This window comes from Mercenaria mercenaria, unplaced genomic scaffold (genome assembly GCF_021730395.1).
Source record: "Mercenaria mercenaria strain notata unplaced genomic scaffold, MADL_Memer_1 contig_2155, whole genome shotgun sequence".
In the NCBI taxonomy this organism is placed as follows: domain Eukaryota; kingdom Metazoa; phylum Mollusca; class Bivalvia; order Venerida; family Veneridae; genus Mercenaria; species Mercenaria mercenaria.
In genome coordinates, this window is record NW_026460195.1 from 1 (window position 1) to 63,592 (window position 63,592).

Sequence of the window (63,592 nt, forward strand, 5' to 3'; positions counted from 1 at the left end):
GATCGTGAGAGTAAGGTTTTATAGTTCAAATCGGTAGACGCCCGCCTAACTCGGTAGAGTTCACATGAATGATCCTGTATTCATTATTGTTGTTTGATATCATAACCTTGCCATTTAGACTATGCTACCAGTACAACAATCATTAGCCGACTCTCAGGCCCTTCAGGCCTTTGATTATAGTTATTGACCGTCTGTAATGACCTGGCATTCCTGAATATTCTGTATATTTCTGTAAATTAGTTTCTGTAAATTCTAATTAGCGACATAACTATTAAAGGACAACGTTAACCTGACAATAAGTTAATTTCAATTGAAAGCCATCCTCAAGCATTTTATAACGCTGAAAGAATTTTTAAGATCAGACCACTTTTGAAAATATATGGTAATTCGAAATTCAAGAAATTTGCTGATCATGGAGGCAGCCATTTTGTGTGTTAATGACGTCATTTACAAACTTCTGAATTCTTTATTTCGCAAATAACCTCTTGAATAGATTGATTTTATTTTTATTTATTTATTTATTTATTTGATTGTAAGATGTAAAACGAGGTAATTACTTTCATTATAGCTGTAAAAAGTAGACAAATCATTTTACAAAAATAAGTAAATACAATTCAAATTTGTGTCTAGAAATTTAATAAATCCGCCATTTTGTTTTTTGTGGTCATGGAAGCAAATTGGCCGCCATTTTGATCAAATATTCATATGCGTATAACTTTCTCATTTTTAAGTCTATTCTGAAAATTCCTTCACTTCTTTTAATGACTAAAGAAATCCCAGCAGATGGAATTAACACCACAACAACACTGCCTTTCCCTTTAAAGAACAAGATACTTTTCTTAATTAACATCATCATGTCGCACGTGAAAATATAGCTATGTAGACAAACATTTCAACTAACTAACAAAATCGAGACCCAGGTATAATCATATGATTTCTTTTATGTCATCTGTAAACTAAACAGGCGGAAAATATTGTCACACTTAACAGGATTCTTTGTACACTTATTGAAATAAATAAATTACTATCTGCTTCCGGAATAAAAGAGGATCTTCCGGTCTGTCCCTCTTTTTTGCCGCTATACGGAGTTTTTACTGGTGAAAATCACAGCAAAAATTGAAGAAATCGCAGACCACAGCAACAGAAAATCAAAATTTGTTCGTACCTACGAACAAAATTCCAAATAAAATTTACAAATTCTTGTTCATTTCTCACATTTTTAAATGCAATTTGGAATTTTGTTCGTACGTACGAACAAAGCCTGGCTGTTCGTACGTATGAACAATAATCCATATTCCGTATTATTTTTCAGTTCTGACATGCTGTTTAAACAGCTCAGATTTGTTCGTTCGTCCGAACAAAATTCCAAAATAGCTTTAAAATTTCTTTTTCATTTCTCACTATCATTTGTTCATACGTATGAACAGCCTGGATTTGTTCGTACGTACGAACAAATGAGAGAACCAAAAAAGAATTTATTCTTAAAAAAATGCAATTTGGAATTTTGTTCGTACGTACGAACAAATCCTGTCCATATTATTTTTCAATTCTGATATTCTGTTCAAACAGCCCAGATTTGTCCGGACGTACGAACAAAATTCCAAAATAGCTTTAAAATTTCTTTTTCATTTCTCACTATCATTTGTTCATACGTATGAACAGCCTGGATTTGTTCGTACGTACGAACAAATGAGAGAATCGAAAAAGAATTTATTCTTAAAAAAATGCAATTTGGAATTTTGTTCGTACGTACGAACAAATCCTGTCCATATTATTTTTCAATTCTGATATTCTGTTCAAACAGCCCAGATTTGTTCGGACGTACGAACAAAATTCCAAACTGCTTTAAAAATTCTTTTTCATTTCATTTCTCACTATCATTTGTTCGTACGTACGAACAAATGAGAGAACTGAAAAAGAACTTATTCTTAAAAAAATGCAATTTGGAATTTTGTTCGTACGTACGAACAAATCCTGTCCATATTTTTTTTCAATTCTGATATTCTGTTCAAACAGCCCAGATTTGTTCGGACGTACGAACAAAATTCCAAACTGCTTTAAAAATTATTTTTCATTTCTCACTATCATTTGTTCGTACGTACGAACAGTCTGGATTTGTTCGTACGTACGAACAAATGAGAGAACTGAAAAAGAATTTATTCTTTAAAAAATGCAATTTGGAATTTTGTTCGTACGTACGAACAAATCCTGTCCATATTTTTTTTCAATTCTGATATTCTGTTCAAACAGCCCCGATTTGTTCGGACGTACGAACAAAATTCCAAACTGCTTTAAAAATTCTTTTTCATTTCATTTCTCACTATCATTTGTTTGTACGTACGAACAAATGAGAGAACTGAAAAAGAATTTATTCTTAAAAAAATGCAATTTGGAATTTTGTTCGTACGTACGAACAATTCCTGTCCATATTATTTTTCAATTCTGATATTCTGTTCCAACAAGTCCTGTCCATATTTTTTTTCAACTCTGATATTCTGTTAAAACAGCCCAGATTTGTTCGGACGTACGAACAAAACTCCAAACTGCTTTAAAAATTCTTTTCATTCTCACTGTCCATTTGTTCGTACGTACGAACAAATGAGAGAACTGAAAAAGAATTTATTCTTAAAAAAATGCAATTTGGAATTTTGTTCGTACGTACGAACAAATCCTGTCCATATTATTTTTCAATTCCGATATTGTGTTCGAACAGCCCAGATTTGTTTGTACGTACGAACAAAATTCCGAACTGCTTTAAAAATTCTTTTTCATTCACAATCATTTGTTCGTAATGAGCAGCCTGCATTTGTTCGTACGTGCGAACAAATGAGAGAACTGAAAAAGAATCAACTTTTAAAAAGAAAAAAGCAACTTGGAATTTGTTCGTACATACGAACAAATCCAGGGTCTGTATGCAAAAGATACTTTCAGTTCTGACATTTTGTTTGAACAGTCCAGATTTGTTCGTACGTACAAACAAATTTCCAAATTGTATTTAAAAATTATTTTTCATTTCTCATAATCATTTGTTCGTACAAATGCCACTTAATACCATTTTGAAAACAATACAACAATCATTGAAAATTTCAACACATATTTTAATCTATTTATTTAAAAAAATACCAAAACAAATACTTATGAACATAATACATATAACACAAAAGTCTAACATAAGTAAAACAAGAGCTGTCATTGACAAGAGCTGTTGGTGACAAATGCACACCCTCCCCCCACAAGTATGCTATAGTCGTATGAACAAAAAAAAAGAAAACAAGAGGGCCATGATGGCCCTATATCGCTCACCTGTTATCATTGCACTTGAGGACAAGAAGGTCCTCAGAAAAAAATATCTAAGTCCAAAGGACAGGAACAACAAAATGAAGAAATTTAACCAAAAAGAAAAAAAAATTCTTACAAGGTACAGATATATCAAAATACACCTAAAAATTGGAGGTACCATCCATGTTGTACCACAGAAAAGTGGTCTCGGTTTTTCCCTAAGGCCAGTAATAAAAAAGTTACTAAAAATAAGCTATTTATAGTAACGTAAAAGGGAAGTAATTACGAAAAAAAATATTGTAAGTGAACAAAAGAAGGATCTGCCAAATAAATCTGTTGACATAAATGAAATCAGTATCTTCATTAGTTACGGAGATACACCCATTTTAATTTGAAATAAAGGGAGGTAATTTGACATAAAATAAGTCCATAGTTATCTACCCTGATTGGCTCAGTCCAACTAATAACAATAATGAAATTTCAAATAAGTCCTATAAGTACTCACTGATATAAATCATTTTGATTACAATCAGGGGAGGTAATCAGATATACAAGAGGGCCATGATGGCCCTATATCGCTCACCTGTTATCATTGCACTTGAGGACAAGAAGGTCCTCAGAAAAAATATCTAAGTCCAAAGGACAAGAACAACAAGGAGAAGAAATTCAACCAAAAAAAAAAAATTCTTACAAGGTACAGATATGTCAAAATACACCTAAAAATTGGAGGTACCATCCATGTTGTACCACAGAAAAGTGGTCTCGGTTTTTCCCTACGGCCAATAATAAAAAAGTTACTAAATATAAGCTATTTATAGTAACATAAAAGGGAAGTAATTAAAAAAATAAATATTGTAAGTGAACAAAAGAAGGATCTGCCAAATAAATCTGTTGACATAAATGAAATTTCAGATCAGTATCTTCATTAGTTATGGCGATATACCCATTTTAATTTGAAACAAGGCAGTCTGAAAGACAGCTAAATCCCCCGCCACTGCTATGGATAGTGAAAGGGTAAACCTTTGATTTTAGCTGTGACCTTGACCTTGAACTGACATGGCTGACTCATGAATTCTGCACAACGTCTTGATGAGGTGATCATTTGACTCAAGTTTCATGAAAATCCTTCAAGGGGTTTAGGAGATACAGAGCTGAAACCTTTGACCATGAGTTGTGACCTTGACCTTGAGTTGACATGGCTGACTCATGAGTTCTTGAAGAGGTGATCAGTTGACCCAAGTTTGATGAAAATCCTTCAAGGGGTTTAGGAGATCTACAGAGTGGACACCAAATGGAAGGCCCAAACCTTCGACCCTTAGTTGTGACCTTGACCTTGAGCTGGCATGGTTGACTCATAATTTCTGCACATCGTTCTGATGAGGTAATCATTTGACCCAAGTTTTATAAAATTCCTTCAAGGGGTTTAGAAGATATAGAGCGGACACGAAATGGAAGGCTCAAACATTTGACCTTCAGTTGTGACCTTGACCTTGTGCCGACATGGCCGACACATAAGTTCTGCACATCGCCTTGATGAGGTGATTATTTGACCCAAGTTTTATAAAAATCCTTCAAGGGGTTTAGGAGATATAGAGCGGACACAAAATGGAAGACTCAAACATTTGACCATAAGTTGTGACCTTGACCTTGAGCCAGCATGACTGACTCATGGGTTCTGCACATCGTCTTGATGAGGTTATCATTTGACCCAAGTTTTATAAAATTCCTTCAAGGGGTTTAAGAGATATAGAGCGGACACAAAATGGAAGGCTCAAACCTTTGACCTTGAGTTGTGACCTTGACTTTGAGCCGGCATGGCTGACTCATGGGTTCTGCACATCGTCTTGATGAGGTGATCATTTGACCCAAGTTTTATAAAATTCCTTCAAGGGGTTTAGGACATATAGAGCGGACACAAAATGGCAGGCTCAAACCTTTGACCTTGAGTTGTGACCTTGACCTTGAACCGACAAGGCTGACTCATGGGTTCTGCACATCGTCTTGATGAGGTAATCATTTGACCCAAGTTTCATGAAAATCCTTCAAGGGGTTTAGGAGATATGGACCGGACACGATTTTGTTACGGACGGAAGGACGGACACAGACCATTCCTATAATCTCTCTGCCACGGCGGGGGATTAATAAAAGGAGGTAATTTGACATAAAATCAGTTCATAGTTATCTACCCTGTTTGTCTCAGTCCAACTAATAACAATGATGAAATTTCAAATAAGTCCTATAAGTACTTACTGATATAAATCCATTTTGATTACAATCAGGGGAGGTAATCAGATATAAAATAACTCTGGAACCTACGATTGGATCTGATTTGTCATGGAATCCAAGATTTATTGTTGTTGAAGATATTTTGGAAGTTTGTATCAAATAAAACCATAAATGAAGTCTCTATATGGCTGCAAAAGCCAAAATAAGCCAATTTTGGACCTTTAAGGGGCCATAACTCTGGAACCCATAATGGAATCTGGCCAGCGAAGAAAGGAAGCAAGATCTTGTGGTGATACAAGTTGTGTGCAACTTTGGTTAAAATAAAATCATAAATGAAGCTGCTTTTGTGCAGACAAGGTCAAAATATCTAATTTTGGTCCTTTCAGGGGCCATAACTCTGGAACCTATTAGGGGATCTGGCCGATTCAAGAAAGGAACGGAGATCTTATGGTGACACAAGTTTTGTGCAAGTTTGATTAAATTCAAATCATAAATGAAGCTGCTATTGTGCAGACAAGGTCAAAATAGCTAATTCTGGCCCTTTCAGGGGCCATCACTCTGGAACCCATGATGGAATCTCGCCAGTTCAAGAAAGGAACCAAGATCTATTGGTGATACAAGTTGTGTGCAAGTTTGGTTAAAATAAAATCATAAATGAAGCTGCTATTGTGCAGACAAGGTCAAAATAGCTAATTCTGGCCTTTTCAGGGGCCATAACTCTGGAACCCATAATGGAATCTGGCCAGTTCAAGAAAGAAACCAAGATCTTATGGTGATACAAGTTGTGTGCCAGTTTGGTAAAAATCAAATCAAAAATAAAGCTGCTATTGTGCAGACAAGGTCAAAATAGCTGATTTTGGCCCTTTCAGGGGCCATAACTCTGGAACCCATAATGGGATCTGGCCAGTTCAAGAAAGAAACCGAGATCTCATGGTGATACAAGTTGTGTTTAAGTTTGGTTAAAATAAAAGCATAAATGAAACCACTATCGTGCAGACAAGAAATTGTTGACGCACGCACGGACTGACGACAGACGAAGGGTGATCACAAAAGCTCACCTTGTCACTATGTGACAGGTGAGCTAAAAAAGAAAGTGTAAAAAAACTTCAACTAAGGTGGGGACGCGGAAAGACGCCAATGCCAGGTCGAGTAGGATAGCCCACCTTATTCTTCGTTTAGTTGAGCTAAAAATTATATACAATATATGCCCATCATGTAAATGTTACAGTAAAACATATTCTGTTTTGTAGACAGTAATATCAAACAATGACATATACAATTCCAAAAATGAAAATGAATTCTTTAAACAATTTTGGTAGGGGGTCACCTAAGGATAATTCCTGTTAAGTTTGGTGTAAATATGCCCTGATTTTGAAGTAACTAGAGCTATCACTAAAGGTGATGAATGTACCCCCCGCATGCACTGACACAGTACATTGCAATTTGACGCACACAAGATTGCATAATTATGTGGACTGTATGTATATAGACTGTTTTTGTTACTAAACTGTATACATACAAAGTCCCATAACTATGCAGAATATTTATCTAAAAGAATGTAACATGCACCATGTACAACTAGGGTTGGTACTGATCACTTGTGTGAAGTTTCATTAAATTGTGTGTAAGGGTTTGGTAGATTAGGCACGCACAAGATTGCATATGCAGACTGTATGTACATAGTATGTTAACAAGAAACAAAGTCCCATAACTCTGCAATTTTTGTCGCTGAAAGAACCTAACATGCCCCATGCATAACTACTGTTGTTACTGATCACTTGTGTGAAGTTTCACTAAATTGTGTCAAGGGGATGAGGAGAGATGGTGCGCACAAGATTGTGTCTATGTATATAGTATAGTAACAAAAAAACAAAGTCCCATAACTCTGCAATTTTTCTTTTTCTGAAAGAACCTAACATGCCCCATACACAACTACTGTTGATACTGATCACTTGTGTGAAGTTTCACTAAATTGTGTCAAGGGGATGAGGAGAGATGGTGCGCACAAGATTGTGCCTATGTATATAGTATAGTAACAAAAAAACAAAGTCCCATAACTTTGCAAATTTTTTTTCTAAAAGAACCTCACATGCCCCATGCACAACTACTGTTGGTACTGATTACTTGTGTGAAGTTTCATTAAATTCTGTCAAGGGGATGAGGAGAGATGGTGCGCACAAGATTGTGTCTATGTATATAGTATAGTAACAAAAAAACGAAGTCCCATAACTGTGCAAATTTATTTTCTAAAAGAACCTAACATGCCCCATGCACAGCTACTGTTGATACCGATCACTTGTGTGAAGTTTCACTAAATTGTGTCAAGGGGATGAGGAGAGATGGTGCGCACAAGATTGTGTCTATGTATATAGTATAGTAACAAAAAAACAAAGTCCCATTACTCTGCAAATTTTTTTTCTAAAAGAACCTAACATGCCCCATGCACAACTACTGTTGGTACTGATCACTTGTGTGAAGTTTCATTAAATTGTGTCAAGGGGATGAGGAGAGATGGTGCGCACAAGAATTTGTGTCTATGTATATAGTATAGTAATAAAAAAACAAAGTCCCATAACTCTGCAATTTTTTTTTCTAAAAGAACCTAACATGCCCCATGCACAACTACTGTTGGTACTGATCACTTGTGTGAAGTTTCATTAAATTCTGTCAAGGGGATAAGGAGAGATGGTGCGCACAAGATTGCGTCTATGGACAGACGGACAGACAGACAGACGAACAGACAGACAGACAGACAGACAGACAGACAACCTGAAACCAGTATACCCCCCCTTACAACTTTGTTGTCGGGGGTTACAAATATTTTACAAATTGTTGACCGATGGATAACCCATGAAGGAAATAGAGCAGTTACAAAAGCTCACCATGAAGTGGTTACAAGAATTTATTAAGAGGTTGCAAAATTTCAGCAATTCAGCTACAATTTGGCAGTTTCTCTAAACAAGAGGGTCATGATGACCCTGGATTGCTCACTTGAGTATTATGAGCTACATGTTTCAAATGTTGATTTTTAGAAATTTTTTGGAAGATTTTCCGATGTATAATCAAGTAACCCCTGGGGCGGGGCCAATTTTACCCCAGGGGTCATGATTTGAACAAAGTTTGTAGAAGTCTACTAGGCAATGTTACATATCAAATATCTAAGATCTAGGCCTTCTGGTTTATTTTTAGAAAATTTTGAAGATTTTTCTATGTACAATCAAGTAACCCCAATGGGGCAGGCTCAATTGGACCTCGGGGATCATGATTTGAACAAATTTTGTAGAAGTCTACTAGGCAATGCTACTTGTCAAATATCTAAGATCTAGGCCTTCTGGTTTATTTTTAGAAAAATTTTGAAGATTTTCCTATATAAAATCAAGTGACCCCTGGGGCGGGGTCAATTATGACCCGGGGGGTCATGATTTGAACAAATTTTGTAGAGGTCCACTAGGCAATGCTACATGTCAAATATCTAGGCTCTAGGCCTTCTGGTTTATTTTTAGAAAATTTTGAAGATTTTTCTATGTACAATCAAGTAACCCCATGGGGCGGGGTCAGTTTGACCCTGGGGGTCATGATTTGAACAAATTTTGTAGAAGTCTACTAGGCAATGCTTCATGTCAAATATCTAAGATCTAGGCCTTCGGGTTTATTTTTAGAAAATTTTTGAAGATTTTCCTATATAAAATCAAGTGACCCCTGGGGCGGGGTCAATTTTGACCCCGGGGGTCACGATTTGAACACATTTTGTAGAGGTCTACTAGGCAATGCTACATGTCAAATATCTAAGCTCTAGGCCTTCTGGTTTATTTTTAAAAAAAATTTTGAATATTTTCCTATAGAAATCTATGTAAAATCAAATGACCCCTGGGGCGGGGTCAATTTTGATCCCGGGGTCATGATTTGAACAACTTTAGTAGAGGTCCACTAGGCAATGCTACCTAGCAAATATCTAAGCTCTAGGGCTTCTGGTTTTTGAGAAGAAGATTTTTAAGATTTTCCTATGTAAAATCAAGTGACCCCTGGGGCAGGGTCAATTTTGACCCCAGGGTCATGATTTGAACAAATTTGGTAGAGTCAACTAGGCAATGCTTCACACCCAAATATCTAAGCTCTAGGCTTCTTGTTTTTGAGAAGAAGATTTTTAAAGTTTTCCTTTCAGTTCTGCATGGAGTTCAATTCAGCATTCAAGTTTTTGCTTTTTGTTCTTCCCTTGGTTTACTTTGGCTTACAATACCGCTACTGAATCCAATAGAATAGTCAATATAGCTTTAAACATGTTTTAATGATCGTTCTTGTTGGTTTAAAGATGCGTAGTGTTTGTTCACTTTTTACAATCTCAGATCGACACCGCTTTAGAATACACTATCGTACCATCAATATTGTTTCCCAACTGTTTGACTTACGAATGCATTGGGTATATAATATAGTTTAACTTATAAAGTACCATTCAATGCGTGTGTACATTTCGTGTGGGAAAATTAATGCTGACCGTGCTTTGTTACGTAAAGACTTTAGATGATTCAGAGTTTGTTTACGCTAGTAAAAAGTCATTGCAGGAGTTTCTGTAATTTCTTGTATGTTTTTATACGCTTAAAAATGATCGCACATGGGTATATGCATTATTTCAAAGCGTAATTTACGCTAATATTTATCTTAGCTGGAGCCCTGCCAATATTTTTTTGCGGCTTTTTCCTTCCCTTGCTTTTATATTTGGCCTTGTGACCTAGTTTTTGAAACCAGATTACACAAAATCGAACTTGTCCAAGATTTTATTTGGGGTAACATTTCTACCAAGTTTCATTATGATTGAGCCAAAATTGTGAGCTCTAGAGTGTTAACAAGCTTTTCCTTTGATTTGACCTGGTGACCTAGTTTTTGACTCCAGATGACCCATTATCCAACACGTCTAAGATTTTATTGTGGGTAACATTCTGACCAAGTTTCATTAAGATTAGACCAAAATTGTGACTTCTAGAGTGTTAACAGTCAAATTGTTGACGACGACAGACACAGGGCGATCACAAAAGCTCAACTTTGAGCACTTCGTGCTAAGGTTAGCTAAAAATCTTTTAGTCTAGGTTTGAGTTATATGGCTCATATATGTCAGAAGGAGACCATTCCTATAACCCCAACCGTGTTTAATGCGAGGACCTTATAATAATGCTACAGACAAAAATCCATCAATCAATTCACGAAAAGAAGTCGATTATATGTTTTTATTTTATTTTAGCCCTAAATTAGCAGACCCTAAGAAGGGCGAGTTTTTACATTCTATCTCAAATATTTCTATAACATCTTTTAGTACTCCTAAAATGCTTTTCTTTTCAACTTTTCTCTTTGTTGAAAACAAAGAAATTTAAATCAACTTATCTGCCTTGTCAATGACAAAGCCTTCATGAGCACCAAATAAATACAAAAAAGTTTCACATTCCTCTATTTCCATTAAACATTTTCAAGTACATTATACTTCTCCTGGGGATATTCATTGTCGTCATTAGAATCGTCTCATATCTTAAATTGTTACTTGATTTGAAAGTGACTGACTTCTCCATATGTTTTGTTTTAATTGGAGGGTGATTCATGTCTTATGGCATAGTTTTGATCGGTAAACAAATTTAAAGCCCTTTTGAACGTCGATATATGGTGGAGTCCGTTTCCTTGTTGTAGAACTTGCCTTCATGGGATACTTGTCACAATGTGCTTGTTTGAATCAATCCCTTCGGAGAAAAATGCTATGCAAGATAATGTTCTCCTTTTAGGTGGTTAGGAGAGGTCCACTTTTCTTTTTTGCTTGAGGCTCACCATCTGCAATAGATAAACAGTGTCTGCATGTTCTTGAATTCATAGAAGTATAATGAAGCAACAACCGTTTTTAGGTTTCAGGTCCCTGTGATCTTGACCTTTGATCCAGTGACCTCAAAATCAAATAGGGTCATGTACACATTAAGACCAATAAACCTATTAAGTTTCAAGGTCCTAGGTTAAACCCTTCACCAGTTATTGAGCAGAAACCATTTTTAATGTTCAGGTCCCTGTGAGCTTGACTTTTGACCCAGTGACCACAAAATCAATAGGAGTCATCTACACATCAAGACCAATAAACCTGTGAAGTTCCAAGGTACTAGGCGGAACGCTTCTCTATTTAATGAGAGAAAATCATTTTTAAAGTTCATGTCCCTGTGGCCTTGACCTTTTACCCAGTGACTCCAAAATCAATAGGGGCTATCTACTCATCAAGACCAATGTACCTGTGAAACCCTTCTCCATTTATTGACTGAGCGGAAACCATTTTCAATGTTCAGATCCATGTGACCTTGACCTTTGACCTAAGGACCCCAAAACACCAAGTATAACCTTCTGACCATATTACGTGAAGATATGGTCATAAATGTGACCTCTAGAGTGTTAACAAGCATTTCATTTGATTTGAACGGGGGACCTAGTTTGTGACCCCACATGACCCAGATTCAAAGCTGACCTAATGATCATAACTTTAAATTTACATTCTGACCAAGTTTCATGAAGATACAGTCATTAATGTGGCCTCTAGAATGTTAACAAGATTTATCTTTGATTTGACCTGATGACCTAGTTTCTGACCACACCTGACCAAGACTGAAAATAGACAGGTCTAAAAATTATCAAGATTAACATTCTGACCAAGTTTTATTATGATACTAAAGATCATAAAGATTAACATTCTGACCAAGTTTCATGAAGATAATTCAAGATTTGGTCACAATGTGGCCTCTAGATTGTTAACAAGCTTTATCTCTGATTTGACCTGGTGACCTTGTTTTTTGACCCCACCTGACCCAGATGATCTTGACCTTAAGATCATTAAAGACCTGCTCCAGTCCAACCTTTTAACCTTAACTTGTCACTGAAAATCATGAAAGTCCTGACTATGAACAGTTCATGTCAAAATAGGGTCTATTTTATATAAAATTCTTTATAAAACACCTGTGGATTTGCATGCTAAAGTTTGGTGTGTGGCCGTTAACTGTTACCTATTGTAATCGTGGGTTAACAGAGCTTGAACAGCCGCGGAGCAGGGCTTAAAGATAAACATTCTGGTCAAGTTTCATTAAGATATGGTCATTAATGTGGTCTCTACAGTGTTATATAGCTTCTCCTTTGATCTGATCTGGTGACCTAGATTTTGAACCCACATGACCCAGATTCCAACTTGATTTAAAGATCATCAATAATAAAATTCAGACCAAGTTTCAAGAAGATACAGTCAAAAATGCGACCTCTAGAGTGCTAACAAGCTTTTCCGTTGATTTGACCTGGTGACCTAGTTTATGATCCCATGCGACCCAAATTCAAACTTGACCTAGAGGTCATCAAGACAAACATTCTGACTAATTCTCATGAGTTTCAAACTTTAAAAATTTTACTTTTGATTTTACCTGCTGACCTAGTTTTTTACTCCACCTGACCTAGATTTGAATTTGACCTAAAGATCATCAAGGTTAATATTCTGACCATGTTTCATGAAGATACAGTCATAAAAATGAGATCTACAGTGTTAACAAAGGTTTCCTTTGATTTTTTGACCTGGTGATCTTGTTTTTAAACCCATTAGACCCAGATTTGCACTTGGCCTAAAGATCATCAAGATGAACATTCTGACAAAGTTTCTTTAAGATATGGTCATAAATGTGGCCTCTAGAGTGTTAACTAGTAAGCCTTTCCTCTGAATTGACCTGGTGACCTAGTTTTTGACCCCTACTGACACAGATTTGAACATCAAGATTAACATTCCTACAAAGTTTCATTAAGATATGGTCATAAATGCGGTCTCCAGAGTGTTAACAAGTTTTTCCTTTGAGTCGTTTTACCCAATGACCTAATTTTTGACCCCACATGACCCAGATTTAAACTTGATCTATAGATCATCAAGATCAACATTCTAACCAAGTTTCATAGAGATATTGTCACAAATCTGGGCCTGTGGTTTTATCAATGAAAATATAATGTAAAATATAAATTTACTCACCTGTTTCCATTTTGAATCTGGTGATAGCTGCACCATGGAAATACCGACAGCTACTTTCATAGGGTTTAGTAGCTATGTGGTAGACTGTATGCAGCTGAATTCTATATCTGAACTTGACCTTGATGCAAGTGGCCCAAGTCTTGTATGTTACACACAATCTTACAATGGTCATTAACATGTATCCTAAATATGACCATAGATATATAATGAAACATATTGTCTTGTAAGTTGTGTGATACACGGAATCGCATTAAAAAGTCAAGTCAATCTTCTTCTTAGGGCATCCAATGCCAAGCCACTGCAGTCGAGAAAAGAGGTCTGTTCTACTCCCTCTGCTGCTTGCTTGGCAAATCTGTAAATAAATGAGAATTTAGAATGAATAGAAAAATGTTTGATGTGCTTTATTAATAATATATATATACCAAATGGTGCAATACTTAAAACCTCCTGAAGAATACAGTAGAATAGGTGTACAGCATTTAACCTGTGAGGTCCGGATCTAGAAATATTTGATTGTCACCAGCGAGGTGCATAGCATCAAGAGGAGATACCCGGTATGGGAGGGGGGCCTCTGTCTATATTTGGGGTAAGAGTGGGGTCTCCTCCCTGAAAGTTTTTGATATAATTATACTGTGTCATAATCATACATGAAATGGTGGCCTCTGGTGCAATTTTTTCTCTCTATTTAATTTCAAAGTACTGTAGGGTACGCTTCCCTCATTTCCTGGAATGCTTATGTTGTATTCATAATTTTAACACGTCCAAAACATTGCCATGATTGCGGAATGATACTAATTTCCAGGGTTGTTGACTACCAGCCCAGGGTGGGTAAACCCGCCTGGGAAAATCCAGGTTGGGCAAATTTACTCCTAAAAATGAATGAAGTTGGCAATACTGGGCAATAAAAAGTTTTTTCTATTTTTTTTTACCAAAAGTTGAGTTTCTATGTTATAAAATGTGAGCTAATTCTTACATTAAGTTTTACTTACTTTGAAACCATTGGTGAAGTGATAGGTAAACAACAACAGTTTCATTAACAAAATTATCATTTATTTAGTAATTTTACCCAACAAAATATTTTCCATGTGAAAGTAAACACCCTTCAACATTTATTGTTACAGATATATGAATTTATAAAGGACACAGTTCGGTATTACTTTGAAATTGACGGTATTACTTTGAAATTGACGTATTATAATCTACACACTGCCACCCATCACATATTGAACAATCTCTCTAGGTCACAACTATAGATCTAAATTTGCTTAACATATGGTAGTCTAGTTCTTCTTTATCACAAAACAATCTGTAAACACAAGTTTTGTAGTCTTTTTAATCCCAAGTCAGTGTTTCTGAGTTTGTCTGAATAATACCAAATTTTGAAAACACCCTTTCTGCTGACACAGCCGATGCCAGCATATGTAGAAGGTTTTTGGCCACAGTACCAGAGTGGTCAAAGGCTGATCTAAAACCAACACACTGCAAAAAGTCTATGAGCTTTCAGTCTCAATTTTGGTACTAACTGCACACTGCCACAGTCTTCACATTTTGCAATCTTTTTTAATCATTCTCAGTTTCGTGATAATAGGATAGAAATGACAATGTGATCTTTGGAAAGTTGATTTTCAAGAGTAAAATTGGCAGATTTAAGTTGTTCACACTTTAATCCCCTAATCTTGTTCAATAAATGTTCAATTATCATCATAATAATGTCTATTCAATAGATTTTTATAGCATTATGCCGGCATGCAGGTGTCACTGCTATCACTATATGGGTTGTATGTCAACTAAAGTGTTGAAATATGTATATTGAAGTAATTGTCAACTGAAATATTATATTGCCCAGTAAAACCCGGGTTTTCCCAGTATTACCCACTGGACTGGGCAATATGCTTAAAACCCAGGTTTTTGCCAACCCTGCTAATTTCACTTGGGTAATGATTACATTTTACTCGGACTTTATCATAGACTCCCTGTGTAAAATCTCAAACTTTAAACTAAAATAAAGGTATAATTAAATCCATATAATATTTCAATGAAACTTCAGAGTTTTGTTGTTTGTAGCATCATCTGGGGCATATATGCAGTGAAAAATCTTAGATCTAATTTGATTTTTTAAATAGTGTGATATTTATTTCTAAAGTCACTATAATTATGTTCATTGTAAATATACTTTGTTATACCAAAGTGGAAACTGGCAGGTACTCGAAAATGCAGCTCTGAGTCTCTGATTGGTCAGTTAGAACCCCTAATGTACGGTGATGTCTTATAAAGATATGAATTGTTACTTGTCTTGCCGACTCAAAATAAAATTTATCTTTTCTATCTTATTGTCAAAGGGTGAGAAAAATGTGCAGTCAGTCCGGTGCTCAAACTAGAGACCCCTTGCTTACAGGACGTTTGCTCTACCAACTTGGCTAATCGGCTGCCTGACACAATATTCTTCCCTTATGTGAATACACCCCCCACAATTGAAAGTTTGTCCTCGAATTCCGGAGACCATGGTACATAATATTGCAAGGGTGGTAAGACTGACAAAGCAAACAGTCCCACATTTGGTGCAAAATGCCACAGGGTGAGAAAAATGTTCAGTCAGCCCGGGGCTCGAACCCAGGACCCCACGCTTACATGGGCGAGTGCTCTACCGACTGAGCTTACCGTCTGCCTAACACATATTCTAATTATGTGACCAAGTTCGTACAGTGACATAATCATTTAGCTATATTCCAATTTTTAAAATATCACAATCGGTATTTAAATCTATAGCATGTAAAGCATCGGCAGCAGTGAAAATTTCATCGGAATTGCTATGATAAACAAGAACCAAAAATTTCCCAATCAAACTGGGGTTTTCTGTCAAGATTTTATACTGGTACTGATGATAAACCCGGACTGATGATAAAGTTGACCATCTTGAAAATATTTGATTGCAATCAGTTATTTATAAAATTGAACACACCGTCTAATAGTTCCACTTACAACACCAACTGGTGTAAACAAAAACAAAATTGGTAAATATTCTGTATAAATAAATGACTTACATTTTGCTATTTAAAAATATTTATCGAAAATTACTGCATATGGGGAAGAGGGTGTTTTTGACGATGCTCACTTGTCGACACATGAAGGCCTGACATTGGGTCACTTTTCATTATTTGATCAGGAATGACTGTTGCAGCTTTTTAGGGAAAGTTTCAATATAATTCTACGATGAAAAGTTTGTAAATGAGAAAGTGGTCGAATGTACCATCAGTCAACGTTCGTACAGTCCCCGTTTTACAAACCCCTTTCACGGCCTCACTCTGTGTGAGTTTGCTTACTAAGTATAAATTTGAATAAAATAAAGTTTTCAGAAAATGTTAGGCTTTATTTTGATACCGACCATTGATTACAATTTGCAGAAATAAAAAAGTGACAGGTAAAAAACCTAATTTTCTTTCCGGGTTTATCATGATCAGTACCAGTATGCATGCTAAGTCAAACAGTGACCATTCAGAGGTTATACATAACCTCTAACCAAGCAAAAAATTAAAGAAGAAAAATATTTATCAACCCCTGAACAGCTGAAGACGATATATAAATTCTACAGGCTCAATATCATATGCGGATCCAGCATTTTCTGTCAGAGGGGGTCCAAATTCTATGCTTTCTGCCAGAGGGGATCCTAGTACACTTTTATACAAAATAACATCAAAATTAATGGTATTCACATTAAATTCCAAAATCCTTGGGGGGGGGGGGGTCTGGACCCCCGGACCCCACCCCTGGATCCGCGCATGAATATTGTATGTCTCCAGAGGTGGAGAAATATTAGAATGATGCCTCATTTAGTCATTATGAATCTAGCGCAATAAAGCAGGCCTTTAGCGAAATCCCAAACTGAACTGAAAACTGCCATGGTCAAGGAGTTGTGACAAATTATCCACAATCATAGATCGATAGAGTAACTTCGGGTATATTCGACACCTTAAGTATAAAAACAGTGAAGCAATTTTCGTTGCAGAATGATTGGTGCGAACATTTCTTGAAAACAAAAGTAGACCTTTTCTGCGTCTTCAGTATAAAACGCTGCCCAGTGTTTGCATCTACATCGTCAGTATGATGGATTTTATTCTGATTGTTGTCATCGTGTAAGTTCGACATCTTTCGGGCAAATTCGGCACCCTGATGAATTTTAATACTATACAAGTTGAACATTAATCATTTTTGTAGAACTACATTAAAAACAGCTAATTTCACAACAGACATAACACACGGTTTTATGCTGACGAGTAGGCTCTAATTTTTCAGATTTCATAACTCAAGCTATAAAAAATAAAACAAACAATAATCTTTATTTTTCAGTAGATTATACAAACGATGGCTAATTGTTTCGGGAAACAATATAAGATATAGCCTCATTAATGATGTTTATTTATTTATTTGCTGCTGCCCTCTTTTTTGACATGGTACCATTTTCTATCATCTGAACAGCGGAAGCAAGTTTTGACGGAGAGTAGCTGCAACATTTCACATGAATTTGTCTCGACATTTTAATCTGATAGAAGGGTTTTTGTTACTAAAACATGTGGAGTACTCGGCTTTGATTGTTTTAAATAACGATCGATGATATGTTCTTATTGTATGCTAATCAATATATTACACTTTGCATGAATTTTTATTGTCTATTGATAACTATTTGTCATATATTCATATTGGTCCCAGGTGTAATTATGTGCACGCTAATTAAATGTACAGGTGCTTTTTAATGACGTAATTAGCGATGTCAGCTCAGGTTACATACTGTAAGGATCTGTGTGGACAAAATTAGGAAAGCTCGGATTGGTAAAAAAATGCTTAAACCACTGTCTTGTATACCGTAAATATCCTTTAAAGGAGATATAATAAAATAATTTTTAATAGTATGACGAATTTGCCCGACAGTGTTATATCTTGTCTTGCAAATTCATCACCCCCTCTAGCCAAGGTCATGCTTGGAAACATGGGATACTATTTGTTTCTAAACATCAACATCAAATATAGTTCTGTTTATATTTCGATTAAATAAAGTCAAAATGCAATTGTAAGAATAGTTTTACATACCTTAGGTTTGCTGACTATACTTACAGAAAACTGTAACTGCGGTTTTCGTTCAAAATGAATTTTGACTGTCGAAGTTACCCGATGTGCGTATCGGAAAAGGAAAGAGCACCTGTGTGATCAAAATGTTCTCATTATGTCATACATAAGTATGACGTCATATAAATTACCTAAGAAGAATTATTCTAGAACATTATGGGTTTTTCCACACGGATATTAATTCAAGGTGTCGAATATACACGACTGTCGAATTTATCCGAAGTTACTCTAGAAGATTTTCAAAAAACCGATGTCACATTTTCTTTAGCCGAAGGTCTTGAAAGTCAATAACAATGATAATTAGCATTAGAATTTATTATTTATATATAAAAGAACGCATTTAGTTATGCTACTATTGTTACATATATATAAATAAACTTACCGCTAAATTACGGACAGTGACAGAAGGACCATCAATAATTTCCAACACACAAAGGAATAAACAAACGCGCGTGTATGAAGTCGACTGGTATCCGTTTTCACTCTTCGAATCATAAACGCAAGTCTCAGAAGTCGTGAACCAGTCATGTGTAATTGAATCGACGCGTCCATTTCATAATACGCTAAGATTAGGGGTGTCAGCTTGGTTAATGCATCATTTCTTATTTAAGTTCTAATCAGCGGTTGTAGGCGTTTATAATAACAAACATTTCGTAAGCTTTATACAAATGTTAAAAAGTTTTATTAATCCATTCATTTTAATAGTCGGTAGATACTACAATATTTAAGAATGTAGCGACTGATAACCCGCCACCCCGTGTACAAATAATGAAAGCATCCAATTCAAAACGCGAGGTTTTTGTGTAGTGTGTAACCAACTAGATCTACGGCTGCAGAATATACAGAGACTCTGCTGTTGATGGACAGGATTGTTTACCTAGAGGCAGCTTGGTAAGAAAAAGCATTTATCATAAAATATATTAAATCACAGTGTATCCCTGTTTCTCGTATTCTCAGGGTTTCTCATATTCTCGTTTTTTTGCCTTCAAGTTGTCAAATACATAGGCACCCGATTTTTTGGGCTACGCTCCTGCAACGCAGAGCGCGCGCGCCGACATATATCGTACCATGTCATGCACTGTAATTCAACCTACCTATATAAAAGGTGAAAAGTCCACAAATCTCCCGTTTAAGAAATGGCATATTTTCTCCTGTTACTTAGTTTTTTTAAGTAACAGGAGAAAATATGCCATTTCTTAAACGGGAGATTTGTGGACTTTTCACCTTTTATATAGGTAGGTTGAATTACAGTGCATGACATGGTACGATATATGTCGGCGCGCGCGCGCTCTGCGGTGCAGGAGCGTAGCCCAAAAAATCGGGTGCCTATGGTCAAATAATTGCCTGTGTTCTTAGACAGGAATGGTACAAAACTGACAAACTGAAAATTTCAAGTGATTTGAATGCATATTGACGAAACTATCAGCATTTTACTCAATTTTCAAAAAAATCCTTATTTTTTTCTGGTGGTGTTAGCAAATTTGCCATAAATTAGATTGATTATGCAATTACCAGTACCGGTATTACCGGTTAATCCAATTCTCTTTTAGTCTGATCATGACCTGATAAGCATAATGGGATGTTGGTTAAGAGTTTTATAGCTTTAAAACTTTTGCGTAAAACTTATTCAGCCTTGCATAAAAAAATTTACTGCTTAGTTGGAAAGATAAAAGTTCAATGATTCAGGAAATTATTGCATTTTTAAATTAGTCTCATTCAAAATGAGGAATTGGCACAGGAGAGCTTTGTAATGTTCTAAAATAACTGAAACAAGTTATGAAAGTATAAGCAATAACTCAAATGGGTTATAAACTGCGATAACTTGAATACATCCCTGACTGAACTAAGGCAGCAATAAATGAATGAACACATTAGAATGCGATACAGGCTGTATTTTTCAATTGATCTCCATGAAATATGGTCAGAATGATTGCCTAGATGAAACCTAGATCAAGTTTGAATATGGGTCATCTGGGGTCAAAAAGTAGGTCACTAGATCAAATCAAAGAAAAACCTCATGTATGCAAAGGAGGCAATATTTTTCAATTTTATTTTATCGTCATGAAATTTGGTCAGAATGATTGCCTTGATGAAATCTAGATAAAGTTCGAAAATGGGTCATCTGGGGTCAGAAAGTAGGTCACTAGGTCAAATCAAGGAAAAACTTTGTGTATGCATTAGAGGCTGTATTTTTCAATTGATCTCCTTGAAATATGGTCAGAATGATAGCCTTGATGAAATCTAGGTTGTGTTTGAATATGGGTCATCTGGGGTCAAAAAGTAGGTCACTGGATCAAATCAAAGAAAAACCTTGTGTATGCAAAGGAGGCAGTAGAGTCTCTATTTTTCAGTTCTATTTTATCTTCATGAACTTTGGTCAGAATGATTGCCTTGATGAAATCTAGATCGAGTTCGAAAATGGGTCATCTGTAGGTCACTAGGTCAAATCAAAGAAAAACTATGTGTATGCATAATTAGAGGCTGTATTTTTTAATTGATGTTAATGAAATTTGGTCAGAATGATTGCCTTGATCACATCTAGGTCAAGTTTGAATATGGGTTATCTTGGGTCAAAAAGTAGGTCACTAGGTCATATCAAAGAAAATACTTGTTTAAACTCAGGAGAGCACATTTTTGGTCCAATCCTAATGAAAATTGGCCAGAATATTTGTTTCTGTGAAATCACTAGGTCAAACATGTTTACACTGTTATGGTGTGTTTCTCAGGTGAGCGACCTAGGGTCATCTTGGCCCTCTTGTTTAAAGAACCTGTTTGCACGATTTAATTGAAAACCTGGTTTTCCTAGAATTGCCACGATTTTTGTTTTATTATTTCAGGTATGACATGTCACAAAGCATTCTGTTTGATTAACAGATAATAGATACTGCAGACACTAGCAAATTATACTTACCTAGCAGTTGCCGCATTCCAGCCATGGAGTCATAATCTTAGAATAAAGGTAAATTTGTCTCTGACACCTTCAAAATAACATTAAAAAATGCTGTCTTGTGAAAGTTTTATTTTAATATAGACATTTTGCACTTCTGACAAGCATTCAGCTGACAGTAACCGCATTAGTGTCCTGAAGTCACTCAGATACTTAGGCCACATTTAAAATTGTTTGCTGTCTCCCAACCCTACTTTTTAAAGTTGGGTAGGTAGGTAGGCAATTTTTTTTATATTTTTTTTGGTGTTGGGATTATACATTTACCAGTATATATATATGACCGTTTCTTACAGAATACTTCTTCTGAAAAAATAAGACAAATCTTTATATGTAGTATAAAATAAAAGGATGAAATCAAATATAGTACAATTTAAACTTTCTTACTTATTGTTTTGCTTACATGTACTTGAAAAATATGCGGCACTTGTCATATCGCAACTTAAAGAAAAAATTTTGACCAGCATTGTCCAATAAAAACTTTTGGGGCGCAGCATTTTAAGTGGGTAGATAGGGAGACAGCAAACAAACATATTTTTAACTTTGGCCTTAACTACAGAATTGAATGTTGACTGCTACTCTTAAGATTGCAGATTTATCTTTAAACAGTAAATAGGCTCAATTTAGCAAAGTACAGGAAAAAGTACTTGGCAGACAGGTAGTCTTCAACTTCAGTTATGCCAAGTAGGTAGAGGAGAGGCCTATAAATGTTCAAGGCACTGTGCATTGTTTGATTCACTTTTTGCAGTAATCTTCTCGAAAATAAATTGACCACAGAGACTTATAAATGGCAGATATTGTAGCTGAACACCTCCAGATTTTTAGCTCACCAGAGCACAGAGTGCTCAAGGTGAGCTTTTGTGATCGCCCTGTGTCTGTCGTCCGTCGTCCGTGACACTCTGGAGGTCACAGTTTTGGTCCAATCTTAATAAAACTTGGTCAGAATGTTACCCTAAAAAAAACTTGGACGAGTTCAATATTGGGTCATCTGGGGTCAAAAACTAGGTCACCAGGTCAAATGGAAGGAAAAATTTGTTAACACTCTACTAGTCTCTAGAGGCCACATTTATGACCCTATCTTTGTGAAACTTGGTCAGAATGTTTATCTTGATGACCTCTAGGTCAAGTTCGAATCTGGGTCATGTTTGATCAAAAACTAGGTCACCCAGTCAAATCAAATGAAAAGCTTGTTAACACTCTAGAGGCCACAATTATGACCCTATTGTTGTGAAACATGGTCAGAATGTTTATCTGGATGAGCTCTAGGCCAAGCCCAAATCTGGGTCATGTTGGATCAAAAACTAGGTCACCCGGTCAAGTCGAATGAAAAGCTTGTTAACACTCTGGAGGCCACATTTAAGACCCTATTTTCATGAAACTTGGTCAGAATGTTTATCTTGATGATTCCTAGGCCACGTGTGAATCTGGGTCATGTCAAATCAAAAACTAGGTCATAAGGCCAGATCAAAGGAAAATCTTGTTAACACTCTAGATACCACATTTTAAGTTTAAAACTCATGAGAATTAGTAAGAATGTTTGTCTTGATGACCTCTAGGTCAAGTTCGAATCTGGGTCATGTGGGTTTAAAAACTAGGTCACCCAGTTAAATTAAAGGAAAAGCTTGTTAACACTAGAGGCCACATTTTTGACCCTATCGTTATGAAACTTGGTCAGAATGTTTAACTTGATGATCTTTAGGCCAAGTTTGGATCTGGGTCATGAATGTCGGGTCTAAAACTAGGTCACTTGGCTAGATCAAAGGAAAATTTTGTTAACACTCTAGAGACCACATTTTAAGTTTGAAACTCATGAGAATTGGTCAGAATGTTTGTCTTGATGATTTCTAGGTCAAGTTTGAATCTGGGTCATGTGGGTCCAAAACTAGGTCACCCGGTCAAATCAAAGGAAAAGCTTGTTAACATTAAGAGGCCATATTTATGACTATATCTTCATGAAACTTGGTCAAAATATTTATCTTGATGATCTTTAGGCCAAGTTTGAATCTGGGTCATGTGGGGTCAAATACTAGGGCACTAGGTCAGACCAAACGAAAATCTTGTTAACACTCTAGGGGCCACAGTTTTTATTCAATCTTCATAAAACTTGGTCAGAATGTTTGGTATTATGAAGTCTTATATGATTTCGACTCTGGGTCATGTAGGATCAATAACTAGGTCACTTAGAAAAATCAAATTTAAAGCTTGTTTATACTCTAGAGGTCACTTTTTTGCTCCAATCTTCACGAAACTTTGTCAGAATGTTTGTTTACATATAATCATGGACAAGTTTTAATCTGGGTCATTTGGGGTCAAAAACTAGGTCACAAGGTCAAATGAAAGAAAATGCTTGTTTACACTTGGGCCACATTTTTGGTCCAATCTTAATGAAAATTGGTCAGAACATTTTGTCTCTATGAAATTTCGGACAGGTTAAAAATTAGGTCCGGTTGCGTAAAAACTGGTTGCTCCTAATCCCCGTGCCGTACATCCATATTCCGGAACACTCAGTTAATCATAACTACGAAATAGTGCCTCTAGTCTAGTGTGGTGAAATATAATAAATAAAAATATATGCACATAGTAAGCTTACTACAACAGAGAACTTTTATATCGAAGTGAGAATTTTATGTATTGATTTGATTATATAGATGCAAAAAGTAGCCTTTGAATACCTACTTTGTTTAACATGAGTTGCTTCGTTGATAGAAGTGTGCATGTGACAGAAGAGCCTAAGGTTAGCAGTGATTTAGATATCATATAACATGACAGTTCATGATAATTTGAAATTAATCAGAAACATTCTGAAAATAAACGAGAAATTTTAGAATAGAATCTTCGAATATGACCATTTTGTGTCAATTCGCCGTAAAACCCAACTCACTCACTCACCCACTCACTCTTTTTGAGGATCGCCGTGAAGATCGCTATGAAAACAAAAATCCCAAGTAAAAATCTTTGTGTTTTTAGCTTTTTATGTTTACTTTATGCTTTATTTCTTTCAGGTCTCGGTGTAAAGGTGAATCTGAGGAAAGTCTAAAATATTGCAACTGTTCCAGTTGTTAAAATTGTAAGCAAAGACGTATGCTGGCTTAAACACATCAACAAGACAACAAAACACTCATTTCATATGCTGGCTCCAGTGATGCACTGGCACCAGATCAGAAAGAAAATGCCTCCGTACGTGTTATACCCTACCCCTAGGTATTCTATAAGAACCATGGTCGTGAACGGGAAAATATACTAACCCATTTCAATCGCGTATTTCATACCTAGAACACGCAGTTCAGTAAATGTGTACTATTGATATTAAACAAGCGGTAATTTATCTTCCGTTGTGTACCGGTCACATTTCTTCAATACTTCTTATCTTAGAAAAACAACGTGTAGTTTACAGTTTTTTTAAAGTACACAAAAAACTTGCTTGAACTTCCCTGGTGAAGTTCCGTTCTAGATTACAGACACACTCTGATTGGCTGATGTGAAGATGTATGTCAGTCGTCATTTTACTACACGTGTACGCTAAAATGTTTATACGCAGCATAAATGTGCAAAATGAATTAAATAAACAGAATAGATGTATACCAATGTATGATTTCAAGTTCAAAATCATATACAAGATGAATTCCATTCATCATTTCGAGTCTTATCGTAAAACTGTGAATATATTGCATTCTGTTTTAGTTTGTTTACATTTCGTTTAACATGTGCACACTGCCGTGACCTCTAGAGCGGATGTTTATTAGGGGAGTTCACGCAAGTTTTTTCTGTAACGTTGACTAAAGCATAAAATATATGGAGCATCTCTGCAATATGGAATATTGAGACAATGTGACTGGTGCACGATGGAAGATAACTTATCGCTTGTTTAATATCAATAGTACACATTTACTGAACTGCGTGTTTTAGGTATGAAATACGCGATTGAAATGGGTTAGTATATTTTCTCGTTCATGACCATGGTTCTTATAGAATACCTAGGGGTAGGGTATAACACGTACGGAGGCATTTTCTTTCTGATCTGGTGCCAGTGCAGTGATGTTAATTCAGCTGCAGATACTTCTGTTGTCAAATATGTATCAACAGTACCTGTGTCAGATGTACTGGCAAACATGTTATATCTTCAATTTTGTCGAGCCCGCTCGCGGAAGCAAAGATAGATGTCCAAATGGCTGTTCTGTGTATGTGCGTGTGTGCGTGCGTCCGTCCGTCAGGATTTGTTTGTCCGGACCATAACTGACATGCGTGGAGCAATCTCGTTTATATTTGGCATGAATGTTAACCTCAGTGAGACGGAGTATCATGCGCAAACTGCAGGTTCCTATCTCAAAGGTCAAGGTCACACTTGGAGGTCAAAGGTTAAATTCAATAATGACTGTCCGGAGCATTAATTTCTTCTTCATGCATGGAGGGATTTTGATGTAACTTGGCACAAATGTTCACAACCATGTGACAGAGTGTCATGCACAAGAACCAAGACCCTAGGTCTAACTATAAGGTCAAAGTCAAACTTAGAGGTCAAAGGTCCGGAGCATTTCTTTTTCATGCATAGAGGAATTTTGATCTAACTTGGCACAATTGTTCACCATCATGAGATGGAGTGTCATGTGCAAGAACCTAGAATTACTTCCCTTTGTTGTTACTATAAATAGCTTATATTGAACTTTTTTATTACTGGTCGTAGGGAAAAATCAAGACCACTTTTCTGTAGTACAATATGCATGTTACATCCAATTTTGAGGTGTATTTAGACCTATCTCTACTGGTAAGGATTTTTGTGTGGACTTAGATTTTTTTTAAAGATTTACTTCCCTTTGTTGTTACTATGAATAACTTATTTTGTAACTTTTTGCAATCATTTTTTATTTGGCATAAATGTTTGCCTCAATGAGACAGGGTGTCCTGTGCAACTCCTAGTCCTTTTGACAGCTGGCGGGCTTGACATGTTGCCCGTGGGCATCTAGTGTTAAAACTTTCCATATAAACTGACTCTAGTACAACCAAGTACTGTATGATAAGAATGTGTTATGGCGGATCTCGCCTCATAAACATACATATACATATAGACAGACACACAAAGAACAGGAGTCTGCTGCAAACCTGCTTTATAAATGAAGGGACATTAGAGACTGGATTCCTTTCCCTTATTCAGACTGTCCTTTGATCTTTATAGATAAATCTGTTTTAGTTGGACATTCATTTCTTTTGTGGTTTTGCAACTTGACATTTTAGTTGTTTCTTAGAGTTAATGCTTTTACTTTTGAAAATATGAAAACAATATTATTTTAATGTGATTTTTGCATATAATGTATGTTTGTTTGATGAAATGTTTATCTTTGAAATTTATTTGTAAGTTAAAGAAATGTTCATATATATATATATATATATATTTGAACCCACTCGCTTAGCTCAGTAGTGAAAGGGCAGATCTACAGATGACGGGGTTGCGAGTTTGATCCCCAGGCAGGCCAAATGTTCTCCGTGACTATTTAATAAAAGACATTGTGTCTGTAATCATTCCTCCTCCAATCATGTTGGGAAGTTGGCAGTTACTTGCGAAGAACAGGTTTGTACTGGTACAGCTAGAATCCAAAAGCACTGGTTAATTTATTGCCCACCGTTACATAACTGAAATATTGTTGAAAAATGGAGTTAAACCCGAAAAAAATTAAAAACATTGGAATACTGCGAAATCAGCTCATTGTGTGGGCATGAATTTTCGTGGTTTTAACCAGAAGGATTATTTCATGGGGATTTAATGAATGAATTTCATGTTTTGACAACTGGAATTTTCTTTGTTCATAGGAATTAATTTTGTGCTTTTAATCAACCACAAATCCACTAAAATTAGTTCTGCACAAAAATTAATGATTTCACAGAATTTATCATAATTATGCTAACCCACAATTTTTAGCTGGACTATTCATAGAATAGTAGAGCTATTGGACTCGCCCATGCGTCGGCGTCCGCGTCCGCGTCCGCGTCCCGATTTGGTTAAGTTTTTGTATGTAAGCTGGTATCTCAGCAACCACTTGTGGGAATGGATTGAAACTTCACACACTTATTCACTGTGATAAACTGACTTACATTGCACAGGTTCCATAACTCTGTTTTGCTTTTTTTACAAAATTATGCCCCTTTTTTGACTTAAAAATTTTTGGTTAAGGTTTTGTATGTAAGCTGGTATCTCAGTAACCACTTGTGGGAATGGATTGAAACTTCACACACTTATTTACTGTGATAAACTGACTTACATTGCACAGGTTCCATAACTCTATTTTGCTTTTTTACAAAATTATGCCCCTTTTTCGACTTAGAATTTTTTGGTTAAGGTTTTGTATGTAAGCTGGTATCTCAGTACTCACTAATGGGAGTGGATTGAAACTTCACACACTTGTTCACTGTCATGATCTGACATGCACAAAGCAGGTCCCATAACTTTATTTTGCTTTTTTACAAAATTATGCCCCTTTTTTAGCATAGAAATTTTTGGTTAAGTTTTTGTATGTAAGCTGGTATCTCAGTATCCGCTAATGGGAAAGGATTGAAACTTCTCACACTAGTTCACTGTCATGATATGACATACAGTGCAAAGGGTCAATAACTCAACTTTGCATTTTACAAAATTATGCCCCTTTTTGAACTTAGGAGTTTTTGGGTTAAATTCTTATATGTAAGCTGGTATCTCAGTACCCACTAATGGGAATGGATTGAAACTTCATACACTTGTCCACTGTCATGAGCTGATAAGCACTATGCAGGTTCCATAACCCTATTTCACTTTTTTACTAAATTATGCCCCTTTTCGACTTTCTTATTCATTCAAGCGACAAGGCTGTTAAATAGTCGAGCGTTGCTGTCCTCCGACAGCTCTTGTTTACATCTAGTGTGTTGATGTTGTGTATTTAGTAATTTCTGTCACCCTCCACATCATTTTTTAATATAAAATTTATATTTTGTTCTTTAATTTATGAGCTAGTTTGTGTTTTTAGCTTCTTCATAAATATGGGAAGTATGGACATTGGTTGCTTTTTCAGGGTGAGCTATTAGTATAGGGTGGCTGGCCATGTGTCGTCCGTCATCCACATTTTAACTGAAACATCTCTGAAACTACGTGTCAAACTAATACCAAATTTGGTCTGTAGCATCCTGGTGAGGTCCTCTATCAAGTTTGTTCAAATGGGGGCATTTGGCCCCTTTTAGAGGTCGCTAGAGCTAAAAATAGAAAAACCTTTAAACAACTCATGAACTGCCAAATGGATCTTCATCAAAAGAAAAATATATTTAAATGACTTCTTAACATGAACCGCTGGATAGATCTTCATCAAACTTAGTCTTTAGCATCATTATATGGTCCTCTATCAAGTTTGTTCGAATGGGAGCACATGGCCCCTTTTAGGGGCTGCTAGAGCTAAAAATAGAAATATGTTTAAATGACGTCTTATCACAAACTGCTTGATTGATTTTTATCAAACTTGATCTGTAGCATCATCATTATATGGTCCTTGCCAATTTTTTTTCAAATGGGGGCATTTGGCCCCTTTTAGGGGCTGCGAGAGCTAAACATTAAACAACTTCTCATCAACTGTTCGATGGATTTTCATCAAACCTGATCTGTAGAATCACTGTAAGGTCCTTTCTCAAGTTTGTTCAAATGGGGGCACTTGGCCCCTTTTAGGGGCTGAAAATAGAAATACCTTGAAACGACTTTTCTCTTCAGATGGCTCGCTTTAAGGTCAAGGTCACACTTAGGGTTTAAAGGTCATATGACTTTGTTTCTTGTGTATATTGCCCTTCTTTAGCTCACCTGTCACATAGTGACAAGTCGAGCTTTTGTGATCACCCTTCGTCCGTCGTCAGTCCGTCAACAATTTCTTGTCTGCACGATAGTGGTTTCATTTATGATTTTATTTTAACCAAACTTGCACACAACTTGTATCACCATAAGATCTTGGTTCCTTTCTTGAACTGGCCAGATCCCGTTATGGGTTTCAGAGTTATGGCCCCTGAAAGGGCCAAAATTAGCTATTTTGACCTTGTCTGAACAATAGCAGCTTTATTTATGATTTGATTTTAACCAAACTGGCACACAACTTGTATCACTGTAAGATCTTGGTTCCTTTCATGAACTGGTGAGATTCCATTATGGGTTCCAGAGTTATGGCCCCTGAAAGGGCCAGAATTAGCTGTTTTGACCTTGTCTGCACAATAGCAGCTTCATTTATGATTTTATTTTAACCAAACTTGCACACAACTTGTATCACCATAAGATCTTGGTTCCTTTCATGAACTGGCGAGATTCCATTATGAGTGATGGCCCCTGAAAGGGCCAGAATTAGCTATTTTGACCTTGTCTGCACAATAGCAGCTTCATTTATGATTTGAATTTAATCAAACTTGCACAAAACTTGTGTCACCATAAGATCTCGGTTCCTTACTTGAACCGGCCAGATCCCATGATGGGTTCCAGAGTTATGGCCCCTGAAAGGGCCAAAATTAGCTATTTTGACCTTGTCTGCACAATAGCAGCTTCATTTATGATTTGATTTTAACCAAACTTGCAAACAACTTGTATCACTACAAGATCTTGCTTCCTTTCTTCAACTGGCCAGATTCCATCATGGGTTCCAGAGTTATGGCCCCTTAAAGGTTCAAAATTGGCTATTTTGGCTTTTGCAGCCATATAGAGACTTCATTTATGTTTTTTTTTTATACAAACTTCCAAAATATCTTTAACAACAATAAATCTTGGATTCCATGACAAATCAGATCCAATTGTAGGTTCCAGAGTTATTTCATATCTGATTACCTCCCCTGATTGTAATCAAAATGGATTTATATCAGTAAATACTTACAGGACTTATTTGAAATTTCATTATTGTTATTAGTTGGACTGAGACAATCAGGGTAGATAACTATGGACTGATTTTATGTCAAATTACCTCCCTTTATTCATAATTAAAATGGGTATATCTCCATAACTAATGAAGATACTGATCTGAAATTTCATTTATGTCAACAGATTTATTTGGCAGATCCTTCTTTTGTTCACTTACAATATTCTTTTTTAATTACTTCCCTTTTACGTTACTATAAATAGCTTATTTTTAGTAACATTTTTATTTTTGGCCGTAGTGAAAAACCGAGACCACTTTTCTGTGGTACAACATGGATGGTACCTCCAATTTCTAGGTGTATTTTGACATATCTATACCTTGTAAGAATTTTCTTTTCTTTTTGGTTACAGAATTAAGCCAATGTCAAAGCCGAACTTGCTTGACCTTTGACCTACTGACCACAAAATCAATAGAGGTCATCTGCTAGTCATGATCAACCTCCCTATGAAGTTTCATGATCCTCCGCCCAAGCATTCTCAAGTTATTGTTCGTAAAAGGTTTAAATGACCTTTGACCTTTGGAACTCAAAATCAATACGGTCACCTGCTTGACATGACCAACCTCTTGATTAAATTTCCTGATCCTAGTCCCAAGCATTCTCAAGTTATTGTCCAAAAACTGTTTAAATGTTCCGGGTGACTGTGACCTTGACCTGTGACCTAAAATCATTAGGGTCATCTGCTAGTCATAACCAACCTCCCATATCAATTTTCATGATCCTAGGCCTAAGTGTTCTCAAGTTACCATCTGGAAACCGTTTAACTATTCCAAGTCACTGTGACCTTGACCTTTGAGCTACTGACCTCAAAGTAGAGCTTGACCTGTATTTCATGATGTTACACCTGTGTACCAAAATTTATGATCCTAGGCCCAAGCATTCTCAAGTTATCATCCAGAAACCGTACAACTGTTCCAAGTCACTGTGACCTTGACCTTTGACCTACATACCTCAAAGTCAAATTTGACCTGCATTTCATGATGTTACACCTGTGTATCAAAATTTATGATCCTAAGCCCAAGGGTTCTCAAGTTATCATCCATTTAATTGTTCAGGGTCACTGTGACCTTGACCTTTGACCTACTGACTCCAAATTCTATCTTGACCTGTATTTTCTGATGTTACACCTGTGTACCAAAAATTATTTAAATCGGTTAAGCCTTTCATGAGTTATCATCCGGAAACCATGCAAAACCAACGGACCAACCAACCGACCGACCAACCACCAAGCTCACTCCTATATACACCCCCCCACCCAACCACTTAAATACTAGCCAATCCTGGTTGGAGGTTAAGCATTTGTGTGTTTATATGGTGCTTGTTTCATTACAGGTCTTAATGAGTATCTGCTGAAAATAATTTAATACTTACAGATATTCAATATCTTTACTGGCAACCACTGTCTATGCAAAACCAACTCTAAGAACATTCCTATCACTTATTGGTAGGTCAAAAAATGAAACAGCAATACAGCATATGATCTTTGTTCCTTCTAAAATCACACCATTTCATGGTAGATATGAAAGTGTATCAAAACTTTAACCTGAAATTGTAAGTAAAAAGGGGGGATAATTCATGATATATTGGTTGCAAAAGTTATTTCCCTTGTCTCATATGATATGGGTGACGATGTTGTACAACTATTTAAGTGAAAATAGCATCAAAATTAACCTTAAATTCTAACTAAAAGTGGGCATAATTCATGAAAAATTGGTGCCAGAGTTGTGCACCTTGTGTCACATAATGTGGGTGTAAGGTGGAACAACTAAGTTTGAAACAAATCCATTTTAGTAATAACCGAGATAGAGTTAAAGTGTTTAAACAAGAGGGTCATGATGACCCTGGTCCGCTCACCTGAGTAATATGAGCTACATGTTTCAAATATCAAACTGATGCTAAAATATAAAGAAAGTAGGTCAGTAGGTCACATCCATGGTCACTGGAAGTCAGTTTTAGGATTGGTGTGCAAAACTGTATTTGCCTCTTTTCACCCTAGGGGCATAATTTGAAGATTCTTGTTAGAGAACCACTAGGCAAAGCTACATACCAAGTATCAATGGCCTAGGCCTTGAACTTCAGACAAGAAGATTTTTTTTTAAATCCTATATATAAGTCATGTAAAACTTGAGCCCCCGGGGTGGGCCACTTTTCAACCCAGGGTTTTAATTTGAACAATCTGGTAGAGGACCATAGGCAATACTACATGTAATACCAAATATCAAAGGCCTAGTCTTGTGGTTTCAGACAAGAAGATTTTTAAAGTTTTTCCTATACAAGTCTATGTTTACTTGGGACCCCTGGGGCTGGTCCCCTTTTCACCCAAGGGGCATAATTTGAATAATCTTGCTAGAGGGCCACTAAATGCTGTCACAGACCAAATATCAAAGCCCTAGGCCCTGTGGTTTTTGACAAGAAGATTTTCAAAGTTTTTCCCTATAGAAGTCTATGTAAACCATGTGACCCCCAGAGCAGGACCATATTTCACCCTAGGGGGATAATTTGAACACTCTTGCTAGAGGACCACTAGATGATGCTACAACATCAAATACAAAGCCCTAGGACCTGTGGTTTTTGACAGAAGATTTTCAATGTTTTTCCCTACAGAAGTCTATGTAAACCATGTGACCCCCCAGGGCGGGGCCATATTTGACCCCAGGGGATAATTTGAAACAATCACTAGATGACGCTACATACCAAATATAAAAGCCCTATGAACTGTGGTTTCGGAAAAGAAGATTTTTTTAAGTTTTTCCTTCATGTTGCCATTGCAACCAGAGTTCTGCTTGGAATTCAATTCTTTGAACAATTTTGAAAGGGGGCGACTCAAGGTTCATTCCTATTAAGTTTAGTGTAATTCTACCCAGTGGTTTTTAAGAAGAAGATTTTTTTAGAAAATGTTGACGGACACACGACAGGCATTGACTGGTCACAAAAGCTCACCATGCGCCTTTGGCTCAGGTGAGCTAAACTAGATGCCCACGGGCAACATGTCGAGCCCGTCAGCTGTCAAAAGGATAGGGAGTTGCACACGACACTCTGTCTCATTGAGGCAAACATTTATGCCAAATAAAAAAAAAAGATTGCAAAAGGTTACAATATAGGTTATTTGTAGTAACAACCAAGGGAAGTAAATCTAAAAAAAAAATAAATAAAAAAATAAAATTAAAATTAAAAAATTTGAAGTCAATACACAAAAATTTGACCTCTAAGTGTGACCTTGACCTTAGACCTAAGGACCTGGTTCTTGCGCATGACTCTCCGTCTCATAGTGGTGAACATTTGTGCCAAGTTACATCAAAGTCCCTCCATGCATGAAGAAAAAATGCTCCAGACAAAGTTGTCATTCTTGTATCCTTTGACCTCTAAGTGCGACCTTGACCTTAAACCTAGGGACCAGATTCTCGCGCAAGACACTCCGTCTCATGATGGTGAACAATTGTGCCAAGTTACATCAAAATCCCTCCATCCAGAAGATATGCTTCGGACAAAGTCATTATTGAATTTGACCTTTGACACCTAAGTGTGACCTTGACCTGGCATGACACTCTGTCTCACTGAGGTTAACATTCATGCCAAATATAAACAAGATTGCTCCATGCATGTCCAAGTTATGGTCCGGACTAACAAATCCGGACGGATGGACAGACGCACATACACCGAACAGCCATTTTGACAACTAAGTCTTCGCTTCCGCAAGCGGGCTCGACGACAAAAACCTAGGTGGGAATGCCGAAAGACGCCAACACACGATTGAGTAGGATAGCTCTCCATATACTTTGTATAGTCGGGCTAAAAATTATGAACCCAAAAGTAACAAGAGCTGTCTGTTGACAGCATGCTTGATATTACCAGAGATTTTCAGACAAAAAAAACCAAAACAAGATGGTCATGATGAAGCCTTGTAAATACTCTTAAGAGGATAATAAATATGGATAATGAAGTAGTTTTTGTTTCCATTTGTAACTGTAAGAGGTTTGAATCCACTGACAATGAGCAAGATACATGACTGAACTGAAGAACAATATGTTTTTCCTTCTTTGCATTATACATTTGTAAATTATGTGAAAGGTCAAAACTCTTACCGATTTAAACTAGCCATCCCGAACCAGTCTAAAAACCATCAACAGATTCTGTCAAAACAATCCTGAAGAAAGTAAGAAATCAAATTAACCAATCCTGAAGAAAGTAAGAAATCAAATTAACTAAAAAATCATGAAAAAAGTATTACCTGTAAATAATTTAATGGAGAGCATAATTACATCTATCAGAAAAGTATTTGTTTAAAGACAAATGTTTCAATTTCTAAGTGTTCTTCACTTATTGAGTAGAAAATATTATTAATCTCAATTAAAAACAAGAGATTTCCGTAAGACAGCACGCTCAACTTTTCTCAGAGCTGGACTCTGAAATAGAGCTTTATCAGTAAAAACTTGTTAAGCAAATAATTTTGAGCTACAAAGGGACATAACTCTGTCAAAATTATAATCAGAGTTATGGGGATTATTTCTTAAACATCCCTTGCATATTTCAACTCTGGTCCATTATATTTTCCAAGAAGCTTTCCATTTCTGTCCAATGAGATCAGTCCAGAGATCAAGCCAGCAACATAAATCTTGGAACCATCGTTACTGACAGCTAGACTGAAGGTGTCGGAGAACAGTATCTGTCCAGACGGCATAGGAATCATCAAGATAAACATTCTGACTAAGTTTCATGAAGATGTGGCCATAAATGTGGCCTCCAGGGTGTTAAGAAGCTTTTCCTTTGATTTGACCTGGTGACCTGGTTTCTGACCACACATGACTTGAGTCTCGAACTGGGCTTTGGAATAATCAAGATGAACATTCAGACTAAGTTTCATGAGGATAGGTTCATAACTATGTGGCCTCTGGAGTTATGTACCCTTGCCTAAAACTGGACATGGAAATGGTACACAAGTGTTGGAAGTTTCAAAGCTTTATCTCAACAGGTTTTGTCAAATAAGGACTGGTGCAAAAAACTTAATCAAGGTGTGACGCCGATATTGTAGTGAGTAGGATAGATCTACTTATTTATCAAACAGTCAACCTAAAAGTCATAAATCATTTATGGTAAATACGCCTACAGTATAATAATTATGGATAATGTAGTAGTTTTTGTTTCCATTTGTAAATGTAAGAGGTTTGAATCTACTGACAATGAGCAAGATAGATGACTGAACTGAAGAACAATATGTTCTTTCCTTATTCGCATTATACATAATTTTGTAAATGTGAAAGGTTAAAACTCTTACCGATTTAAACTAGCCATCCCGAACATAAATAGATTCTGTCAAACCAATCCTGAAGAAAGTAAAAAATAAAATTAAATAAAAAGTCATGAAAAAAGTATTACCAGTAAATAACTGAATGGACAGCATAATTACAGCTATCAGAAAAGTACTTTTTAAAGACAAATGTTTCGAATACTAAGCATTCTTCACTTACTGAGCAGAAACTATCATTAACCTCAATTAAAAATAACAGATTTATTTCTCCTGGTGTACACTTAGATAGATAATAACTATTTTAAGTTTCAAGTCAATAGCATTGATAATATTAATAACAGAGATATTTCACTTTACCAAAAACATAAACCAGCAGCGACACTCCTTTTTTATGAAATTAAAACAAGCGAACTTCAAATAAAATAATGTCAAATACCAGTATACTTTACGAACTTATCGACTAACATGTCATAGTTCAAAGCTTCATTTCACTCTTTCATAATTTGGCATATCAGCTGGGGAATGTCCTGGTCAATATAAATTAATAGAACAGTAAAATAAATACCTACATGTCTGACCTCGAACGTGGACATGGGACACTACTCCACATAAACTGAAACAATAATACAGACTATAAAACTGGATGAAGTAAGCGAATTACCTAAACTTCCTACACTTAAAGGGGCTAATTAAAGACAAAAAAAACACAAATGTTAAAATATAAAAGACTACATATATTTCGAAACACGCTTGACTGTCAATCCTGAGGTCTGGGGTTCGAATCCCGGTCCTGGCACTGAAAATTTCTGAGATGCTCTGGAGTGTCTCCCACCTAACTTAGACTAGAGGCCTGTACTGGTTCTTCCCAGGAAAGACTTCGTGTGTATCGGTGCTATACACCGGGCATGTTAAAGAACCAGACTGTCTATTCGCAAAGAGCTAGGCTAAGTTAGCCTGATAAGTCTGTATCTAGGATTTCTCTCTGTCTGTTCTGGGGGCTTTATCTCACTCTGTCCTGGTCAGATCACTCTGTGTCTGTACCAGTAGAGGATGAATTTCGCACCCTGTGTGGCTGCGTCTGCTATATGTAAAGCGCCTTTGAACGCGTTTATCATGAAAAGGGTGCGTTATAAATCTGGTATAATAATGATAATAATGTTGGAAACAAACAATTTTTTAAGGCCTGATAGGGTATTCTCTCTCTGAGGAATGTAACCTAATTTGCTTATATTTCACACACTATCTTTACAATGAACCTAGCTATAACATCTAAGTTTCCTCATCTCATTGTAAGCATGCCTTTGATATCAAAAACAAATGTGAATCCACAATCTGCAGCAGTAACAGTCTGACATTGAACATACAGACCTCAGAAATTGTCTAACAGCTAAGGCTTTTGGTGTAATTTTGACATATTGGTGTATTTCTAGTGCTTGGCATAAAGTTGGCAAATATGAATTATTTATATTTACCCTTTCATGTCATTTAATATTATGTAACATACTGTACTAGAAATTCTGATGTTTTTAATTCATACAGGAAAAATCCCTTTGCATAATGTCATTTAATCTTTAGCCTGCTTAATTTCTATAATGGACTAGTCCGTCATTCAGTTTAGGCAATATCATTTATTATTCAAAGGGGTGTTCACTGAAATTCAAATAGTGAACAGTGCAGACCATGATCAAACTGCACGGATGTGCAGGCTGATCGTGGTCTGCACTGGTCGCAAAGGCAGAATCACTTGCCGCAATATTTACAACAGTTATATTGTAAGTCGGCAACAACTGTTGATCATATACAGTGGTCCAGGTAGATTTTCATGAAATATGTGCACAAGTTTGTCAAGAGACGGACAAGTTCTCAGTATTTGTAATCTACATTTCATGGATTCTGATTTTTTGAAGAAACAAAGTGGATTTACAAACGGTACCTAAAACACCACTCCAGTTAAAAAGACTTTCAGGGCTGTTATATTTCGATCTTCTCAGATCGTTCAGCACAACTTTTATGTCGTGTTACTGGTACTGTTTAATTTCTCAGCATGAACATTTCGGCCTCGGTGGTTCCAATACTCTCGCTTTAATAGCTTTGGGTATTGTTTAATCTCCCCTTGGATATGGTGCCTGCTTTTTAATTTTGTCTTTTGGCAGTTCCTGTGATATGCAGGCTCCATAACCTCAGATCCCCTTTCTAAATTCCAGTTTGTTTAGTTCTGCTCATTGTTTTCTCGTTTAGGGCAAACCCATTATTTTAACTGGGGACCATACGCCGCTTTTCATGGAATTACATGCTAGTGTAGCATTGAAAGTTCCATGTGCATCGCCGTATGAACACATCTGCGGATGTCTCTAAATTGTTTTTTGTATTTTTAGCATGTGTAAATGTTGAGTTCTGCTCAACCTGGGGCTAGAGGGCGTGGACGGTAGCATGCATTTTAACTACCGTCCATGAACAGGCTCAATCAAACCGAGCCTGCAACATTTTCGTTTTTGTTGTGTTGAGCAACCTGTGGAGTTTCCACTTTTTCTATTTCAGGCCTTTTTTTCATCAATTTGGGAATGCCACCGACACCGGTGGAATTGGGAAAATGTTCTCAAAAACTGTCTTAACTGGGACAATTTGCAAATTACCAAAATCTACATAAATGTGTTTTTGTGTGAAATATTGATGAACTGCATTTCAGTAATTGTTCAACAGTATTATAATTTACCTAAATATACATACAAATTAACAAAACTATCTTAAAACAGCAAAAACCCTAAAAGGTATAATCATTTGGGAATTTTAAATTCAACTTTGGGAAAAAAACATACTTTTTTGCATTGGGATTACCTCCTTTTACAGGAGGTAGATTTATAGCGGAAAAAAGCCCTGTATTTTATTGTGACTGTCCCTACCTACATAATTGTACACAGACAGCAGACAAAAAGCAGCCAGTATATATCCATCCACTATTACAGTTAAATTGTTTTTAATTATTCTCAGATGTAAATTTAAGAAATAATATATCTCATCCAGTGATTTGTCGTTGAATAAATCATTGCTTGGAGTTCAGATGCGAATGAATTATATCACGAGGGCGTAGCCCGAGTGATATAATAATACGCATCTGAACGACAAGCAATGATTTATTCAAGAGCAAATCACTAAATGAGATATATTATTTCGATTCTAACACGTTATAAAGGATTTTAAAGTACATCCTTGATGACATGCATTAAATATTTGCCCGTTTTCAATCGGTTTCTTTTCCAGCGCGCCGCTATGCCGCTTGACGCCATGACGTAATAATTGTGACGTCAGAACAGTGATTTGTTGTATGATAATTCACTGCTTTCTTCCTTCTTTGTTTAATAGGAAAATGAATCGGATCGTGTTAGAATAATCAAATTAATCACAGTATGCATCAAAGGGTTTGAAATCAACAAAATTCCCATTTCCTGAGTCAAACCTGCCCACATCAGTCATATGCCTTTTTTAAGTATATCTAACGTTTCTAATGATAAATCATATTCAATACTGTAAGGTATATCACATTCATTTGCTCCAATTCTTGCTATGGGAAATTGACAAAAAAATACTGGAAATGGGATTTCGCCCACTCATAATACTATAGATACATTATGTCAAACTTTTCTGTCACATATGTCATATATGTGACTGCAAAACCAGTCTGCCCCCACAGGGGTACTTATACCTGTATTATTTCAATGGAAATAATTGCCTGATTATACTGCAAATATAGTCATGAAGGGAACATGCTAAATTTCCACTTTTTTAAACTGGACTGTTATCATTTAGTATATCATTTGCACAATTATAATTTATTACATACTCATTTATAAACTCCGTTAAGTTACAGTGGAACCCGAAAAATTGCTACATACATTTTAGCATTAAAATTAATTTCCTGATCTTTTTATGATACAAATAATAATTACATGTTCATGTACACACCTGAGAATTTTATGCCAGTAAGAAAACAAAAGAAATAGAGGTTCAAATACGCTTTTCGGTCCATTTAAATCTAATCTAAACCAACAAAAGGGCAGGAAAATGGTGTCTATGAATCGAAATGGCGTCATGGCATTAAAAAAAAACACAACAAAATTATAAATATTATGATTTCAGCAACTGTAGCATAACACTGAATTTTTCTTACATATTATATATCTGAAAAACATAGTCTGAAAGGAAAATGGCACAGCTTTAAAATTTGACTTCATATGCAAAACATTTCATGTGATAAACACAGAGTTATTTATGTAATATTAATTCCTCATAAGACTAGATCTAATACTTGTACAATGTCCATAATAAAAGCAAACACTTATAAAGTAATGCATTTATCATATCAACACCTAATCCATATTCGATAGTTTTTTCACACTTTCAGTAAAAAAGAATTTGAGCTAGAGTTTTGTTGTTGGTATTTAATATTAAAATCTGTAAAGCTGCCGAGGCTCAATCCAAAGATCTTTAAAGATATAGACGCGGTCATCAGCAGACTTTATACAAAGGTTACAATGTCAGTAATATTAAATATATGCAAGTTGGTGAGCAGAACAAAGAATGGACATTCAAGGGTGCTTTCTTTTCGGTGTAATGGACAATGCAGTTTGTCGAAAAAGGGGGTGCAACAGCACCAGTCACATCCCTCTGGCTATGCCCTTGCATGATCTCCACCCAACATAGTACACACTTCAATCTCAATATCATCCAATTGCACACACTCCTAAAACTACTGAACCTCACCTCACCTACTGGTTAGATACATTCATTTTGGCCTTCATTTTACCTGAAATTATGCCAAGCACTTGTTCAAACAGATAAACAGACTCATAAATATATAGATCTAGATCTATGCATCTTAAATCCAAGAGCCCCGTTTTTCTTTCAACACACCGTGTACTTTACAAGTTCTGTCCAAACCTGGCAACATCCGAATAGTTTATCCACTGCCGCCGACCGTTTCCACTAAGGACACCTTTGAACCATGCCAGAAACAATGTTAATCTAAGTTAGGTAAGCCAGGGTTGCATGAATCGTTAATCAAAAAGTATCGTTTCCTTTATATTGGAATAAATTACCTAATAAATCATATTTTCCAGTTTTCCTGGCGTTTTCCAGCGTCTCCTTCGGCGTTGTAATTCATCTGTGTCGTCAGACGCTCGAGTTTTGAAGGGAGACAATCCATTCCGTGATGCATAGCAACGCCGACACGAGTTACACCGCCTTTCAATAGTTTCAGCGACGAATTTTCAATTCTTTCTAAAAATTGGTGTTTAGGGAGCCCTCCCCCACAGAAAATCATTTTCTTATTAAAATCTGTCACATTTATTCGTACATCTGACATTTAAATATTTTGTGGGGGAGGGCTCCCTTAACACGAATTTCGAAGACGAAAGTCCGATTTTTGATATAAAATTAATGAAAATGCTGATCCTCGGGGTGGTTAGGTCATGATTTTTGTTACTTCAAATGATTTTTTTCAGCTGTTTGTAGCATTTTTAATTAGACTTGATCTCAATGTAATAAAAACAAGTAAATTTATATACTGTCAATGACTTTTGAAATTTCAGAAAATTGGGGGCCAATTTCCTATGTAAATCCTACGTAGCCCTTTCTTCACTTTGTTGTTCCTGTCCTTTGGACTTAGATATTTTTTCTGAGGACCTTCTTGTCCTCAAGTGCAATGATAACAGGTGAGCGATATAGGGCCATCATGGCCCTCTTGTTTCTCCTTATCTCTTTATTTACTTGACGGATTCGATTCATACTAATTTGTATGGTTATTTCTCACCATCACCCACATCATCTGACATAAGATCCATAACTTTGGCACCAGTATTTTATGATTTATCCCCCCTTTCCCACTTAGATTTTCAGTTTAAAGTTTTGGTGCACTTTCACTCTATATCTGTTATTAATGAATGGATTTGATTCAAAATTGTTCAACATCATCACCCCCATCATATGACACTAGGTACATAACTCTAAGCACAAATTTTTCATGAATTATACCCCATTTTTACTTTGAATTTCAGGTTAGAGTTTTGATGCAATTTCACATCATCTCTGTTATTACAGAATGAATTTGATTCAAACTTGAATTATTGTTCAACATCATCACCCCCATCATATGACACAAGGTGCATAACTCTAGCACAAATTTTTAATGAATTATACCCCCTTTTACTTTGAATTTCAGGTTAGAGTTTTGATGCAGTTTCACGTCATCTCTGTTATTACAGAATGGATTTGATTCAAACTTTAAGTAATTGTTCAGCATCATCACCTATATCATATGACATAAGTTGCATGACTCTGGCACATTTTATATCATGAATTATTCCCCCTTTTTACTGGAAAGTTCAGGTTTATGTTTTGTTGCACTTTCAGACTATCTAAGTTGTCACTAAATTTAATTAATTTAATTAACTAAAGATGGGTTTTTACAGGTTTTAAACAATTCTGTTTGTATGTAGTGGTTTCATGTAATTTTCTAACCTTTTACTTATTTCATGTGTAAATTTCATAATATTGTCACAACAAAATATGTTCCCTATATATCAAGTATTTCTTAATATTTTTGACACAGTCTAAAGCTATTGTGCAATATATTCCTTCACACTTGGAATCATTAAACAATCCAGTGACAGCTCCAGTTTCCTCAGGTGTGCCCAGTTTCACTATCCTGCCCCCACCCTCCCCCCAAATTCTTGGCAAAAATGTTCCTCATAATGAGACGATATGTCATGCGTAAGATCCAGACACCTAGTTACAATTAGAGGTTAATGTTAACATGCTGTGTTTCTTATCTGGTCCATTACTCTGCCGTTGTTGAAGGTATTTTGAAAATTCTTGGCATCCCATAATGAAATGAGTTTTCATGCACAAGACACATATCCCTAGCTACAAGTTCAAGATCACACTTAAAAGTCAAAGGTGTTGCTTGTCTGTCAGTTTTCAAGGGATTTGAAAATAATTTGACTCAACACATACTTGGCCCAAATGTTCACCACATCGAGACGACATGCAGAGCACATGTTTCAGATGGCTCCCTTCAAGGTCAAGGTCACACTTAGGGGTCAGAGGTCATATGACTTTGTTTCGTGTCCGCTCTGTAACTCTTGAACTGCTTGAAGGATTTTAAAGAAATCATATGACTTTGTTTCGTGTCCGCTCTGTAACTCTTGAACTGCTTGAAGGATTTTAAAGAAACTTTGCACAAATGTTCACCACATTGAGACGATGTTACAGAGCACACGTCGGGTGGCTTTCTTTAAGGTCAAGGTCACACTTAGGGGTCAATGGTCATGTGACTTTGTTTTCTGTGTATATTACCCTGCATTGTGGTGCTCTTGTTTTTCTTTGGCAAATCCTTTTTATACGCCCGTTTGAAAAACGGGACGTATTATGGGAACGCCCCTGGTGGGCAGGCGGCGTCCACAGACTTTGTCCGGAGCATAGATCTTCTACATGCATGGAGGGATTTTGATGAAACTTGGCACAGTTGTTCACCATCATGAGACGGAGTGTCATGCACAAGAACCAGGTCCCTAGATCTAAGGTCAAGGTCACACTTAGAGGTCAAATTCAAGAATGACTTTGTCCGGAGCATATCTTCTTCATTCATGGAGGGATTTTGATGATAGTTGGCACAATTGTTCATCATCATGAGACGGAGTGTCATGCGCAAGAACCAGGTCCCTAGGTCTAAGGTCAAGGTCACACTTAGAGGTCAAAGGATACAAGAATGAAAACTGTCCGGAGCATTTCTTCTTCATGCATAGAGGGATTTTGATATAACTTGTCACAAATGTTCACCACCATGAGGCGGAGTGTCATGCGCAAGAACCAGGTCCCTAGGTCTAAGGTCAAGGTCACACTTAGAGGTCAAAGGATACAAGAAAGAAAACTTTGTCCGGAGCATATCTTCTTCATGCATTGAGGGATTTTGTTATAACTTGGCACAAATGTTCACCACCATGAGCCGGAGTGTCATGCGCAAGAACCAGGTCCCTAGGTCTAAGGTCAAGGTCACTCTTAGAGGTCAAAGGATACAATAATGAAAACCTTGTCCGGAGCATTTCTTCTTCATGCATAGAGGGATTTTGATATAACTTTGCACAAATGTTCACCACCACGAGGCGGAGTGTCATGCGCAAGAACCAGGTCCCTAGGTCAAAGGTCAAGTTCACACTTAGAGGCCAAAGGTCAGATACAAGAATGACTTTGTCCGAAGCATTTCTTCTTCATGCATTGAGGGATTTTGATGTAACTTGGCATAATTATACACCATCATGAGATGAAGTGTCATGCGCAGTTCCCTTCTTTAGAATTACTTCCCTTTGTTGTTACTATAAATAGCTTATATTTTAACTTTTTCATTACTAGTCGTAGGGAAAAATCGAGACCACTTTTCTGTAGTACAACATACATGCTACATCCAATTATGAAGTGTATTTTGACCAATCTCTACCTGGTAAAGATTTTTGTGTGGACTTACAATTTTTTTTTGGATTTTTTTTTTTTTTTTTTTTTTTTTTTTAAGATTATCTTCCCTTAGTTGTTACTATAAATAACTTATATTGTAACTTTTTTATAATTGACCGTAGGGAAAAAAACAAGACCACTTTTCTGTGGTACAACATAGATGTTACTTTCAAATTTTAGGTGTATTTTAAGGTATCTCTACCTGGTAAGGAGTTTTTTTTTGGACTTAGAAAAACAAATGACTTACAATGATTACTAAACAACCACAAAATTAAAATTCCATTTGCAAATACAGGTGCTAGAGTAAAGAAATGTGCTGTGACGGGCGTATATTGTGACATTCTGGCACTCTTGTTTATAATTGACCGTAGGGAAAAACCAAGACCACTTTTCTGTGGTACAACATAGATGCTACTTTCAATTTTAGGTGTATTTTAAGGTATCTCTACCTGGTAAGATGTTTTTATGTTGATTTAGAAAAACAAAAGAATTACAATAATCACTACCACAAAATTAAAATTCCATTTGCAAATACAGGTGCTAGTGTAAAGAAATTTGCTGTGACGGGCGTATATTGTGACATTCTGGCACTCTTGTTTATTTATGTTAGACTTTTGTGTTATATTCATTATGTTCATAAATATTTGTTTTGGTATTTTTTTTAAATAAATAGATTAAAATATGTGTTGAAATTTTCAGTTATATTTGTATTTTTTGCAAAATGATATTAAGTGGCATTTGTCCATAAATACGAACAGAACAGAACAGAATTTTATTTCACTTGAACTAAAAGTTCCTCGTGATAAATACATTTACATGCATATTTGCATGGCATGAAAATACAGATGACATGCATACAATTATAATGAATTTTGACATTAATCATATACATATATTTATAAATTATTTGTAAGATATTTCAGGATTTGGATGGACGGATTAACATTTAAATAGCATACAAGTATTATACAGTTAATTATATAATATTCAGTGTCACACCTATGCGCCGCAGGTCAATTAATTACGCTACATAAATACGAACAATATTCCAAATGTATACAGATTCTTATTCAGTTCTCACATTTGTTCATATTTGGATATTTTTCAAATGCGTACAAACAAATCCAGACAAACAGAAAAATTCCAAATTGTATTTTTTTTAAAAATTAAATTTCTTTCTTTTCTCTCATTTGTTCGTACGACAAATGATTATGAGAAATGAAAAAGAATTTATTACAATTTGGAAATTTGTTCGTACGTATGAACAAAGTTCCAAATTGATTTTTTTTTTTAAAGTTAATTCTTTTTCAGTTCTCTCATTTGTTCATACGTACGAACAAATGCAGGCTGCTCATTACGAACAAATGAATGTGAATGAAAAAGAATTTTTAAAGCAGTTTGGAATTTTGTTCGTACGTCCGAACAAATCTGGGCTGTTCGAACAGAATATCAGAATTGAAAAATAATATGGACAGGATTTGTTCGTACGTACGAACAAAATTCCAAATTGCATTTTTTTAAGAATAAATTCTTTTTCTGTTCTCTCATTTGTTCGTACGTACGAACAAATGATAGTGAGAAATGAAAAAGAATTTTTAAAGCAGTTTGGAATTTTGTTCGTACGTCCGAACAAATCTGGGCTGTTCAAACAGAATATCAGAATTAAAAAATAATATGGACAGGATTTGTTCGAACAGAATATCCAAATTGAAAAACAATATGGACAGGATTTGTTCGTACGTCCGAACAAAATTCCAAATTGCATTTTTTTTTTTTAGAATAAATTCTTTTTCAGTTCTCTCATTTGTTCGTACGTACGAACAAATCCAGGCTGTTCGTACATACAAACAAATGATAGTAAGAAATGAAAAAGAATTTTTAAAGCAGCTTGGAATTTTGTTCGTACGTCCGAACAAATCTGGGCTGTTTGAATAGAATATCAGAATTGAAAAAAAATATGGACAAGACTTGTTCGTACGTACAAACAAAATTCTAAGTTGCATTATTTTAAGAATAAATTCTTTTTCAGTTCTCTCATTTGTTCGTACGTACGAACAAATCCAGACTGTTCGTACATACAAACAAATGATATTGAGAAATGAAAAAGAATTTTTAAAGCAGTTTGGAATTTTGTTCGTACGTCCGCACAAATCTGGGCTGTTCGAACAGAATATCAGAATTGAAAAATAATATGGACAGGATTTGTTCGTATGTACGAACAAAATTCAAAATTGCATTTTTTAAAGAAAAAATTCTTGTCGAACAGAATATCAGAATTGAAAAATAATATGGACAGGATTTGTTCGTACGTACGAACAAAATTCCAAATTGCATTTTTTTAAGAAAAAATTCTTTCTCAGTTCTCTCATTTGTTCGTACATACGAACAAATGATAGTGAGAAATGAAAAAAAAAAATTAAAGCAGTTTGGAATTTTGTTCGTACGTCCGAACAAATCTGGGCGGTTTGAGCAGAATATCAGAATTGAAAAATAATATGGACAGGATTTGTTCGTACGTCCGAACAAAATTCCAAATTGCATTTTTTTAAGAATAAATTCTTTTTCAGTTCTCTCATTTGTTCGTACGTACGAACAAATCCAGGCTGTTCATGCGTACGAACAAATGATAGTCAGAAATGAAAAATAAATTTTAAAGCTATTTTGGAATTTTGTTCGGACGTACGAACAAATATGAGCTGTTTGAACAGCATGTCAGAACTGAAAAATAATACGGGATATGGATTATTGTTCATACGTACGAACAGCCAGGATTTGTTCGTACGTACGAACAAAATTCCAAATTGCATTTAAAAATGTGAGAAATGAACAAGAATTTGTAAATTTTATTTGGAATTTTGTTCGTACGTACGAACAAATTTTGATTTTCTGTTGCTGTGGTCTGCGATTTCTTCAATTTTTGCTGTGATTTTCACCAGTAAAAACTCCATATAGCGGCAAAAAAAGGGACAGACCGGAAGATCCTCTTTTATTCCGGAAGCAGATTACTATCAAATATTTCTCTTCTGCGTGTCAGTAAACCGTTTTTCTAAATGTTGTCTGAACCATTCAGGACTTGACAAGTCTTCGATCATTAAAAGATCATTAAACGGACTATTCAAGAAACTGCCTTCAGTACACAATAAAAAATGAAATCATAAAATAAATACTATAGAAATTTTAAATATGTCTCATAAAAAGTTAATATAAAAGTAAGTTCGATAAAAATACAAAATGTCTTTAATTTCAAGTGTTAAGAAGTGAATTCGTACCCATAGTAATATGCTTAGAAGTCGGAGAGCTTACCACTACGCCGCCGCGCCATTGATTAACTATATAGGTAAAGGTAATTAGTGTATGCATTTTAGGATACAAATTTAACGTAAAGTAACGAAAAGCGCCCCAAAATATTGGCAAAAATTTAGTAATCAAAGCGTAAATACAAATTTCACAGAGCCTTTACACCGCCATGATAGGAACTAACCCACTTGTTGTTTGAATCCAGTATGTTCTGATGGAAAATATGGTGAAAACTGTGCCAATGATTGTAGCGCATTCTGCATAAATGGCACTGTATGTAGGAAGACAGATGGTATATGTGTTGGCGGATGTAAGCCGGGATACAGAGGAAGAAAATGCGATCTAAGTGAGTATAATATGCTTCTTTTTTATATGATAAAGGATATTTGTGATGCATATGTATCAGTAACACCAGTAACTGGACGTTGTTCGTGGTTTTGGAGCTTGTACATGAAAAGTGAAAATATGGCTTTACACTTTATTAATGGTTATTTATAAAATGTAAAATCTGAGTCAACATTGCACAACTGATTTGTCTTTAAATCATGCCATTTATGCCACCCGATTAGTTCAATAGGGAGAGTGCAGATCTACGAATCGCTGGGTCTCCATCCCCATGCGAGGCGTATGGTCTATTTGATAACAGACACTAGTACTGTGTCTGAAATCATTTGTCTCCGACCTTTGATTCAGATAGAGAAGTTAACAGTAGTAGCTAGAAACATGATGTTTTTGGCATTTTGACCCCACTTGACATTTTGACCACTTTTAAAAAACCAACTAATGCCGGACAATTAAAATACTTTAAAAACCACAGATTTCAAACATACTTTTGTGTAAATCTCCGGTATAACTGAATGAAAATATTGTAATGTAACAGGTTTGAAAGGTTCGGAATATTGTATATTCTATAAAAAATTGTTTAATATGCTACGTAGAAAGATGATAAACTGTAATACTTGAAAATATTGAAAGTTGCTGAATTGTCAAACCTGTCACAAAACATGTAGCCCAAAGGTTAAACAGGTATACTTAGTTTATATCATTAAAAATGCTAGATTGAAAAGGTCACCTTTACTTAATAATATCTAGCTAAAAAGTTATGTTTAAATATTAAAGACTGTTGCTATGATAAATAAAACTGGTTAAAAGGTTATGTTTGTTGTATTGAATGGCCACGCTACGTTACAATATTACTTCCTTATTTTACTCATTCATAAACTAGCGTAAATATTTACCACAGATTTCAAACAGACTATTGGGTAAAAAACACTCAACCGATAAAAATCAATTGGTTTTCTATACAGTAAAAAAAGATATACCGATATCGCTTTTGTGTTGTAATAATAGCAGTACATGACATTTTCTGAAAATGATAATGAATTCAGTTTTATAAATAACTGACACATTTTTGGAAAACTGTAATACTGGTTTTCTGTTTAGTAATACTAGAACATTCGTTGTTGCTATAGTGTTAAGTCACGTAAAACTTTGTAGCAGTTTAGTATTTGGCGTAAATGAATAAGGATTTAAAGATTAAAAATGTAAGTGTTGTTTCATTTTCTTTTACTGACTTTGAAAAAAATGTGTTTTTGACAAATAAATATTTCTTTACTTTGTAGTGCTATTAAAATTTATTTTATTTATTCATTACAGGAGTTTTGAAGAGTTCTTTAAAGATATTGATTGTCTAACTGTGGCTTTGAGAGAGAAATACCCTAACGACCCTGATGTGCAGAAATGGAATGAAATATACTGCAAAAGATACTATGATCTTCTCATTCAACATATTTGGAATCCAGACGAATTTCAAATACTTCAAGAAGAGAACACTAGATTAAAACAAGAATTACAGACTTTAAAACAAAGTACTTCCAAAACAATGACGTCGTCCGTATCAAAACAAACGAAATATGATAAAATTAGAAAAAATATGCAACAATCATATTCAGAAGAAAGAAGGTTAACTTGCGACTGTGATTACTCTGGAGAACCAACGATTGATTTATGTATTAAAGCTTTGGGAACGTATGACAAATTGATCAGCTCGGATAAACGGAAAGGATTTATGGATATACTAAAAAATCATGGTTTCGTTTATTCATTATCACATTGCAATTTTTTAATACGTTTATATGATTTTGCAATGACTCATAATAAAATATTACATTGTGCTTTATCTATTGAGTATATTTGTCAAAATTTTTACAATCATTAAGAAAATCTTTCAAGAATTGACTTGATGAATACAAATAAGTCACTCAACCGTAGGATTATATTATAATCACATGCACGAATGAACATCATAATATTACGTTTTCTTGAAATCATTCAACCGTAGGATTATATTATAATCACATGCACGAATGAACATAATAATATTTCATATTGTCAAAATTATTCAACTGTAGGATTATATTATAATCACATGCACGAATGAACATCATAATATTACGTTTTCTTGAAATCATTCAACCGTAGGATTATATTATAATCACATGCACGAATGAACATAATAATATTTCATATTGTCAAAATTATTCAACTGTAGGATTATATTATAATCAAATGCATGAATGAACATCATTGAAAAGTAGTATAAAATATAACGCTTATGATACATTTTTGTTGTAGTAAAGAATATTACGTTCTTGGTACATTTTAATACATTTTAATACATTTTAACTCATTTTATTAAAAAAATTTATAATGTTTGTTCATTTACTCTTGATTGTTAACTTTTAGTATTTTATACATAAATCATACAACGGTATTTTATCTTGTAACATTTTTATGAAAAATAAACAATAATAACCACAGAGTGTACTTGTTTTGTCTTGATATTGTATGTTGATATACTTGACCCCAGGTATATAATTAATTACTTCCTTCGGTGGAGAAGTCCAAATGGATCGAAGTACAAAGTATTCAAGTAACAAACCCAATGTGTTCCAGGTCCAGCAAAGTCATCTAAATTGATTATTCCCCCACTCGTCCTTTGCTTTTGATTTTAATAAATTTAATAAATTATTTCTACTAAATACACCCCTAAAGTTTTTAATTTTTAATTGTTTTACCCATTGTTCAATTTCAAAGTTAGAAATTGGTTTGTTTATAAATTTTATTTTTTTTACTATAGGAATTCGTCTGTAAGGTCTTTTCTGAGAATCAATCTGTAGACCAAAACCTTTGGTTCCTGGGGAATTTATAATTCCACCCTGGCCATGTCCCTTACCACTTAACAAAGATGTAATCAAAGGTATTCCTAGACTAGCAGCCAACATACCTAAAAAACCGCCATTTTGTTTTTGTTTTTGTGTTAATTTAATCACTCCAGATCCTACTAGTTGCTTTCTTTGATTAGGTTTAAGATATGGTGATATCATATTTCTCTTATCATTAGCCACTGAAATCATACCATTCCCAAATAACTTACTGACACCAGTACTGACCAGTCCAGAAAGGGCTCCAATGCCTAGAGGGGCTAATATTTTTGGAGCTATTTTTGCTGCCATTGGAAGAATTGTTTTTCCTAACAAACCAGCCAAAGCTCCTAAAAATCCGCCATTTTGACCTTGACTGGACATTTGTTTTTTTTTGAAATTTTAATTTCTAATCCCTTCTTATTTGCAACAGCTTTTTTAATTTGATTAATTTGTGTTTTTGTTAATAGTAAAGGGAAGTTTCCATGTAATTGTTCATGTTTTAATCTAAAAGTATGTGGAATTTTATTATTATAAGCTTGTGCTAAATTTTTCTTTTGTCCATCTGTTAGGTTAACTTTATATTCAATATAATTTGATGTCATTATATATAATTTATATTTATTTTATTAAAACAATAACAAGTTCATTTCCAATAGTATTTATTTCAACTGTTTCCTCATATAATACAATTGCGTAAACACGAATAATAGCTGCTGGTGGAATATTTAATTTAGCTGTTAATGTAATATGCTTAGGATCTTCTGTTATTACTTCCTTTTTATATTCCAAGTTAAAATGAATAAATCCAAATAATCTAGAAAAATTTGATCTATTTAGCAGGCTTCCAGTAGTCTTATTATTTTGTTTATAATAATAATTAATTACATCATCATATATTCTGATATACTTGTGTAATCTGTTTCTGGATAAAAAACACCATTACCAACTTCAAGACGACAAGATTCCAATGTACAATTATAATTATTAGCATTTACCTTAAATGTATCCAACAGGTGTGGGTTATGTTGTTGTGAATTACTTTTGTCAGGTCGTTGTAAATAAACAAATACATGTTGTGGTTTTGTTTACACCAGCAGTTTTCTAAAGGTTATATTATTTTGTTGTGTATCAGTTGATTGCGTCACCATTTCCCTAAGGTATGACCATCTTGTTTTTGTAAATCTTTCAGAAATTAAATTAAGTCCAAATTCATTAAAAACCAAACGTGGAACCCATAGAATTAATTTTGTTACAATTACTCTACCAGCATCAGCAGCATTAGCTCTAAAAATTAATTCATCATCATCTGTCAGCTGTAGTGTTATTTGAATTTGACTTGGAGGTATAATATTAGTTTCTAAACCCTGAAAAAATGAATAATTATTTAATGGAATTTTAGCATTTACCTCATTACCACCTTGGATTAATAACTTCCTAGTAGCAAAACCTTTATTATATTCAGCTTGGTCATCCCTACTTTCAGCAACAGCAGTAGTATCTAAAGAGATAAATTCATTTGTCCAGTTGATTCTGCATAATCATTAGATAATTCAACTAAATTTTTTACATTTATTACTTTGTAAAAAATATTACAATCATATACAAATTTTCCATTTTGTTTAACCACTAACTGATCAATTAATGAAGTGCATTATTAATTAGAGCAATTTGGTCTCCATCAGCATAATTATTACCATTAGCAAGCTTATTTACTTTAAAACTTACTTCAAAATAACCATTAAACCAATCAAAATATGAACTTCTATCATTAATTGTAAAGTGATATCCGTTTTTTGTTGCTTAACATTATTTCCCAAGACAGATATTAAAGCTGTATCTAATTGAATAGGAGTTAATTCATATCTTTCACAATATTGTTTTGTTCTAAACATGTATATATTATATATTATTTTATTTTTCATTTTATTTTTAATTAAAGTTAAAACTCTAGTTTTTATTAAAGTTAAAACTTTAGTTTTTATAAATTAATCTGTTAATACGTTTATGTGTTCCCGATCCTGACAATATTCTATTTATTCTCATATGAATATCCTCCTCCTCCTTATTATTTTTATTATTATTTTTACTGTTATTCTTTTCTTGTAATTCCTTATCAATTAAATTACCAACTGCTGGAGCAGGTTTCTTTTTAAATTTTTCAACAATTTTATCAGCAGCTAAATTTCCAACTTCTGTTCCAACCTTTTTTGTTCCACTTTCTAGTGCTGCTTTTCCTGCTGTTTCCAAAGCTTTTTTTCCAGCTGTGCTAATTGAAGATGCAACTCCACTTGAAAGCAATTTTGTTAAAGTGTCAAAGATACCTGTTCCGTGTATGATTTCTTCTTCAGTCTGAGCATCAACATAAATAAATATTCCTTTATTTTTGTCATAAACCTTTTTGTACATTATATAAAACTAAATTTTAATAAAAGTTTTAAAACTTAAGTTTTAATTAATTTCTTTTAAAATTAGTGTAAAACTTGTTTCAACCTCATTAAAATTAATTATTCTACCAAATACATCTGTAATTTATATTCTAATTGAATTTATAATATATTTATTAATTTCAGAATATCCAACTCTTTGTGGTTCTTTTGTAAATAGATAAGCTCTTGTTAAATCTGCAGTACTTAAAGCATAAATAATATCGCTGAAATTACCATCAACAAGTAAATTATCAATAAGATCACAATGAATGTAAATTGTATCCACAGAGTTAGTTATATTTGGTGTTGTAGTTCCCCATTCAGTTTTGTTTAAAGCTTTTTTCTCAAATCCAAGCAATGTATGAAAATTTGACATTCTTAAATCCAACATAAAATTATCATGAATTGAAATCAAAATCTTAAAACTACTTAAATCAAATTCCAAACTTATTGGAGCAATGTCTGATTTATCAAATTCATAATCACCATTACTTATTAATGTTTCCCTGATATAATTATTAATATCTGTGTAACTGTAAGAACCATTTGTAAATATAATATCTTTCCAATCCTTACCATTATTATAACGAATTCTTTTATTATCATATTCATCACTAATATTATGCCAAGAGTAGGTCATAGTGTTAATACTATCCAAACCAACAACATAAGTTTTATTTTTATCTAAAATTAAAGAACGACTAAATCTGATTGTAAAATCACTCGGAGTATTTTTATTATCTTTAACTGTTTCAGAACTTAATACTATTTTTTGTTCCATTTATATATTCAAGAAAAATATTTTTTATATAACATTTCATGTTGTTCTGGTAAAAGTGAATTCATTTTTTAAAATTGATCTACTACCCTAATACCTTCATTTTTTAGTTCTTCATTATTATTTCCTGCATCAATCGAACCACAAATTAACTCCAACTCATTAACCAATTCTTCTGGATTACATGGACAAACGTCATAACCTTGTCCTCTAATTACTTTTTTAAATTTCATAGATCTTTTATTGATAGGTAATCCTGACTTTTCTGTTAATTCTTTGAATATTTTTCTTGAATGAATTGAATGTTTTTTATTATTGTTATATCTTTTATTAATCAAATCAATCAAATCATTATCTACTTCAGTATTAATTACTTCTTTTCCAGTTCTTTGATCCTTAGCAATTAATTTGTTTTGACCATAAAGTTTATTTAAGTTAATAATTAAATTACCATATTGTCCATTTGGTGAAACTTTATATGAATTATGATATCTTATTCCTTGTCCATATGTAGAAGACATACCAAGAATATGATTTAACCGTTGTTTGTACTTTAATAATTCGCCTTGTTCATATTTTAATTCTTTTGCTTCTTTTTGTTTATCTGAATCTTTTGATCTTGATTTGCTTGTTATTGGACCATTTAATTTTTTAATATCTTCAGTAACACCATTTATTATACCTTCAAGATCTTTTTTATCTATTTTATTAGGATCAAGTATATTTGCATTTAAAAGGTCAAACGTTTCAGACGGTTTGTAATATTGATATTTTTCTATAACATTAACATCCAGAAAAGCATCTAAATCTACTGTAGGTATTTTCTTTTCTTTTGGTCTTGCTCCCAATTCTTCTAATTCTTCTGATTCTTCAGTTATTCCCATCTTTTCTCTTCCATAATCTTCTAATCTTTTAAATTCATCTTGAGGAACCCATCCAACAGATTCATCTCCCCAATCTATCGATGAAGCCGGTTTTAAAGCTTGTTGTTTTTTAGATTCTTCTTGCATTCCTTTAGTTAATTCAGTAATACCTTGTGTCAGATCTTCTGATATACTTTTTGGAAGTAACGCTAATTGCTCCTTAATTCCAGGTAATGCTTTTAACTGACTTGATAATTGTTCTTTTTGACTTTCTATTTTTTCAGTAATTGGCTTATAAATTTCAGTATACATGTCCCGATTTGTAGCTTTTTTGATTTTTTCTCTCATTATTTCTTCTCTAAGAGCTCTCATCTTTTGCCCGACCAAGTTTTTTCTTATTCTTATTTCATTAAGTTTTGATTGCATTTATATAATAATGTAAGATAATGTAAGATAATGTAAAATAATGTAAGATAATGTAAGATAATGTATTATTATATATAAATGGAAATTCCAAATTATGATACAAAAAGTGATAAATCCAATAACTTTAAACAACGTTATCCTTTTATGCCAGATTCATGTTTTAGAATGTTAATATGTGGATCTTCTGGATCTGGAAAAACAAATACATTAATGCATATACTCCGAAAACCTCTTATATATTATGATAAATTATACTTATATGCTAAAAACCTAGAACAATCTAAATATCAAGATTTAATTAACCAATTAAGTCAAATTGCAAAAAAAATTAAAGTAGATCCAAATGAAATACTTGAATATTCGGCTGATCCCAACCAAATTGAACCATGCGATAGCCTTGAATCAGAAAAACAAAAAGTAGTAATATTTGATGATTTTGTATGTGAAGATAAAAAGGTTCAAAATGAAATAACAAAATACTTTATTCAAGGACGTCACAAAAACTGTTGTGTTATTTATTTAAGTCAGTCTTACTATAAAACACCAAAAGATATCCGAATTAACTGTTCACATTATATTTTATTTGAAAGTCCAGGTAAACGAGAAAATGATATGATTTGTAATGAACAAAATATTAACCCTTAATCTTTTACTAATGCAACAAATCAAAAATATGATTTCTTATATATTGACAAACCAAGGAAGTTTTTTAGAAAAAACTTTACTGGTAATATATAAAATTATATAATGGGAGTTTTTTAATAATATAGAACAAAAAGTGAACCTGGCAGTATAAGTAAAGTTAAATTTGATATTGATTTAAGTGATTATGCTACTAAAAAACAATTCAAAAAAACTTAAAAGGAAACGGAATCGTATCTCACAAAAATAAGGAACTTGATAACACAATGAACAGAGCATTAGATATGGAGGTAATAAACTATAAACCTAGGAGATCCAGATAAACCCAACGATGCAGTTTCAAGACGATTTATGTTTAAAAAAGTTCAAAGTGTAATAGATAACTATAATCTTGAAGACATCAAATCTATAAAACAGACATTAGAAGAAGAAGTAAAGAATATTGAAGAATTAAAAAAAGATTTTAAAAATAATTCATTATTAATAGTTCAATTACAAGGTAAAATTGAAGAAGAAATGAAAACTATGGTTGATTCTATTAAAGAACTTGAAGAGAAATCTGATTTGACAGACGAAAACATAAAAGAAGTATTTCGAGTTAATTTAAACATTTTATTCACTCAAATTCAAGAATTAAAAGATAGTATGATTAAACATGAAGAACTAAAAGACAAGATTATTGAAGCTGAGAAAAAGTTACAAAATATGTATCAGTTAGAAATCAGAACAGAAATAAATAAACTAAATACTGAAACTGAAAATAAGCATAAAGATTTATTAGAATTAATTTCAAATAAACTTGCAGAATATAAATCTGAACTGGAAAAGGCAGCTTCACAAAGAGGTGATGATCATGACACAGCATTAGATAACCTTAAAAAAGAAATTAATTCTAAAATAGATAACTTTAAAAAACAAATTCGAGTTTTGGATTAGTACTGTTGACAACCGTCATAATTTAAAGTATGCAGACTTAAGTAATAATACAAAAAAATTACAAAATGATATTAATGAATTTAATGCTAAAGTTGAAAAACATAAAAATGAACTGGACTTTGTAGTTGAAAAATCAGTTAAACAAGGAGAATCAATTACTGCTATTGCTAAAGCAATTAACACAATTATTGATCAGCTAGAAAATTTTAAGAAACAACTTCAGAACTTGATTAGTACTGTTGACACACGTCACAATATAAAGTACGCAGACTTAAGTAAACTTACAGGTTTATTACCAAAATATATCAACGAATTTAATGATAAAATTAAAAAAAAATAACAAATGATCTTGACTCTGTAGTTGAAATATCAGCTAAACAAGGAGAATCAATCACTGCTAATACCCATATAATTTCTACTAATACCCAAGAAATTACAAAAGTAAAAAATGCTTTTCTAAAACAAGAAACACAATTAGCTAGAACAAAAGGCGTTGTTGACAATTTATCTGCTTCTGAAGTTGCTACAACAAAACGACTTGATGATTTAGCTGAAATAATTCTTCAACTTAAAAAGAAAGACAAAAAAATAGAAAAAAGGTTAGAGGAAGTGGGACATGAAGTGGTTCTCTTCGAATACTATAATAAAAGTTTTTACGATTACATAAAAATGAAAAAGTATTTTAACCGTCATGGTGCCTGGATATATTCAACATATGAAAATCTGATCGGTCTGAACAATATAAATATATTTGAATTAAAACCTGGAATTATTGTAGATTATAAAGATTTTATACAAATAAACCAAAAACATAAAATAGCTGTACCAGATGTGCTTTTGAGGGGTGTGTTTATAGTTGAAAAAAACGGAATTTATATAATAAATATTAAGATTTTATTAACGGGTTCGAGTCCTATAGGTGAACCGTATAAACCGACTAAAAGCCCAATATCACATTTTATATATAGGTGGTGGAATAATGATGATGATCTAATTTTTAGTACAATTATCAATACTGTAAATATAGCAGCTGAGGACTATGACACTGATCAGTTAATATCTATGTATAAGAAAAAAATTAAAATTTATTTAACACAAGGGACAATGTTTGACATTCATCCTTATAACGATTCAACATCTACAAAAGTAACATTTACGCTTATGAAGGATAGTTACATCAGATTCTACATATCGGATGAACATATATTTAATGAACCTGAATCTGTAAACAAACTTTTAAGTTAAAAACTTTAATTAAAACTTTAATTAATTACTGTGTTTTTATTTAACTGGAATAATTAATATAATGGGAATATTTAATAATATAAATGAAAAAGTAAATAAAATAGAAAGACAAATAGACAATTAATAAGAAAACCTCCATTGTTTTTAACATGTTATACCCAAGATACTGATAGTGGATTATTTCAATGGAAAACTGTAAATGCTAGTCCTGGTTTAGTTCAAAATGGCAATAATGTAAGAATTAGTTTTAATTGCATTTTAATTATTCTTGTTGGTGTAATTAAATTAGATAAAGGAGAAGCTAAATTACAACTAAAAAATAAAGAAAATATAATTCTTCAAAGTTACAATGTAAAAAATAACAGAAAAAATGAATCTATTTCTATTAATTATGCTAATAAATTTAAAAAAGCACGGTGCTCGCTGAATGAAAATTCATTTTTTAATAAACCGGGAAACCCTTATCAGATATCATAGACGAACGCATTTTTTAATTTATTAGAAAATCAAAGAGTTTTAACATAATTTGGCGAAAAATACATTGTTATAACATCAAATATGCGACATAAATGTGAATATAGGGGATTGATGTTTTTTAAATCTAACCCACAGTAAGTTGCTTTAATTTAAAACAAAAATAAAGTTACTAATATGCTTAAAAAAGCAAAATGTCTTTTTTTTCTTTTCTTATCATTTCAGAATGTCGAAACGGAACATATGGTGAAGAATGTGCCTCCACCTGTAGTACACATTGTCTAAATGGTGCAGTTTGCCTGTATTCAAACGGTTCCTGTACAAATGGGTGTGAACCAGGATGGTTTGGAGATACCTGTATGAATGGTAAATGAGTCTTGCAAAAATCATGCTTATAACTTAATTTCAAATTTCAGTTTAGACAGCCGCATAAATGCAACCGCTAGATAATACTCAAAGCCTTTTGATTCGGTTTATTGCGGTGCGTAAGGTTTCTGTGATTATCGGGTCTTGCATTTCGATGATTATGCCTCAAATTATATATATATATATTCATTGTATGGACAACATAATAGATCAAAACGAAAAATGCAATAAAAGCATCAGCTTTATTCATGCTGCTATGATTTTATACATTGTACATTTTGTAACATTTTTAAACCGTAACAGGGTTTGGCGGGAATGACTGTTGATCTAATTGAAGCGACCAATGTACGCTGAATTACTGAAAGCTGTCGCGAGTTGGCGTAGCTACCAACGCGGAACATAAAAAAACATGTGATAAGAGTAAACTAAAATTTTCTTTTCGATTTGCCTGGTGAGGATTACCTCTATTTATATTGTCATGGAACTTTTGAATATGGATAAGGCCAGAACGAGGTTAGGGTCGCACTATAAACTGGTTGAAGCTCCTTACTGCATCTTTTGCCACGGGCCGTTTCAAGGCTGTACCTGTTGCGTTCCTTTATCTCCGAGTCTTTTGTTTGTCCTCGCGTGGTTGTTTTGTGTACGAATATGCGCGTGTGTGTGCGTATATGTCTGTGTATGTGTGTGCGTGCGTCCGTGCGTGCGTGTGCGTCTGTGCTGATCTTGTTCACGTCTGTATGCTGTGTATTGCGGTTTTGAAGCGTGACTTTCCCTGTTGGATATTCATCCTTGTTTTTTTTATAATTAATTGTTATTCAACAAAAAGTATATAGAGAAAAGGAAGGATTGCAAATCTATATTGCTATAATATGATTTGACGAAAGTTTCAAACATCACATACCTACACACATCTTCATTTTAAAGACATAGAAACAGACTGAGTCTCGTATTTTAGAGAAAGTAATTTAGTTACTATATTACTTTCTCTAAAATACAAGAGTAAATCAGTTATTCTCTAAACTTTCATAACAGTAAAAAATAAAACAAATACAGAAAGTAGAAATAAGGCTAATATTTGGCAGTAAGTATCGGGAGTAAAGTTAAACGAACTTAGCTGATACAGTTACCCTGTACCGTTCCTGTGTATGTTTTAAAACAGTGAAGATGAGTCCTCCTCATAGATCAATTACTGTGGCCAAACACACTGTATTGATTGAATGTCTTTTGAATAATCCTAAAAAAATATTTGTAGAGATATTCACTTTTAATAAAAGCATAAAACATTGCTTAACACGTCGAGCGTTCAATGATTTTATCTGCAATTTTACATATTATGTATACAGTTTACTTCCAAAATGTGTAATTCAATATACCGAGTACTAAATTATGTAATTTGAAATGTTTCTTGAAACTTGAATACTAGAATTTATACATAACTGAAATATATCTATGTCTTTACTATCTGATTATTCGAACCTGTTTATTCACTATCTAGCTGTAAAGTCGTCCGTGCATACTATTTCTGTATCATTCTAAAACTAACTTTAAATGCTTCTTTCTATTCCTCAAACCTGGCTAATACTAAGAAAGAGACCCTGCTCAATAGCTCCTGTCTGAAAAACACAATAGCACTCAGACCCTGTTCAATAGCACTTGTCTTAAATCACAAATTCACTCAGACCCTGCTCAATAGCACTTATCTGGAAATCACAACTTCACTGAGACCCTGCTCAATAGCACTTGTCTGTGAATAACAAATTCACTCAGACTCTGCTCAATAGCACATGTCTGAAATCACAACTACACTCAGACCCTGCTCAGCAGCATTTGTCTGAATATCACAACTTCACTCAGACACTGCTTAATAGCACGTGTCTGAAATATAAACGCAATAGACATAGTAAATCTTTAAAACAGCATACTCTTATTCGTTTTATGATAATTACACTTTCAAGAATACAAAACATGACTATTTTTATATCAATTTTCCTCTCGAAATATATGTTGAGTTTTTTTGCAGCTTTCAACGTTAATCTTTAAGAATCTATAGTATAATAAATAGTAAATATAATAATCTATGTATATTCATCTATATTTCATATGAATATATCTGTAAAACCAGTCATTGAAAACCAATTTATAATTATCTTTCATCTGAGTACGTCTGTAAGTTTATTCATTAAACGAAACAACAAATTCTAACTGAATATATCTGCAAGTTCAATTTTGAATAGGAATTCATCTTTCACCTGAATACTTTTGTAATCTCAGTCAGTAAATAGTGAATACTTTCATCTGAATACATCTTCGGTCATTAAACAATAATAAACTGATTATGTCTGCTAGCTTAAGAAGAAGAATCTTTCTTATGCAATAAATCAAACAAGATCCATCAGCATGTCTTCAATATACAAACAAAGTAATAAATATAACATGTATGGCAAGATAGCAGATATGTAAATACAAGTTTAACAATTGTTTCAGTAATTCATAGGCATCAGTAATAACACAACTTTGGGAGAGACAATTTTGATAACCCAAGCATGTGTATTAGCTACTTAAACATTAGAATTTATCTATTTAGATACCTTCTTTTTTCAAAAGCTTTAAAGATAAACGTTGCGAGATTACGAGTATCTTTACTATTTTTATTATTAAATAATTGCAAAAATTTAAAATAACTTAGGTGATGCCAGAAATACTTCCTGATATACTGTTTTCTTAAATCTACAAACTCCTGACATTCAATGACAAAATGATACTCGTCTTCTAATATGTGACAGTTAGTACAAATTCTATTTTCATAAGGTATATTATTTGGACGGCTCCATCTACCAGTCTCAACAGCCAATCTATGCGATGACAACCTCAGTCTTGTTAATGCTATTCTGAACTTCCTTATATGTATTACTGTTAAGTAATTACTGAAACTGAAATTAAATATATTCTTGTAAAATAGTGCTCGGCTGGATTCATTTATAGATGTGTTCAAATCCTGTATGTCAATGTCCCTTAGACGTTGTTTTAAAATATTAAGAAAAACCTTTGTGTCTCCTACACTCTGAGCAAGCCAAACATGATAGAATCCTAATTTTGATAACAAAAATTTCACCTTGGAGACCCAGTTTATTTTGCGAGGATTTAGATCTATACAATTTTTCAAAGAAATATATACTTGTTTAGTATATTTAACCTGGTCACAATTGCTAATTTTCAACCAATACTTTATAATATTATAAATTAATAAATGTCTTTCTGTTTCCGCATAAATAAAACTGTTCTGTGTGGTAATGTTTACCCCTAGTAACCTTTTACAGAAGCTTAGATGTGTTCGTTCTACTTGTAAACCTTTATTAAAACCCCAAACTTCACTTGAATAATTCAAAATTGGAATGATGAGTTTATCAAAAAGATCTAATGTATGTTTTGGCCCTATGTCTGTAAACTTGTAAAGATATTTATTCATTTTAAAAATTGCCTTAAATGCCTGTCCTGAAAGCATTTTGTCAGTCTCATTAAAAGAGCAACTTTAGGTAAATAAGATACCAAGATATTTAAATTTACTCACTATTTCTAACTGAATATTCTTATATCTGAAATTGATATTTTGGCTTAGCCTTCCCCCTTTTCTAAAAATCATAACTTTTGTCTTTTCTGTATTAACAGTTAGTTTCCATCTATCACACTATTCGGCTAAAACGTTTAAAAATTCTTGCAGATCATGTGCTGTTTTCGCAAATAAAATGATATCATCTGCATATAACGATAAACAAATTTTTATGCTGCCAATGTCTATCCCTTAAGTACAATAATACATATTATACATAGAAATTGATCTTTCGTCTGAATAAATCTGTAATTCAGGTAAAACTTTTAACTTCAAGTTCAGTCATTAACCAGAAATTCATTTTACATCTGAATAAATCTGTAAGTTCAGACATTTCTTTTAACTCTAAATATTTGTGAATTTAAGTTCGGTCATTAACAAGAAAATATGTTTTCACCTGAATAAATCTGTACGTTCAGACATTACTTTTACGCTCAAGTTCAGTCATAAAATAGAAATTTATTTTTGTCTGAATAAATCTGTAATTAAACTAAAAACGTTTGCAATTTCATTTATCTTTCATTTCAACAAACCTGTAAGTACAAACGTTACTTTAAACTGAAATCATCTATTGATTCAAGTTTGGTCATAAGCAAGTAATTCATTTTTCATCTGAATAAATTTGTACTTTCAGACATTACTTTAGACTCAAAAATATTAAGTTCAAGTTCAGTTATTAAAATGGAATTCATCGTTTCTCTAAATGTGTTTTTAATCTCAGTCATTTAACAAAACATAAACTGGTGCAACAATGTACCGATCTAAGTGAATTTGAAAGTTTCGTCCATTTATATCTATAAAATTGAAACGTTTAACATAATCAACGTTCTTCTAAACATATATTGTCGTTACCCATTGATCCTCTGTTGTAAGTGAATTCTGCGCCGCATCCTGAAGCGAAGTGCCCGGATTTACCACATATGTAGCAGATGACAATTCTTCTGTTGGTGAATCTTCCTGCCATTGAAACACTTCTGTCTCCACGTCGAAAGTTCCTAAGGACTGAAAATTACTGGAAGAAGTATTAGATTACTATCAGAATGATTTTTATTTTTCTCAATTTTTTGATTTTGCTCTGTCTTCAACCTTTTTGATACGGCGGTCGTCGTCGG

General features: G+C 34.1%; 1 long non-coding RNA gene across 1 annotated transcript; it reads right to left on the reverse strand.

Moving 5' to 3' along the window:
* Positions 1-31,796: 31,796 nt before the first annotated feature.
* LOC123556274 (uncharacterized) lies at positions 31,797-41,338 on the reverse strand. The gene is made up of 5 exons (XR_008369007.1): positions 40,806-41,338; positions 36,282-36,325; positions 35,740-35,788; positions 34,550-34,611; positions 31,797-32,010 (listed from the first exon to the last, which is right to left on the reverse strand). It is a non-coding gene; the product is annotated as an uncharacterized LOC123556274 (long non-coding RNA).
* Between the last annotated feature and the right edge of the window lie 22,254 nt (positions 41,339-63,592).